Source organism: Crinia signifera, chromosome 4 (genome assembly GCF_055691185.1).
Source record: "Crinia signifera chromosome 4, ASM5569118v1, whole genome shotgun sequence".
Lineage (NCBI taxonomy): Eukaryota > Metazoa > Chordata > Amphibia > Anura > Myobatrachidae > Crinia > Crinia signifera.
The window spans coordinates 333,050,657-333,122,745 of NC_139220.1; the positions used below are offsets into that span (position 1 = coordinate 333,050,657).

Sequence of the window (72,089 nt, forward strand, 5' to 3'; positions counted from 1 at the left end):
CCCCCGGGAGACGCCGTAAGGGGATGTGCGCACACGCCGCATTACAACGGGGCTCCCCCCCGGGTCCCCGCCGAGAGTTGCCCCGGGTCCCCGCCGCCTACCCACAACCCTGTCCGTCTCCCTGAAGCGGAGACGGACAGCGTTCTCGTCCCCCAGCCGACGGAAAACTGAGACGCATGCACGTCTCAGTCAGATGGGGCGCCTTTCCGCCAGATTATGGAGCTGGCGCAGCACCAGCAAAAATGAGAGGCGCTCCATCTATATTTGAATAGGAGCAGTTAGTGCAGTAGCGTCAGATTGAGAAATTTGGGGGCTCGGCAGGGTCTCCCAGAAGTCAGTGGGAAGTTCAGGAAGAGGATCCGAAGGAGAGCTGTTCGGGGGAGGACCGGAGTACAGATCTGAATAAAAGTCGCATAGGACTTCAGCTATTTCAGCGTTAGAAGTCTTTTCGCCTGTCGATGTCTGAAGTGGATGTATAACCGCGGGGGCTGAGTACCATTGAGTAGGTTTCCCTACTTTGTTGCCAAATTTATGGAATTTAAAATTCATTGAAAATTGGTGTCTATCCCCTAGCAATTGCATATAACTGTCAAAGTCAGTTTTGGCTAGGACGTAAATGTGTTTATTGTAGGCTGTGGGGTGTGACTTATATTGCTGAAAGGCTGTCGTTAGAGTGCTCTGTACTTTCAAATAAGTGGAGGTATATTCGTGTTTCATTTTGGAAACGTAAGAGATGATAGCACCTGGAAGAACCGATTTAGCTGCCATCCAGAATAGGGATGTATCTGATACTAGATGTTGGGCATTATTAGTGGAATAGTCTCTCCAAGTGCTCTCCAGGTGTTGTTTACATTTTGTAGAATTGGCCAGGTATGTGGGAAATCTCCATTGTGCAGTCTTGGGAGTTTTAAGAGGCGATTCTATCGAGAAGTAGACCAAAGCGTGGTCAGATAGTACAATAGGAGCGATTTGGGTGGCAGTTATGGAAGCAAAAATCATATGTGAGGGTAAGACTAATGCAGCCCACACACGCACCGATCCCGGCGTGCGTTGTGGGCTTAACTAGCACACATAGCATCGCATCATATGCCTTGTGCATACGATGTGCATGCGATGCTGTGCTAGAAAAAGCTAGTACAAAAAGTATGTGCAGCACATACTTTTTGTACTGTACGATGAGGTGCCGCGGGAGCGCGCACCCCATCGCACCGCCCGCATCGGTGCGTGTGTGGCCTCCTATAGTCAATTCTGGACATAGTGTTATGAGCTGCAGATAAGCAGGAGAATTCTCAGGGGTGTCAAACACAAGGCCCGCGGGCCAAATCCGGCCCGCCAGACCTCTTCATGTGGCCCGCACAGCCGCCGCCAGCCTTCACCTTTTATTCTCGATTTTTTATTTTAAACAAGAAAGCCACCTCTTCAGCGCATGTGCGGCAGCCTACAAGCCAGAGAACGTCTGCCCTCTAGCGCAGTGCCGCCGGTTGTCAACCCCTCCGCCGCTCCCACCTGCTGTATAGGAGCCAGAGAGAGGAAAGAGCAGGTCCGTCGTGGTGAATGGTGCTGCTGCTGTGCGCTCCAGGTCACTTACTGCTGAGTGTGCACTGCACAGTGACCGGGAGCACGCTGCCCCTCACTCCTGGATATAGTGCGAGGAGCGCTACTCACAGGAGGGAGGGGGAAATACGCCTGTGTGAGAGCGCAGCTGTGTCCTTGGTGGTGGAGCAGCTCAGACTGGAGTGGACGCATCAGAGCGGGTAAGTGTCAAACTCTCTGCCTATGTGTGTGTGCACTGGCACATTGCAGCCCATCATTAATTGCTGTGTCCCATGATAATAAGCAGGACATATGCCCTAAGACTGAGTGCTGCCCCCCTGTGCAGGCAGCGTGTGCCCTAATACACTGCAGTTCACAGCAATAGCAGGAGGGAAATGCTACTGCTGAGTATACCATAATTGAATGCAGTGACAATAATTTATGATAATAAAGAGTGGACTCATAGTCCTACAGATACAACCGGCCCTTTGAGGGTGACCAAACTGCTGATACGGCCCCCGATGAATTTGAGTTTGACACCCCTGGACAGGGTGTAAAGCTCTCCATGCATCAATTAACTGCAATCTTGACATGAAAGCAGGGATCCCTAGTTTTGGAAGGGAATATGAGGAGGAGGGGATTAGATTTATCTAGTGAGGTTGAAGAGATTAGATTGAAGTCTCCGCACACTAAGGGCAGTATTCAATGAGAAAAATTCTCCGTGCATGGCGAGAGTTTTTTCTCTCGCCATGCACTCGCCCTGTTCCGGAGGGCTCACTGCCACTCCTGCTCCCACTATTCAATGTGGTTAAGACTCGCCGCCACTCGCGGCTAGTCTTAACCCCTGCAGCGGACAAGCGTCCGCGGCAGGGAGCCGGGGGATGGTGGCAGCCAGGGAGATTAAAGTCTCCCTGGCTGCCCCAGAACATATGTGGAGGGGAGGAGGGCTCCGCGGGACCCAGGCAGAACAAGCTGCCCCCCCCCCCTATAGCCAGCGGAGGACCCAGTATTTACTGCACCCGATCATGCATATGTAATGATCGGGTGCAGTGAATATATGAATATCTAATGAGTGGCTCGAGAGCTCCGGCCCCCTGCTGGCTGCTCTGTGTAAAAAAAAAAAAATTTAAAAAATATATATTTTTTAATTAAATATATATATTCATGTGCTATAAGCACATGAATAAAAATAACATGCCCCTTCACAGAAAAAAAATCCTGATTTTTTTACACCAAAATTAAAAAAACAAAACCTTTTAGCTTAAAAATTCACATTCCAGTTCTCCATAAAAAGATGGAGAATTGCTACACGGAGAGACACGGCAAAAATCACTTAAAAAGATGGAGAAAATATCACATTGAATAGAGTGGTTCACTTTTGGAGAGCAAAATGCTCCTTCCAACGCGAAAATAGCACAAACTCGCCATAAAACAAGGCAAATTTTTCTCATCGAATACTGGCCTATGGAGAATTTGCCATTTTGGGGGAGAGTTTTGCAATAAGATGTTGGAAAAATCTTTTAGAATATACCTTAGGGGCGTAGATGTTGCAAAGGGTAAATTTGCTGGTTCCTAATGTTAGAGTTAAAATAAGGTAGCGTCCTCTCTGATCTGTAACGACCTCTGTGACTTCATGGGGGACATTTTTGGGGATTAGGAGTACCACTCCTCGGGCTTTGAATGAGTATAGGCTAGATCCAAGTACCTGCCATCCCAAGGTATTACGTTTTTGCACCTCCATTGGGATCAAGTGGGTTTCCAATATGTATACCTTGCTTAAGATACATGAGGATCTTCCGTCTCTCGGGAATTGATGCCACGACTTTCCATGATCCCATGGTTAGTGTAGCCATAATTTGCGGAGAGATGGGTATATCTTCTGGGTTACCTGATGAAATGACAAAGAAGGGAAAGAAACACCAGGGACAAGTGGGTGGGAGGATGACAAAGACGGGGGAGACATAAAGACAACAACAATAATGCATCCTTATAGGATAAAACAGTATCACCGATTCACAAGGAACAATATGTAGTCTAAAGGTACAGATGGGTCTGTTCCCATCTTGGCAGGGGATGGCGCTGGCGTCGCCAGCCGCCATCCCCCGCCAGCGCCATGGCGATCGTGAGAAGGGGACGTGCGCGCCCCCTTCCGACGGCGCTTCCATACGTTTCCCCGGGTCCCCGCCGGCTGCCCGCATCCCCCCTAACCCCGTCCGTCTCCCTGAGGCGGAGACGGACAGGGTTTCCGCCATGCTAGCGACGGAGACTGAGACGCGCGTGCGCGTGAGACGCACGCGCGTCTCAGTCTCCTCGCTGGCGAGGCTGCTGGCGGGTCGCCAGCGCGTACGTTCTGGCGACCCGCCAGCAAGGATGTGCATAGGCACATACTGTATCAAAGCCTGTGAATCTGGACTTCCGGATTTGTTATCTCCAAGGGTAGCAGTCAAACATGAATATAAAGCGTTCCGGTAATAGAACGGTGGGAAGAGATAAGCCAGGGCTCTCTGGCATCACCCATTATGAACTTATAGAGAAATTCTGAGTCACCTGGTAAACATTCTTATCACCCTATTGTGATTTCAGAACTTTAATAAAAATCGCATCCCATTAAATGTCACCCAAGGTGTTTTCGCTTTCTGTTTTCGCTTTCTACTCGCAGTCACCTGCCATTTTCTCAGATTACTGATCATCTCTGAATCAGGCCCAGGGACATAAGATGGCCAAGCTGTTATGTGTCACAGCAACTGATCTAGTCTGAGGGTTCCATCTGGAGGACAGCAGACAAGAAAGGACCACAGCAAGCAGGGAATATAATGCATCTCTCCTTGTACTGAGCAATCCCCGATTGGCAGGTAGTCGCTGTGGTTATATGTCAGCACCAGTAATAAAGACATCAATAATCCATTTGCTGAAGGATCATTAGTTTATTTAGGTTGTTATTATAGGTTACCAGATGGTCATCATTACAGGACCACCTAACTATCTGTAACATGTAGAAGAATGTACAAAGTATTATAGAGAAACAAAGTCTATAGTTATACAATCGGTAACAGAATCCCATTTATCCAGATCAGCTTTTATTCCCCTGTTCTGGGGACAGCTACTAGTAATATACATGGTTATTACAGATATTGTTAGATCATCGTCCTTCAGTCTACATGCAGGTTATATCACTATATACTGTGTCATAGTAACGTGTATACTGTTACTGTGCTGCTAATTATTATGGAGGATGTTAGTATCGTCCTATTACACAATGTGCTCTCCATCAGACCTGGTTAATAACATGTGAGAAGGAAGGATGTACTGTAACCCATAGCAACTAGAAATCCACTATCAGCAGTCTAGTGTCAGCAACCTAACACATGTCATAATGATTGGTGGTACTTATGTAATATCTGGGCTCCCATTTTTCTTATTAGACCGCGTCCACCCGCCACACTATATAAAATCAACTCCATGCGTAGATGGATAGTAGGGGTATGAAAAAATGGGGTGCATGTAACATAGGAGCCCAGATAATACATAAGTACCTGATTGGTTACTATGTGATACAGGTAGTACATAGTATTCAGAGTGCGTGAGGTAAGGCAGCAATATGGAGGCATGAGGGAAAGAAGAGAGACCAGAGGAGACCTGTAGGGTGGTACACGGCCGTAATACAGGGTTCCTATAATCAGTGGTGTAACTATAGAGGATGTAGAGGATGAAGAGGATGCTATGGGGGCCAGCTGCTTGGGGGGTCCCGAAAAGGAATCTCACTGAATTCTGTAAAAAATTATATATATTTTTATCTGTAATCACTGCTTCGGAGCCCGGCGGTGTATGTACACAGGGAGGGAGGCAGAGTCCAGCAGTGTATGTACACAGGGATGCAGAGCTCAGAGGTGTACATACACAGGGAGGGAGGCAGAGCCCAGCAGTGCACGTACACAGGGATGCAGAGCTCAGAGGTGTACATACACAGGGAGGGAGGCAGAGCCCAGCAGTGTACGTACACAGGGAGGGAGGCAGAGCCCAGCAGTGTACATACACAGGGAGGGAGGCAGGGACCAGCAGTGCACGTACACAGGGAGAGAGGCAGAGCCCAGCACTGTATGTAAACAGGGAGGGAGGCAGAACCCAGCAGTGCAAGTACACAGGGAGGGAGGCAGAGCCCAGCAGTGCACGTACACAGGGATGCAGAGCTCAGAGGTGTACATACACAGGGAGGGAGGCAGAGCCCAGTAGTGTAGGTACACAGGGAGGGAGGCAGAGCCCAGCAGTGTACATACACAGGGAGGGAGGCAGAGCCCAGCAGTGCACGTACACAGGGAGGGAGGCAGAGCTCGGCAGAGCACAGACACAGGGAGGGAGGCAGGGCCCAGCAGTGCACGTACACAGGGAGAGAGGCAGAGCACAGCACTGTATGTAAACAGGGAGGGAGGCAGAACCCAGCAGTGCAAGTACACAGGGAGGGAGGCAGAGCCCAGCAGTGTATGTAAACAGGGAGGGAGGCAGAACCCAGCAGTGCAAGTACACATGGAGGGAGGCAGAGCCCAGCAGTGTATGCACACAGGGAGGGAGGCATAGCCCAGCAGTGTATGCATACAGGGAGGGAGGCAGAGCCCAGCAGTGTATGTACACAGGGAGGGAGGCATAGCAAAGCAGTGCATTTACACAGGGAGGGAGGGAGAGCCTGGCAGTGCACGAACACAGGGAGGGAGGCAGAGCCCAGCAGTGTATGTACACAGGGAGGGAGGCAGAACCCAGCAGTGCACGTACACAGGGAGAGAGGCAGAGCCCAGCAGTGTATGTAAACAGGGAGGGAGGCAGAACCCAGCAGTGCAAGTACACAGGGAGGGAGGCAGAGCCCAGTAGTGTATGTACACAGGGAGGGAGGCAGCGCCCAGCAGTGTATGCACACAGGGAGGGAGGCAGCGCCCAGCAGTGTATGCACACAGGGAGGGAGGCAGAGCTCAGCAGTGTATGTACACAGGGAGGGAGGGAGAGCCCGGCAGTGTATGCACACAGGGAGGGAGGCAGCGCCCAGCAGTGTATGCACACAGGGAGGGAGGCATAGCAAAGCAGTGCATGTACACAGGGAGGGAGGGAGAGCCCGGCAGTGCACGAAAACAGGGAGGCAGAGCCCAGCAGTGTATGTACACAGGGAGGGAGGCAGAACCCAGCAGTGCAAGTACACAGGTGTGGGAGGCAGGGTCCAGCAGCGTATGTACACAGGGAGGGAGGCAGAGCCCAGCAGTGCATGAACACAGGGAGGGAGGCAGAGCCCGAAAGTACACGTACACAGCGAGGGAGGCAGAGCCCGAAAGTACACGTACACAGCGAGGGAGGCAGAGCCCAGTTGTACACGTACACAGCGAGGGAGGCAGAGCCCAGCAGTGCACGAACACAGGGAGGGAGGCAGAGACCAGCAGTGCATGTATACAGGGAGGGAGGCAGAGCCCAGCAGTGTACGTACACAGGGAGGGATGGAGAGCCCGGCAGTGCACATACAGAGGGAGAGAGATAGAGCCCGGCAGTGCACATACACAGGGAGGGAGGCAGGGCAGAAGAAAAGCATTTGCTGCATTCAGAACATTTATATGGCTTCTTCTCCTGTGTGACCCCTCTGATGTCGGACAAGATGTGACTCCTGTGAGAAACATTTGCTGCATTCAGAACATTTATATGGCTTCTCTCCTGTGTGACTCCTCTGATGTCGGACAAAATGTGACTCCTGGGAAAAACATTTGCTGCATTCATAGCATTTATATGGCTTCTCTCCTGTGTGACTCTTCTGATGTCGGACAAGAACTGACTTCTGGGAAAAACATTTGCTGCATTCAGAACATTTATATGGCTTCTCTCCTGTGTGACTCCTCTGATGTCGGACAAGATAAGATTTCCGGGAAAAATTTTTGCTGCATTTAGAACATTTGGTACTTCTTTACTTTCACGGCGCCACTCTAGATAGGACAGATAGGATACGATTTGTATGCGATTTGACATAAGATATCGCATAAGATATAGGATAGGACAGATAGGATACTAGATAGGATACGATTTGTATGCGATTTGACATAAGATATCGCATAAGATATAGGATAAGATTTACTATCCATTTCATTACCCCACTATCCACTAGGGCGTGGAGTTGATTTTATATAGCGTGGCGAGCGCAGCGAGCCACCGAGCCCGAAGCGTGGCGAGCCCCGCGAGGGGACACGGATGTTGTTTGAAAGCAAGTCCCCAATATCGCATGCCATTTGCATGCAATTCCATAAAATACATTCCGTGTCCGCTCGCCACGCTTCGGGCTCGGTGGCTCGCTGCGCTCGCCACGCTATATAAAATCAACTCCACACCCTAGTGGATAGTGGGGTAATGAAATGGATAGTAAATCTTATCCTATATCTTATGCGATATCTTATGTCAAATCGCATACAAATCGTATCCTATCTAGTATCCTATCTGTCCTATCTAGTGGCGCCGTGAAAGTAAAGAAGTACCGAACATTTATATGGCTTCTCTCCTGTGTGACTCCACTGATGTCGGACAAGATGTGACTTCTGGGAAAAACATTTGCTGCATTCAGAACATTTATATGGCTTCTCTCCTGTGTGACTCCTCTGATGTTGGACAAGATGTGACTTCTGGGAAAAACATTTGCTGCATTCGGAGCATTTATATGGCTTCTCTCCTGTGTGACTCCTCTGATGTTGGACAAGATGTGACTTCTGGGAAAAACATTTGCTGCACTCAGAACATTTATATGGCTTCTCTCCTGTGTGACTTCTCTGATGTAGGACAAGATGTGACTTCTCTGAAAAACATTTGCTGCATTCAGAACATTTATATGGCCTCTCTCCTGTGTGACTCCTCTGATGTAGGACAAGATCTGACTTCTGGGAAAAACATTTGCTGCATTCAGAACATTTATATGGCTTCTCTCCTGTGTGACTTCTCTGATGTAGGACAAGATGTGACTTCTGGGAAAAACATTTGCTGCATTCAGAACATTTATATGGCTTCTCTTCTGTGTGACTTCTCTGATGTAGGACAAGATTTGTCTTGTGGGAAAAACATTTGCTGCATTCAGAACATTTATATGGTTTCTCTCCTGTGTGACTCCTCTGATGTAGGACAAGATGTGGCTTCTGGGAAAAACATGTGCTGCATTCAGAACATTTATATGGCTTCTCTCCTGTGTGACTCCTCTGATGTCGGACAAGAAGTGACTTCCGGGAAAAACATTTGTTGCATTCAGAACAGTTATATGGATTCTCTCCTGTGTGACTCCTCTGATGTAGGACAAGATGTGACTTCCGGGAAAAACATTTGCTGCATTCAGAACATTTATATGGCTTCTCTCCTGTGTGATTCCTCTGATGTAGAACAAGATGTGACTTCCGGGAAAAACATTTGCTGCATTCAGAACATTTATATGGCTTCTCTCCTGAGTGACTCCTCTGATGTCGGACAAGATCTGACTTATGGGAAAAACATTTGCTGCATTCAGAACATTTATGTGGCTTCTCTCCTGTGTGACACCTCTGATGTAGGACAAGATGTGACTTCTCTGAAAAACATTTGCTGCATTCAGAACATTTATATGGCTTCTCTCCTGTGTGACTTCTCTGATGTAGGACAAGATGTGCCTTTTGGGAAAAACATTTGCTGCATTCAGAACATTTATATGGCTTCTCTCCTGTGTGACTCCTCTGATGTCGGACAAGAATTGACTTATGGGTAAAACATTTGCTGCATTCAGAACATTTATATGGCTTCTCTCCTGTGTGACTCCTCTGATGTACCAGAAGCTGTGATTTATATGTAAAGCCTCTGTCACACTCAGAGCACACATGTGGCTTCTCTCCTGTGAGACTCATCATGTATGAGATGAGAAACAAATTAGTTGCTGAAGGTTTCTTCTGTCCAGGAAATACAATTGTGTTTGTTCCTCCTCCTGAGGTGTAAGGAGATATGATGTATTTAGTTGGCTTGATCGGAGAACAATTTCCCTTTCCACGTCCTCTTAATTTGAATCCTGCTCCTTATATGTCCTGTAAGAAAGTAAATATGTAAAAGCATAATGTTACCAGTATAACGCTACTATTATTGTATAACATGTAAACTAGGCAGGTGGGGGGACATTGTGGAAGAAGCAAGGGGAAGTGAGGAAAAAGGGAACAAGGTGTAAGAAAAGTGTATGAGAGACACACAGCCAAGAACAAATATTGTCCATGATACGGATTTATAATTTCAGGAACCTTCTGCAACTGTAACAGGTAACATGACAGGGGCAAAGGAAAAGCGAAAGCTGAAATGCCATTATCTGAATGCTAGGAGTTTAACTGGTAAAATGGGGGAACTAGAGACCCTAGTTTTGGCTCTCATAGGTATTACTGAAACTTGGTGGGATGAATCACATGAGTGGCGAATATAGAAGGTTATAGTATGTTTAGGAAAAACAGATTAGGTAGAAGGGGGGGGGGGTATGTTTATATGTTAATCCATCCTTAAAACTGTACATAAGGGAAGACATATACGAGAGCACAATGGAGTCAGTAGAATCTGTATGGGTAGAAATCACAGGTAATATTAAAGGGGCTACAAAATTTATAGTAGGAACAGGTTATAAGCCACCCAACATAAATACGGAGGAGGAAAAAGACCTCTTGCTACAGGTGGGAAAAGCTTAGGGGACATTATTACTATGGGTGACTAACTACCCAAAAATAAAATGGAAATCTAGGTCAACTAGTACCGCTAAGGGAAATGTTTCATTGGATGCCCTAAATCCCCACTATTTGTACCAATTTATTGAAAGTCCAACCAGAAATAACAATATCCTGGATCTCTTGAGAAGCAACAACGGGGACATTGTTACTAACATAACCATAAGGGAGACATTGGGGAACAGTGATCACAATATGATCACATTTTATTTACATTTTAACAAAGATAATAATATTGGAGCAACTAGGTCCTTAAATTTCAGAAAAGCAAACTTTGGTAAGTTTGAGGAGTCCTTAAAGTATATAAACTGGAAGGAATTATTTAGAGGTATGGATACTACTAAAAGGTGGCAAACTTTAAAAAAAAAGAAAAAATACTGCCGGAGGGCACTGATCAATTTATTCCTAGGGTAAATAAAGAATAAATGTCAAAAGGAAGCCTATGTGGCTTAACAGCAAAGTCAAATTTGAAATAGATAAAAAAAGGAGGGCACTAAAAATGTTCAAATAAGATGGAACACCCAAAAAGATACTTGTGTAGTTTCACAGCACCAGTTACGTAGTCAGCGTAGCGTCCATTTCAGAATCGGGTTAGCATAGCGCTGCTGCTGGCGCTACGCTGATAATGTAGAGTCCCTGTAGTCACGTAAGCATCCCTGTCAAAACCTGCGTAGTGTTCCTGCGACTATAATGTAGCGTCCATGTAGTCGCGTAAGCGTCCCTGTCAAAACCTGCGTAGTGTTCCCGCGACTATAATGTAGCGTCCCTGTAGTCGCGTAAGCGTCCCTGTCAAAACCTGCGTAGTGTTCCCGCGACTATAATGTAGCGTCCCTGTAGTCGCGTAAGCGTCCCTGTCAAAACTTGCGTAGTGTTCCCGCGACTATAATGTAGCGTCCCTGTAGTCGCGTAAGCGTCCCTGTCAAAACCTGCGTAGTGTTCCCGCGACTATAATGTAGCGTCCCTGTAGTCGCGTAAGCGTCCCTGTCAAAACTTGCGTAGTGTTCCCGCGACTATAATGTAGCGTCCCTGTAGTCGCGTAAGCGTCCCTGTCAAAACTTGCGTAGTGTTCCCGCGACTATAATGTAGCGTCACTGTAGTCGCGTAAGCGTCCCTGTCAAAACCTGCGTAGTGTTCCCGCGACTATAATGTAGCGTCCCTGTAGTCGCGTAAGCGTCCCTGTCAAAACCTGCGTAGTGTTCCTGTGACTATAATGTAGCGTCCCTGTAGTTGCGTAAGCGTCCCTGTCAAAACATGCGTAGTGTTCCCGCAACTATAATGTAGCGTCCCTGTAGTCGCGTAAGTGTCCCTGTCAAAACCTGCGTAGTGTTCCTGCGACTATAATGTAGCGTCCCTGTCAAAACCTGCGTAGTGTTCCTGCGACTATAATGTAGCATCCCTGTAGTCGAGTAAGCGCCCCTGTCAAAACCTGCGTAGTGTTCCCGCGACTATAATGTAGCGTCCCTGTCAAAACCTGCGTAGTGTTCCTGCGACTATAATGTAGCGTCCTTGTAGTCGCGTAAGCGTCCCTGTCAAAACCTGCGTAGTGTTCCCGCGACTATAATGTAGTGTCCTTGTAGTCGCGTAAGCGTCCCTGTCAAAACCTGCGTAGTGTTCCCGCGACTATAATGTAGCGTCCCTGTAGTCGCGTAAGCATCCCTGTCAAAACCTGCGTACTGTTCCCGCAACTATAATGTAGCGTCCCTGTAGTCACGTAAGCGTCCCTGTCAAAACTGGCATAGTGTTCCCGCGACTAGAGTAGTCAGCGTAGTCACTTATAAATAGTGTGCTGCCGACCAGCTAAGTCAGCGTAGCCAGTCATTTGTGCGGCAATTACGTAGTTAGCGTAGCGTGTTCACGAGACCGCTTAGCGTAGCCACCATCCCTGTCAGATGCAGTGTAGTGTTCCCACGGACAGCGAAGCATAGTCAGTCAGCTGGTAGATTGAGCAGTATGCAGTTAGCGTAGTCAGTCAGCTGTTAGATTCCCTGAGAGTCAGACATATTACAGTCATGGCTGCTGGAAAGCTGACATTGTTCAACCTGCCACAGACTGAGGAGGAGTCGGTGGCATTTCTGCAGAGCTACAAATTCCACAAAGACCTGCCACAATGGGCACCCTATGAGGCTGAGTGTCAGGGAGCGGATGTGGTGCTGCCATATCCACAGCTGCAGAAAGAAGGTCAGCGTCAGGGCTGTGCAGTGGTTCAGAAGGTGCCATCTGACCTTTGTCACCCTGATCAGATTCATCTTCTGCTGGGCAGAGGAGCTGACGAGCATCTGCTTCTGCGAGCAACACCTGGCCATCTCGCAGAAGACGACCATACTCTATAATTACTGGATGCGGGAGGCCTGCACCGTCGACCTCCTGTCCCAGCCTCACCGGCGTATTGGCAGCCCAGGCACCATTGTTGAAGTGGACGAGAGCCTGTTTGGCAAATGGAAGAGCCATGTTGGTCGCATGCTGCCCCAATAGTGGATCTTCGGGGCATCTCCAGGGAGACCGGAAAATGCTTCATAACGGCAGTCAAGAGACGTGATGCCAGCACCCTCATGGCTGCCAATGAGAGGCAAGTGCAACCGGGGACCACAATTTACTCCGACTGCTGGCGGGCCTGCAAGATGGAGCACCTGGAGGAGGCTGGGTACCACCACACCAAGTTGAACCACCGGTACCACTTTGTGGATCTGGAGAGCGGGGATCACACCCAGAACATTGAGAGGCTGTGGTATTCCTGCAAGTGGCGCAATAAGTGCCAAAGGGGCACTGCGCGCCATCAGCTGGACTCCTACTTGCAGGAGTTCATCTGGAGGAAGACCCTTGGCGCATTAGACCCTTTCCAGCGCATCCTGCACGCGCTGACCCTGCCCCCCCAGGCAGAGAATGGTGACGCCGTTGAGGGAGAGACAACTGCGTCGACTTCGGCTGCTATTTCTGCCAGTGCAGTTTCCGAGGAATTACTTTCTCTAATTTTTTTTGTGTCTTTTTTCTTCTTCTTGTTCATTATATTGTCATTTGATCATTTTTCCTTGATTCTTCTTCTTAATCTTAACTAAAAACCAGTTACCAGTTAACACGTCGTCATTACTGTCTCAGATGTATGATATGGCAGGTGTGAATGTGTTCTCTAAACACCCCCACCATCCACGCCAACCCGAAGCGCGGCGAGCCCCGCGAGGGGACGCAGAACACATGTGAAGTTACCTGCATCCCCTCGCGGAGCTCGCTGCGCTTGCCACGCTTCAGGCTCGGTGGCTCGCCACACTTTACAAAATCGACTCCACGCCGATGTGGATAGTGGGGGTATGAAAAGGTCAGTAGGACGCGTACCGCGTCCGCTCACCATGCTTCGTGCTGCTGTGGATAGTGGAATAAACAAGGTCGACAGCTGTTACATCGACAAGTGTCATTGTCGACAGGTTTACTAGTGTTTTACACATTTTAATGGTCTGTGTCTTTTTTGGAATAATGCTGCACCCCTATACCCGCAACCGCTCTAGCATCTAAATTTAGATGCACCCTTGTTAGCGGTTTAGACGCTGTACTTAGATGCTACAGCGTTTAAGTACTAGACGCACTCTTCAGATGCCCCCTTTGTAAGCGGTTTGCCATTGTGTCTACTTTAGACGCCCCTTGTTAGCGGTGTGCCAGGCTGTCTATTTCTCTGTGGAACTACAAGTGCCACGATGACCTGTCAGCGCTGAGCTTCCGCGGATTCACTACGCTGAGAACGTAGTTCAAGGTAGCCTATGAGCTACGCTGATAACGTAGCTTAGGGAGTTGACTAGTTAAGATGCCCCCTTTGTTAGCGGTGTGCCGGGCTGTCTATTTCTCTGTGGAACTACAAGTACCACAATGACCCGTCAGTGCTGGGTTGCCACGGAGTCACTATGCTGACAACGTAGTTCAAGCTGCCATGAAACTACAAAAGTAAGGCAGCCTATGAGCTACACTGATAACGTAGCTTCAAATTAACTACAGCAGTAAAGGTGCCCATACACGCACCGATTCTGCCGTGCGTTTTGTGCTAAAATAGCATTGCATCGCATGCGTTGTGCATGCAATGTGATGCGATAAAAAGACAGTACAAGGCAGCCATTGGACTACGCTGATAATGTAGCTTCAAACAAACTTAGCGTAGCGCTGCTGTCAGTGCTACGCTGATAACGTAGCTTAGAGAAGTAAGGCAACCGTGGGACGCACAGCTGCCAGGATTCAAACATAGCGTAGCGTAGAGCTGGCGCCGTGAAACTACACAAGTACCATGTAAAAATACAAATCAAGATGGCTAAATTAGAGACTGAACATAAAATAGCTGCAGATAGCAAATCTAATCCCCCAAAAATAGGAATTTAATACTTACCGGTAATTCCTTTTCATGTAGTCCTTATGGGATACTGGGAATAGTCTAAAGACATTGGGGTACTTATGTAGTATCTGGGCGTCCGATTTAGAAATCGGATCGGATCGCATCGCATGCGACCAAATCGTATGCGATGGTCAAGATTTTTCCATAGGATTCAATGTTAAAATGGTCTGAGTCCATTTTAACATAGAATTCAATGGGAAAAAGGGGTCCTTTTCCTTTCCCCACTATCCAAGTGGGCATGGAGTCGGATATAAACCTGTGGCGAGCGTAGCGAGCCACCGAGCCCGAAGCGTGGCGAGCGTAGCGAGCCCCGCGAGGGAACACAGAATACTTTTTAAGAAATATGCGTCCCCTCGCGGGGCTCGCTTCGCTTGCCTCGCTGCGCTCGCCACGCTATAGAAAATCAACTCTATGCCCACTTGGATAGTGGGGAAATGAACAGGACCTTCTTAACATTGAATCCTATGCAAAATCGGATCGAATCGCATCGCATCGCATCTGATTGTATGCCTTAAGGTAAGGCATACAATCACAAAATCGGCAGCCCAGATACTACATAAGTACCGACATTGGGTATTAGAGGGTATCCGCAGGAGACAGGCACATCTATAACTTTAAAGTTGGGTGTACTGGCTCCTCCCCTCTAATTCCCTGCCCACGAACCAGTAAAAGGTAAAACTGTGCCCGAAGGAGGATAAACATATGAGAGGAATGATATTTGTCACTTATGTAAATACATGTGTGACCAGTGTGGTGAGATTTATGCCAGTACATCCGCATTCAACCAAAATAACAAATGAACAATGAGGCCACCCAACTTAGGTGGACCACTGTAAAAATGAGGCCACCAAAAACAAGGTTGACTTCTGTAACAGAATAATATCTGCAGCTAGACCCCGCACAGGGCGGGTGCCCAGTATCCCATAAGGACTACGTGAAAAGGAATTACCGGTAGGTATTAAATTCCTATTTTCACTAACGTCCTATGGGATACTGGGAATAGTCAAAAGACATTGGGGATGTCTCAAAGCTTCCAAAAGGGAGGGTACATGCGGAGACCGCTGCAGTACCACCTGCCCAAACTGGGTATCCTCTTTGGCCAGGACGTCAAATTTGTAAAATTTAACAAAAGTATGTTGCCCCGACCAAGTGGCAGCTCTACAGAGCTGAAAGGCAGAGACACCCCGAGCAGCTGCCCAGGATGCACCCACAGACCTAGTGGAATGCGCCTTCAGTCCTGAAGGTGTTGGCAAGCCTGCCACTACATAAGCCTGTTGTACTGCTGCCCGGATCCACCAAGCAATGGACTGTTTTGATGCAGGACGGCCTTTCTTCTGTGCGTCGTACAAGACAAAAAGAATGTCCGTCTTTCTAATTCTTGCCGTCCTCTGAATGTAGATACGCAGAGTGCACACTACATCTAAGGATATTGGAATATCCGGCGAGTCAGAAGCAGAAGGCATCACAAGAGGTTAAATGAGGTGAAATGCAGAGATCACCTTAGGCAGGAACTGCGGGTTTGTTTGCAATTCTGCTCTGTCCTCATGGAAAATGAAGTAGGGATTCTTACAGGACAGAGCCCCCAACTCCGAGACTCTCCGAGCCCAATGCCAAAAGAACCACCATCTTCCAGGTGAGGTATTTCAACTCTACCGATGATAATGGTTCAAACCATGAGGATTGTAGGAAAGCCAGGACTACATCCAGACTCCACGGCGGTGCAAGCAGGACAAAAGGAGGCTGAATGAAGCACTCCTTGTAGAAAAGTTTTCACTTCCGGCAAGCCCGCCAATCTCTTCTGGAAGAAGATTGATAAGGCCGAAATCTGGACCTTTAGCGATCCCAATCGTAGGCCCAAATCCAAACCTGCCTGCAGACAACTCAGGTTAAATTCAGCTGGCGGAAATCCTTTTTCTTCACACCATCCCACATACTTCTGCCAAATATGGTGGTAGTGGGCCGCCGTCACCGGCTTCCTGACCTGAGTCATGGTGGATATGACTGACTTGTGCAGGCCTTTATGCGCTAGAATCTGCCGCTCAACCTCCAGGCCGTTAAAAGAAGCCGCCCTAAGTCCTGGTAGACGCAGGGTCCTTGAGTGAGCAGATCGCTTCTGAGCGGTAGACACCAAGGTGCCTCCAGTAACAGACTCTGAAGATCCGCATACCACGCCCTTCTTGGCCAATCAGGTGCCACAAGAATGGCCTCCACTCCCTGATTTCGTATTCTTTTGAGTACCCTTGTCAGCAGTGGAAGAGGTGGGAACAGGTAAACCAGGGTAAACGTCCACAGAGTTGTCAGGGCATCTATGGCCACTGCCTGGGCATCCCTGGTTCTCGAGCAATACCTGGCGACTTTGTGATTGAACTTGGACGCCATCAGGTCTATTTGTGGACAACTCCAGCACTCCACAATGGATGCAAACACATGCAGATTTAGGCTCCACTCCCCGGGGTGGAGGACGTGGCGACTGAGAAAATCCACCTCTCAGTTGTCCACCCCCGGGAAAAAGATGGCTAAGAGCGCCATCACATGCATCTCTGCCCAGGACAGGATTTTGGAAGCCTCCTTCATGCATGACCTGCTCTTCGTTCCTCCTTGGCGGTTGACATACGCCACAGTTGTCGTATTGTTGGACTGCACCTGGACCGCCTGACCTTGTAGGAGTGATTGAGCTTGCAGAATCGCATAGTACACGGCTCTCAACTTCAGGACATTGATGTGCAGCTTTGACTCCCACAATGTCCATTGGCCCTAAAAGGACCTGCCCTGAGTTACCGCTCCCTATCCTAACAGGCTTGCGTCCGTTGTTAGGAAGATCCAATTCTGAAACCCAAATCTCCTTCCTGCCAGTAAGTTTGGAGCATGGGTCCACCAAAGGAGCGATTGTCGGGCCTGATGTGACAGGAAAAAGTTCTTGTACATCTGAAGGTGCGACTGACCACTTGGACAGTAAATCCAGCTGGAGTGGAACCGGCCAAACTGGATCGCCTCGAAGGTAGCCACCATTTTCCCCAGAAGTTGGATACACTGGTGCATTGATACCTGAGGTTTGGCCAGAATCTCTGAGACAAGAGTCTGAATGGCCCACACCTTCTCCTGAGGAAGAAAAATCCTTTTCTCTTCTGTATCCAGGATCATTCCCAGGAAAAGAAGGCGACATGCAGGTGTCAGGGAGGACATAGGGATGTTGAGAATCCACCCAGGGTCCAACAGAATTTGTTTGGTCTTGACAGTATCCTGCCGTAGGATTTGTTCTGACCTTGCTTTGATAAGCAAGTCGTCCAGGTAGGTAATGATGTTGATTCCCATCCTCCTCAGCAGAGTCATCATTTCTGCCATTACCTTCGTAAATAAACGAGGAGCAGTTGACAGTCCGAATGGCAGCGCTCTGAACTGGTAGTGCTCGTTCTTTAGAGCAAAACTCAGGAATGCCTGATGGGGGCCCCAAATCGGGATGTGTAGATAGGCGTCCTTCACATCCAATGATGCTAGGAACTCTCCCTCCTCAGGGACTCCATTCTGTATTTGTACACCTTTAAAAAAGGGTTCAGATTTTTTAAATTTAGAATGAGCCGTACCGAGCCATCCGGCTTTGGTAACACAAAGAGGTTGGAGTAATAACCCTTTCCCTGTTCCTCCACTGGGACTGGTATGATGACAAGTGATTTCAGCAGGCATCGCAAAATGACCTGATCTTCCGCAGCTGCTGGTAAGCCTGACCGGAAGAATCTGAATAAAAGTCGCATAGGACTTCAGCTATTTCAGCGTTAGAAGTCTTTTCGCCTGTCGATGTCTGAAGTGGATGTATAACCGCGGGGGGCTGAGTACCATTGAGTAGGTTGGTTAAAAGTTTCCCTACTTTGTTGCCAAATTTATGGAATTTAAAATTCATTGAAAATAGGTGTCTATCCCCTAGCAATTGCATATAACTGTCAGTTTTTGCTAGGACGTAAATGTGTTTATTGGAGTCTGTGGGGTGTGACTTATATTGCTGAAAGGCTGTCGTTAGAGTGCTCTGTACTTTCAAATAAGTGGAGGTATAATCGCGTTTCATTTTGGAAACGTAAAAGATGATAGCACCTCGAAGAACCGATTTAGCTGCCATCCAGAATAGGGATGGATCTGATACTAGGGGGGAAATTTACTAAAGGAAATTTGTAAAAAAAATAGGTGTATTTGTATTTAGAAATACACTTATTTTTGACATTTACTATCCCGAAAATACGGCAATTCGTATTCGTATTGATGTGCTATCAATACAAATACGAATTGCCGTATTTCGGGATAGTAAATGTCAAAAATAAGTGTATTTCTAAATACAAATACATCAATTTTTTACAAATTTCCTTTAGTAAATTTCCCCCTAGATGTTGGGCATTATTAGTGGAATAGTCTCTCCAAGTGCTCTCCGGGTGTTGTTTACATTTTGTAGAATTGGCCAGGTATGTGGGAAATCTCCATTGTGCAGTCTTGGGAGTTTTAAGAGGCGATTCTATCGAGAAGTAGACCAAAGCGTGGTCAGATAGTACAATAGGAGCGATTTGGGTGGCAGTTATGGAAGCAAAAATCATATGTGAGGGTAAGACTAATGCAGCCCACACACGCCCCGATCCCGGCGTGCGTTGTGGGCTTAACTAGCACACATAGCATCGCATCATATGCCTTGTGCATACGATGTGCATGCGATGCTGTGCTAGAAAAAGCTAGTACAAAAAGTATGTGCAGCACATACTTTTTGTACTGTACGATGAGGTGCCGCGGGAGCGCGCACCCCATCGTACAGCATCGCACCGCCCGCATCGGTGCGTGTGTGGCCTCCTATAGTCAATTCTGGACATAGTGTTATGAGCTGCAGATAAGCAGGAGAATTCGCAGGGGTGTCAAACACAAGGCCCGCGGGCCAAATCCGGCCCGCCAGACCTCTTCATGTGGCCCGCACAGCCGCCGCCAGCCTTCACCTTTTATTCTCGATTTTTTATTTTAAACAAGAAAGCCACCTCTTCAGCGCATGTGCGGCAGCCTACAAGCCAGAGAACGTCTGCCCTCTAGCGCAGTGCCGCCGGTTGTCAACCCCTCCGCCGCTCCCACCTGCTGTATAGGAGCCAGAGAGAGGAAAGAGCAGGTCCGTCGTGGTGAATGGTGCTGCTGCTGTGCGCTCCAGGTCACTTACTGCTGAGTGTGCACTGCACAGTGACCGGGAGCACGCTGCCCCTCACTCCTGGATATAGTGCGAGGAGCGCTACTCACAGGAGGGAGGGGGAAATACGCCTGTGTGAGAGCGCAGCTGTGTCCTTGGTGGTGGAGCAGCTCAGACTGGAGTGGACGCATCAGAGCGGGTAAGTGTCAAACTCTCTGCCTATGTGTGTGTGCACTGGCACATTGCAGCCCATCATTAATTGCTGTGTCCCATGATAATAAGCAGGACATATGCCCTAAGACTGAGTGCTGCCCCCCTGTGCAGGCAGCGTGTGCCCTAATACACTGCAGTTCACAGCAATAGCAGGAGGGAAATGCTACTGCTGAGTATACCATAATTGAATGCAGTGACAATAATTTATGATAATAAAGAGTGGACTCATAGTCCTACAGATACAACCGGCCCTTTGAGGGTGACCAAACTGCTGATACGGCCCCCGATGAATTTGAGTTTGACACCCCTGGACAGGGTGTAAAGCTCTCCATGCATCAATTAACTGCAATCTTGACATGAAAGCAGGGATCCCTAGTTTTGGAAGGGAATGTGAGGAGAAGGGGATTAGATTTATCTAGTGAGGTTGAAGAGATTAGATTGAAGTCTCCGCACACTAAGGGCAGTATTCAATGAGAAAAATTCTCCGTGCATGGCGAGAGTTTTTTCTCTCGCCATGCACTCGCCCTGTTCCGGAGGGCTCACTGCCACTCCTGCTCCCACTATTCAATGTGGTTAAGACTCGCCGCCACTCGCGGCTAGTCTTAACCCCTGCAGCGGACAAGCGTCCGCGGCAGGGAGCCGGGGGATGGTGGCAGCCAGGGAGACTAAAGTCTCCCTGGCTGCCCCAGAACATATGTGGAGGGGAGGAGGGCTCCCCGGGACCCAGGCAGCACAAGCTGCCCCCCCCCCTATAGCCAGCGGGGGACCCAGTATTTACTGCACCCGATCATGCATATGTAATGATCGGGTGCAGTGAATATATGAATATCTAATGAGCGGCTCGAGAGCTCCGGCCCCCTGCTGGCTGCTCTGTGTAAAAAAAAAATAATAATAATTTAAAAAATATATATATTTTTTTTTAATTTCAATATTTTTTATTGATAGTTTTTGCAGAATACAATAACAAACACCCCAAAAATATAGATAAAGGTAGCTAGAACATTAATATTAATATCACTGCATATTTGGCAGAATCAAATATAACAGAAGCATACAGTCCAGTAGGGATAAGAAGGGCTAGTGTATCACTTGCAAATGACATACAGTAGTATCTTCATATATTAGTTGTACCTAATACCCGAAGGCGCCATTCGGGTATAATTGTTTATAGACAGTGTAGGATATATAGTAAAAATTGAGCTTATATGCTAAAATGAAGAATACCCTTCCATAGAGTAGGAGATACTTATTTTGTAATACGAGGCTACCTGCAGTGACCAAGTGGAACTAAAATATATAAATAAAACTAGCTACCACAAACAAAAATTAAAATAGAATAGACCCCAAAGCAAACCTACCCTAAAACCCCCCACCCTGTATGACCTGTCCCCAATTTAGGCATACTTGGTTCCCTTAACAAAGTATCCCACTAACTACACTAACTAAAATTCTATAACTTACCCCTCCCTCCCATACCAAAAAAAAAAAAAAAAAAAAAAAAAAGAGGCAAAATACTAATGGCTTTAAGCTAGGCCGCTTCCAGCCCTCCCACAAGAACCGGATATAGGAAACCCTATTAGAATTAGGAAACATCCCAGCATGAAAAATAATAATAATAATAATAAAAAAAAAAAAATCGTATTCGACAAGTCTTGGGACAGTAAGGACAAATAGGATACTTAAGTATACATGTAGTGTAACAGAATATATATTTTACAAGCTGGAATCACCAATGGAGACAAGATAGGACACCATCCAAAAAAGATCAAGATGAGATATCAGTCTGGCAGAAGTTCGTTGAAGAGACGAGCACCCCCATATTTCCCCCACTCCCCCCTTCCCCTGAGGCAATTGATACCATTTAATAGTCTCATTGACATACTGGTGAAATGTGAAAGAATCTATAAGATCAGGGTATAGTCCTTGTATCAAGTAGCAATAAGCTGTGTGCTTGAGGTGAATCAGTAATATAGCCAAATCCATAATGCAGGGCATCACCAGATGATACATAGGTGGGGTCCCAGCAGTAAAACCGGATCTTTGTATGTAATCCAGAATGCAAGTATCCACAGGATGAAGCATGAGGGAATCTGTAGCATCTGGATAAAAACCCTCCATAGGATGGCATATAGTCCCACATTTCTGGGTATACATTGTTGTAGCCTGATCCAAAGGGCAAGCAGACCCAGAGTATAATATGGTAGCAGCTGGAGCATCGGGAGTGGAATCTTGCATGGACCCCAAAGCTACTCTGTCATAGGGGGTTATTGAAACATTCTTATCCATGTTGCAAGCAAGCATAGAAGCCTTAGGAGATGTATGAGGAGATATGTTAACAGCCTGCAAGTCGAACCTGTCCAGCATTCTTTGTGTAGATGCAGAGATAGACTGCAGGATCTTTTGTAGTGAATTAACCATAGTTGCGGTGTTCATCGTGTAAGGGACAATCAGCAGAGTCCAAATCCCACACTAAAAGTAAGGGGCAGCCCGCAGCAGAGTGGCGGCGGCTAGCACACCGTCAAACCTTCACTGCGTAGGAGCTCTGAGGCCGAAACTTTCTAAAATGGCCGCCGGCACTCAAAGGTCACAGAGGCTTTTACCTTCCCCTGACACCGCAGGCACCCGGAGGAGATGAAGCAGCACCCTGCCGGGCGCAAGCATGTGCCCGTGTAGATAGCGATGGAGCACTGGACACCGGAGGAAGGCAGTGGACGGGGAAAGGCAGCAACAGTCAGCCCTCTATAGATGTGCCGCGGCGATGGGTCCCGCCGCAAAAGCTGTAGGTGAGGGGGACTGACCGCCAACGGAGTTCTGCGGCTGTTGCCGTCCTGTGGGAAACTGGAGGCCTTAAAAAGGATATTTTGTAGGATTAATAGTGGGAGAGCTGGAGCACGCGTCTTCCTCCTAGCTAGTCCAAGCCACGCCCCCAAAAAATATATATTTTTTAATTAAATATATATTCATGTGCTATAAGCACATGAATAAAAATAACATGCCCCTTCACAGAAAAAAAAAATCCTGATTTTTTTACACCAAAATTAAAAAAACAAAACCTTTTAGCTTAAAAATTCACATTCCAGTTCTCCATAAAAAGATGGAGAATTGCTACACGGAGAGACACGGCAAAAATCACTTAAAAAGATGGCGAAAATATCACATTGAATAGGGTGGTTCACTTTTGGAGAGCAAAATGCTCCTTCCAACGCGAAAATAGCACAAACTCGCCATAAAACAAGGCAAATTTTTCTCATCGAATACTGGCCTATGGAGAATTTGCCATTTTGGGGGAGAGTTTTGCAATAAGATGTTGGAAAAATCTTTTAGAATATACCTTAGGGGCGTAGATGTTGCAAAGGGTAAATTTGCTGGTTCCTAATGTTAGAGTTAAAATAAGGTAGCGTCCTCTCTGATCTGTAACGACCTCTGTGACTTCATGGGGGACATTTTTGGGGATTAGGAGTACCACTCCTCGGGCTTTGAATGAGTATAGGCTAGATCCAAGTACCTGCCATCCCAAGGTATTATGTTTTTGCACCTCCATTGGGATCAAGTGGGTTTCCAATATGTATACCTTGCTTAAGATACATGAGGATCTTCCGTCTCTCGGGAATTGATGCCACGACTTTCCATGATCCCATGGTTAGTGTAGCCATAATTTGCGGAGAGATGGGTATATCTTCTGGGTTACCTGATGAAATGACAAAGAAGGGAAAGAAACACCAGGGACAAGTGGGTGGGAGGATGACAAAGACGGGGGAGACATAAAGACAACAACAATAATGCATCCTAATAGGATAAAACAGTATCACCGATTCACAAGGAACAATATGTAGTCTAAAGGTATCAAAGCCTGTGAATCTGGACTTCCGGATTTGTTATCACCAAGGGTGGCAGTCAAACATGAATATAAAGCGTTCCGGTAATAGAACGGTGGGAAGAGATAAGCCAGGGCTCTCTGGCATCACCCATTATGAACTTAAAGAGAAATTCTGAGTCACCTGGTAACCATTCTTATCACCCTATTGCGATTTCAGAACTTTAATAAAAATCGCATCCCATTAAATGTCACCCAAGGTGTTTTCGCTTTCTGTCTGAGCGGCAGCTTTCTAGTCGCAGTCACCTGCCATTTTCTCAGATTACTGATCATCTCTGAATCAGGCCCAGGGACATCAGACGGCCAAGCTGTTATGTGTCACAGCAACTGATCTAGTCTGAGGGTTCCATCTGGAGGACAGCAGACAAGAAAGGACCACAGCAAGCAGGGAATATAATGCATCTCTCCCTGTACTGAGCAATCCCCGATTGGCAGGTGGTCGCTGTGGTTATATGTCAGCACCAGTAATAAAGACATCAATAATCCATTTGCTGAAGGATCATTAGTTTATTTAGGTTGTTATTATAGGTTACCAGATGGTCATCATTACAGGACCACCTAACTATCTGTAACATGTAGAAGAATGTACAAAGTATTATAGAGAAACAAAGTCTATAGTTATACAATCGGTAACAGAATCCCATTTATCCAGATCAGCTTTTATTCCCCTGTTCTGGGGACAGCTACTAGTAATATACATGGTTATTACAGATATTGTTAGATCATCGTCCTTCAGTCTACATGCAGGTTATATCACTATATACTGTGTCATAGTAACATGTATACTGCTACTGTGCTGCTAATTATTATGGAGGATGTTAGTATTGTCCTATTACACAATGTGCCCTCCATCAGACCTGGTTAATAACATGTGAGAAGGAAGGATGTACTGTAACCCATAGCAACTAGAAATCCACTATCAGCAGTCTAGTGTCAGCAACCTAACACATGTAATAATGATTGGTGGTACTTATGTAATATCTGGGCTCCCATTTTTCTTATTAGACTGCGTCCGCCCGCCACACTATATAAAATCAACTCCATGCGTAGATGGATAGTAGGGGTATGAAAAAATGGGGTGCATTTAACATAGGAGCCCAGATAATACATAAGTACCTGATTGGTTACTATGTGATACAGGTAGTACATAGTATTCAGAGTGCGTGAGGTAAGGCAGCAATATGGAGGCATGAGGGAAAGAAGAGAGACCAGAGGAGACCTGTAGGGTGGTACACGGCCGTAATACAGGGTTCCTATAATCAGTGGTGTAACTATAGAGGATGTAGAGGATGCTAGGGGGGCCAGCTGCTTGGGGGGTCCCGAAAAGGAATCTCACTGAATTCTGTAAAAAATTATATATATTTTTATCTGTAATCACTGCTTCGGAGCCCAGCGGTGTATGTACACAGGGAGGGAGGCAGAGTCCAGCAGTGTATGTACACAGTGATGCAGAGCTCAGAGGTGTACATACACAGGGAGGGAGGCAGAGCCCAGCAGTGCACGTACACAGGGATGCAGAGCTTAGAGGTGTACATACACAGGGAGGGAGGCAGAGCCCAGCAGTGTACGTACACAGGGAGGGAGGCAGAGCCCAGCAGTGTACATACACAGGGAGGGAGGCAGGGCCCAGCAGTGCACATACACAGGGAGAGAGGCAGAGCCCAGCACTGTATGTAAACAGGGAGGGAGGCAGAACCCAGCAGTGCAAGTACACAGGGAGGGAGGCAGAGCCCAGCAGTGCACGTACACAGGGATGCAGAGCTCAGAGGTGTACATACACAGGGAGGGAGGCAGAGCCCAGTAGTGTAGTTACACAGGGAGGGAGGCAGAGCCCAGCAGTGTACATACACAGGGAGGGAGGCAGAGCCCAGCAGTGCACGTACACAGGGAGGGAGGCAGAGCTCGGCAGAGCACAGACACAGGGAGGGAGGCAGGGCCCAGCAGTGCACGTACACAGGGAGAGAGGCAGAGCACAGCACTGTATGTAAACAGGGAGGGAGGCAGAACCCAGCAGTGCAAGTACACAGGGAGGGAGGCAGAGCCCAGCAGTGTATGTAAACAGGGAGGGAGGCAGAACCCAGCAGTGCAAGTACACATGGAGGGAGGCAGAGCCCAGCAGTGTATGCACACAGGGAGGGAGAGCCCAGCAGTGTATGTACACAGGGAGGGAGGCATAGCAAAGCAGTGCATGTACACAGGGAGGGAGGGAGAGCCCGGCAGTGCACGAACACAGGGAGGCAGAGCCCAGCAGTGTATGTACACAGGGAGGGAGGCAGAACCCAGCAGTGCAAGTACACAGGGTGGGAGGCAGGGTCCAGCAGCGTATGTACACAGGGAGGGAGGCAGAGCCCAGCAGTGCATGAACACAGGGAGGGAGGCAGAGCCCGAAAGTACACGTACACAGCGAGGGAGGCAGAGCCCGAAAGTACACGTACACAGCGAGGGAGGCAGAGCCCAGTAGTGCATGTACACAGGGAGGGAGGGAGAGCCCGGCAGTGCACGAACACAGGGAGGGAGGCAGAGACCAGCAGTGCATGTATACAGGGAGGGAGGCAGAGCCCTGCAGTGCACATACAGAGGGAGAGAGATAGAGCCCGGCAGTGCACATACACAGGGAGGGAGGCAGGGCAGAAGCATTTGCTGCATTCAGAACATTTATATGGCTTCTTCTCCTGTGTGACCCCTCTGATGTCGGACAAGATGTGACTCCTGGGAAAAACATTTGCTGCATTCAGAACATTTATATGGCTTCTCTCCTGTGTGACTCCTCTGATGTCGGACAAAATGTGACTCCTGGGAAAAACATTTGCTGCATTCATAGCATTTATATGGCTTCTCTCCTGTGTGACTCTTCTGATGTCGGACAAGAACTGACTTCTGGGAAAAACATTTGCTGCATTCAGAACATTTATATGGCTTCTCTCCTGTGTGACTCCTCTGATGTCGGACAAGATTTGATTTCCGGGAAATTTTTTTGCTGCATTTGGAACATTTATATGGCTTCTCTCCTGTGTGACTCCACTGATGTCGGACAAGAAGTGACTTCAGGGAAAAACATTTGCTGCATTCAGAGCATTTATATGGCTTCTCTCCTGTGTGACTCTTCTGATGTCGGACAAGAACTGACTTCTGGGAAAAACATTTGCTGCATTCAGAACATTTATATGGCTTCTCTCCTGTGTGACTCCTCTGATGTAGGACAAGAAGTGACGTCTGGGGAAAACATTTGCTGCATTCAGAACATTTATATGGCTTCTCTCCTGTGTGACTCCTCTGATGTCGGACAAGACCTGACTTCTGGGAAAAACATTTGCTGCATTCAGAACATTTATATGGTTTCTCTCCTGTGTGACTCCTCTGATGTAGGACAAGAAGTGACTTCTGGGAAAAACATTTGCTGCATTCAGAACATTTATATGGTTTTTCTCCTGTGTGACTCCTCTGATGTAGGACAAGAAGTGACGTCTGGGAAAAACATTTGCTGCATTCAGAACATTTATATGGCTTCTCCCCTGTGTGACTCCTCTGATGTAGGACAAGATGTGACTTCCCGGAAAAACATTTGCTGCATTCAGAACATTTATATGGCTTCTCTCCTGTGTGACTCCTCTGATGTAGGACAAGAAGTGACGTCTGGGAAAAACATTTGCTGCATTCAGAACATTTATATGGCTTCTCTCCTGTGTGATTCCTCTGATGTACAACAAGATCTGACTTCCCGGAAAAACATTTGCTGCATTCAGAACATTTATATGGCTTCTCTCCTGTGTGACTCCTCTGATGTAGGACAAGATGTGACTTCCGGGAAAAACATTTGCTACATTCAGAACATTTATATGGCTTCTCTCCTGTGTGACTCCTCTGATGTAGGACAAGAAGTGACTTCCGGGAAAAACACTTGCTGCATTCAGAACATTTATATGGTTTCTCTCCTGTGTGACTCCTCTGATGTAGGACAAGATCTGACTTATGGGAAAAACATTTTCTGCATTCAGAACATTTATATGGTTTCTCTCCTGTGTGACTCCTCTGATGTCTGAGAAGCCGTGATTTACATATAAAGCCTTTGCCACACTCAGAGCACACATGTGGGTTCTCTCCTATGTGACTCCTCTGATGTATGAGAAGCATTGATTTACATGTAAAGCCTTTGTCACACTCAGAGCACACATGTGGTTTCTCTCCTGTGTGACTCATCTGATGTATGAGAAGCTGTGATTTACATGTAAAGCCTTTGTCACACTCAGAACACACATGTGGTCTCTCTCCTGTGTGACTCATCTGATGTCTTAGAAGCTGTGATTTACATGTAAAGCCTTTGTCACACTCAGAACACACATGTGGTTTCTCTCCTGTGTGACTCCTCTGATGTACCAGAAGCTGTGATTTACATGTAAAGCCTTTGTCACACTCAGAGCACACATGTGGTTTCTCTCCTGTGTGACTCCTCTGATGTATGAGAAGCTGTGATATATATGTAAAGCCTTTGTCACACTCAGAACACACATGTGGTTTCTCTCCTGTGAGACTCATCATATATGAGGTGAGAACAAATTAGTTGCTGATGGTTTCTTCTGTCCAGCAAATACAATTGTGTTTGTTCCTCCTCCTGAGGTGTAAGGAGATATGATGTATTTAGTTGGCTTGAGCGGAGAACAATTTCCCTTTCCACGTCTTCTTAATTTGAATCCTGTTCCTTATATGTCCTGTAAGAAAGTAAATATGTAAAAGCATAATGTTACCAGGATAACGCTACTATTATTGTATAACATGTAAACTAGGCAGGTGGGGGGACATTTTGGAAGAAGCAAGGGGAAGGGAGGAAAAAGGGAACAAGGTGTAAGAAAAGTGTATGAGAGACACACAGCCAAGAACAAATATTGTCCATGATACGGATTTATAATTTCAGGAACCTTCTGCAACTGTAACAGGTCACATGACAGGGGCAACGGAAAAGCGAAAGCTGAAATGCCATTATCTGAATGCTAGGAGTTTAACTGGTAAAATGGGGGAACTAGAGACCCTAGTTTTGGATCTCATAGGTATTACTGAAACTTGGTGGGATGAATCACATGAGTGGCGAATATAGAAGGTTATAGTATGTTTAGGAAAAACAGATTAGGTAGAAGGGGGGGGTATGTTTATAGGTTAATCCATTCTTAAAACCATACATAAGGGAAGACATATACGAGAGCACAATGGAGTCAGTAGAATCTGTATGGGTAGAAATCACAGGTAATATTAAAGGGGCTACAAAATTTATAGTAGGAACATGTAATAAGCCACCCAACATAAATACGGAGGAGGAAAAAGACCTCTTGCTACAGGTGGGAAAAGCTTAGGGGACATTATTACTATGGGTGACTAACTACCCAAAAATAAAATGGAAATATAGGTCAACTAGTACCGCTAAGGGAAATGTTTCATTGAATGCCCTAAATCCCCACTATTTGTACCAATTTATTGAAAGTCCAACCAGAAATAACAATATCCTGGATCTCTTGAGAAGCAACAACGGGGACATTGTTACTAACATAACCATAAGGGAGACATTGGGGAACAGTGATCACAATATGATCACATTTTATTTACATTTTAACAAATATAATATTGGAGCAACTAGGTCCTTAAATTTTGGAAAAGCAAACTTTGGAAAGTTTGAGGAGTCCTTAAATTATATAAACTGGAAGGAATTATTTAGAGGGATGGATACTACTAAAAGGTGGCAAACTTAAAAAAACAAATACTGCTGGAGGGCACTGATCAATTTATTCCTAGGGTAAATAAAAGAACAAATGTCAAAAGGAAGCCTATGTGGCTTAACAGCAAAGTCAAATTTGAAATAGCTAAAAAAAGGAGGGCACTAAAAATGTTCAAACAAGATGGGACACCCAAAAAGGTACTTGTGTAGTTTCACGGCACCAGTTACGTAGTCAGCGTAGCGTCCATTTCAGAATCAGGTTACAATAGCGCTGCTGCCAGGAGCGCGCATCTCATAGCACACATGGCATCGGCAGAATCTGTGTGTGTATGGGTACCATAAGGCAGCCGTTGGACTACGCTGATAATGGAGCTTCAAACAAACAGTGTAGCGCTGCTGCCGGCGCTATGCTGATAACGTAGCTTAGAGAAGTAAGGCAGCCAGGACTCAAACATAGCGTAGCGTAGAGCTGGCGGAATGAAACTACACAAGTACCATGTAAAAATACAAATCAAGATGGCTAAATTAGAGACTGAACATAAAATAGCTGCAGATAGCAAATCCAATCCCCAAAAATTCTAGTTATATAACCGGGAAATGGTTAAGGAAGGAAAATATTGTCCCACTAAAAATAAGCAGGGTATCCTGGTAATAGAAGGAAAAGAGAAAGCGGAAATATTATTATTAAATAGTCAAAAATAGATTACAGTACCTAAATAGTAACAAATCTCGTGGCCTGGATAAAATGCACCCTAGGATACTAAAAAAACTCCTGTCATAGCACTACCATTATATCTAATATTTGGGGAATCTATAAACACGGGGACAGTACCAAGGGACTGGCGCAAAGCTAACGTAGTATCGATATGGAAGAAAGGTAGCAAAAAGAGGATTTTGGTACTTACCGATAAATCCATTTCTCTGAATCAGCAGGTGACACTGGAAATCACATTGGGTTTAGAGTTGGGAATGCTGGGAGCTAGGCACTACTAATTTGTTTAGGGAAAGCTGGCTCCTCAGCCCCCAGTTAGGAAATTGTCCTACTAGAGGAGATGGTAAATAGTCAACTGAGACAACAAACATGCAACCAAACCATATCTATAAGCGTAACCAAACTTGCACGAAATACAAAAGACAGGAAAAACTCCAGAGCGGGGAGGTCGTCCAGTGTCACCTGCTGATTCAGAGAAATGGATTTATCGGTAAGTACCAAAATCCTCTTTCTCTATCATGCAGCAGGTGACACTGGAAATCTCATTGGGGAGGTTCCAAAGACCATGCCCCGGGTGGGAGAGCTCTGAGGATCCTGCAACACAAGATGACCAAAGGTCGTAGTGGAAGAAGCAAAAGTATCAAATTGGTAAAAGCGAACAAAAGTGTTCACTGATGATCACGTGTCTGCCCTGCAAAACTGAGAAGCCGTAGCTCCTCTTTGAGCTGCCCAAGATGTACTCACAAATCTAGTGGAATGAGCCCTCAAGGTCGAAGGTGGAGTCTTCCCCGCCTGCACATACACCTGTGTATTGGTCAGACGTATCCACCTAGCCAAGGTCTGTTTTGACGCAGGACAGCCTCTGCGGAATGCGTCATAGAGGACAAAGAGACAATCCGACTTTCTGATAGATGATGTCCTTGACACATAAATCATGAGAGCCCAAACAACATCCAATGTAGATTGAGAAGGGGAGTCACCCCGAAAGGCTGGAACCACGATGGGTTGATTTACGTGGTAATTTGACACCACCTTCAGAAGAAAGTACGGATGTGTACGCAAATCCGCTCTATCTTCATGGAAGATAAGATACAAGGCCTTACAAGATAAGGTGCTGAGCTCAGAAACTCGGCAAGCTGTAGCTGAAGCCAGCAGTAGCAGAGTCTTCCAGATGAGGAACTTCAGAGGTACATCCTCTAGAGGTTCAAACGTCCTGGACTGGAGAAAATATAGAACCAAGGCTAGGTCCCAAGAAGGTGTCGGCTGGACAAACGGAGGTTGGACCCATATTACCCCTTGCAAGAGAGTTTGGATTTCTGGGATGAGCGCTACCCTTTTCTGAAAGAGAATGGATAGAGCGGAGATCTGAACCTTCAGAGATCCCGAACGAAGACCAGCGTCCAGGCCCCTTTGGAGGAACAATAACATCCTGAACAACTTAAATGTTCTAAAAGGCCATCCCTGAGATCTACACCAGTCTGCATAGGAGCGCCAAATGCGATGATAATGTGCCGCCCAGCATTGTTTACGAGCTCTTAACATCGTCGGAATGACCGGTCCTGGAATTCCCCTGGCTCTTAAAACTTCGGTTTCAAGAGCCTCGCCATCAAATGGAGGGACGACAGCTTCTGATGGTGGAACGGACCCTGTTGTAGAAGGTCGTGCCGCTGAGGAAGAGGAACTGGTTTGTCCACCAGAAGTTGTTGGATGTCGGAGAACAAACTTCTGCGCGGCCAAAATGGGGCAATGAGGATTCCCTGGACGGATTCCCTTTTCAACTTTTTAAGAACCTGGCCCAGAAGTGGAAGAAGGGGAAACAGGTACACAAAGCTGAATATCCACCGTATTGCTAGGGCATCGGTCCCTATGGTGTGTGGATCCCTTTTCCTTGCTACGTATCTTGGAAGCTGATGATTTCTTTGTGATGCCATCAGATCTACCTCGGGAGTTCCTCAACGATGCGTGAGTTCCAGGAACACCTCGGGATGTAGGACCCACTCCTCCTGGGTGGAGATCCTCTCTGCTGAGAAAATCTACCTCCAGGTTTTTGACTCCCGAAATGAACACGGCGGTGAGAATCACCTGTCTGCTCTCTGCACACTGTAGAATCTTGGATACCTCTGCCATGGCCATCCTGCTTCTCGTGCCTCCCTGTCGATTCACATAGGCAACTGCTGTGGCGTTGTCCGACTGAATCTTCACCGGCCTTTCTTGAAGATAATCCTGTGCTGCTAGCAAGGCATTGTAAATTGCCCTTAGCTCCAACACGTTGTTGGATAATTGAATCTCTCTGAAGTCCCATCTCCCCTGGAGACGAAGACCGAGCATCACTGCTCCCCATCCTTAGACTGGCGTCTGAGGTTAGGAGAATCCAGTCCCAGATGGCAAATCTTCGTCCCTGTCTGAGGTGATCCGAGTGGAGGCTTGACGAGCCAGAGCTGATAGCCGAATCAGTCTGTGTAGAGATAGATGTGAACCCGCTCCATTCCTTAGGAGATCCAGCTGGAAAGGTCTTGAATGGAATCTTCCCCAAGTTACCGCTGGGAAGGAAGCTACCATCTTATCCAAGAGCTGAACACACAGGTGAAGCTGAACTTGACGCGGTTGCAGAACCCTGCGGGTCAACATTTTTATGGAACGGATCTTGTCCTCCCGTAAGAACACTCTCTGTGCTGTGGTGTCCAACCAGAGTCCCAAAAAAAGAATCCTTTGGGAAGGAGTCAGAGTGAACTTCATGAAATTCAGAATCAATCCCGGGTTGATGAGGGTCTGAACCATCAGATGTGCTTGTTCCTCCAATAGTGCAGCCGACGGTGCCTTGATGAGCAGGTCGTCCAAGTATGGTATTGCTTCACCCCTTGATGTCGGAGTGAGGCGATAATGACTGACAGAGTCTTTGTAAAAACCCTGGGTGCCGACGATAACCCAAAAGGCAGGGCCCTGAATTGGAAGTGGTCCTTCCCTATGGCAAACCTTAGGTAAGCCTGGTGAGGCTTCCAAATGGGAATGTGAAGGTAGGCATCCTTGATGTCCAACGAGAGCATGAACTCGTTCGGTTCCAAGGATGCAATGACAGAGTGAATCGATTCCATCTTGAAGGGTTGGTATGAAACCAATAGATTCAGGTATTTGAGATTTAGGATGGGTCTGGCTGACCAGTCTGGTTTTGGCAATACAAAAAGATTTGAGTAGTATCGCATGTTTCTGTGTCGCCGGAACCTGGATGACGACCTGAGACCTTAGTAAGATATCTATTGCCTCTTGAAGAGCCAATCTCTTGTCCAAAGACACGGGGAGAGCTGTGGTAAAAAACCGCGTGGGAGGAGGAAGGTCGAACTGGATTCGATATCCGTCCGAAATGAGCCTGCGAACCCAAGGGTCCTCCGAAAGGGAGAACCACTGGTTTCTTAAGTCCAATCGGCGAGCTCACACCTGCGGTTCCCCCACGAAAGCTGGCAAACCGTCATGCCACCGGTTTCTGTGGTGGCTTAGGTTCTTGAGGTCGAGTGTTGGAGTGAGGCCAGGCTCCAGTCCTCTGGAGGACTGAAAACCACGTCCTCTACCTCGAAAGGAATGCTGCGGAGGAAAGGACTGAAAAGCCGGTCCTGTATAATGATGTCGTGCTGGTGGAGCTGTTGAGGGGAGGAATTCTAACTTACCCCCTGTAGCTTGTGAAATCCATTTATCTAGCTCCGGTCCAAACAGGATGTCTCCTGTGAATGGGAGTCCTTCCACTGCTCTCTTGGACTCAGCGTCCACTTGCCATGAACGCTCTCCTCGCGGATATGGTGTTGGCCGAGATGCGAGCAGATGTCAGCTAGATATCCTTTGCAGCGTCGCCCAAAAAGGCTGCAGATTCCTTTATGTGCTCTGCTAATTGACCAATTTCATCACGAGACATACCCCAGTCCAATCCTTCTAAGATCATTTCCGCCCACCTAGCATTGGCCTTGTTTACCCAGGCTAACACTATGGAAGGTCTTAGCTGGGAACCTGCCACCATGTAAATGGTCTTTAGGGTGGCCTCTAGTTTGCGGTCCGAGGGATCCTTCAAAGATGATGCTACAGGGACCGGTAATGTCGTCCTTTTGGATAGTCTGGACACGGATGCATCCACCGATGAAGGAGTCTCCCATCTGCTTAAAGCAGCAGGGTCAAAGGGATATAAAGATGGGAAGCGTTTAGGTATCTGAAAACGCTTATCTGGGTGTTTCCATGCTGCTAAAAGTTGATCCTGGTTTGGGCAATTAAAAGCAATAGCAGACCTCTTTGTCTGACCAAACAGATCCAGCTCCTGAGGTTGAGGAGCAGGGTCCTCTGGTAAATTGAGAACCTGCTTTACCACTATAATAAAGGCTTCTATGCCGCCAGGGGTAGGTTCCGGTTCAACAGGATCATCCTGCACCTCCTCCCACTCCCCTTCCTCCATTTCTTTAAATGGAGGCTGTTCCTCGTCAAAATCATCTGACTGTAAAATAGTCTGCAAAGTCCGCTTTTGGCTAACCGAAGCATGTGGGTCCTGTTCATTGAAGAAGCTAAGGACTCCACAGATTTAGCCAGGGTTGAGGCCCACGCAGGTTCTGCTCTGCGTGACTCGGCCAATTCTGCAGATAATCTGGACATATTCCCTGCTAGCAGGGAAGCCCAGTGGGGAGCAGGAGGCTCGTCCACCAGAGACCCAGGAGGGGAAGCAGAACAGATCTGACAAACCGCGGCTTCCCGTCTGCTGAATACTGAGAGAATTTTGCATTACAAGAAATGCAAGTAAATGCCTTCTGGGATGCCTTGGCGTTTGACCTGCCCGTAATGTTCCCCGCGCAAGTCCGGTCTGTACAAGCCACTTGCACCCTCCTCTCACACACACACCACACTTAAGACTTAACCAAAGGCTGTGGGTCCTGGAGGAGAGAACAAGCCCCGTTACCCACCAATCACCTCTGAAAGTGTGTGTGTGTGTGTATATATATATATATATATATATATACACATATATACATACAACCACGTACTTGCAGCGGCACTCAGGACCAATAAAAGAACACACAGGGGCAGCCCAATGTATGCCAACGTTTCAATAAGACTTTACTTATTTTCCTCAGGGCAAAATACAAATAAAAACTCACCGTTATATGTGCTCATGCCTTCACCAAAACAGTCCAATTGAGACGCAATCCCTGCAGCCGCCGGAAGCCGCCAGGAAGCGTCCCACATCCATGACGTCACCCAGTGCACCCGATCACCCGTACAATAATAAACAAGAAATAATGCAGCTGGAAAAAATAGAAAAATATAAATACACATCAATGCATATTATTAATCAACAGGTATAAACATATAGTATATAATAATCTTAAAGAGAGATCTGTTGTATAACGAAATGACTGTAAAATTCACAAGAAGCAGCTGAGACCCATTGTCTCATTTAACCCTTTAGGGCTCAATGAATCTAGTTTAAAGATCCATTGCGCTTCACGCTGTAACAAAGCTTTGGACCTGTTACCTCCCCTAGCAAGTGGTGGAATGTGGTCAATAATTTTGTGCTTAAGAGCCGTTGGAGAATGCCCACTGGCAGCATAGTGTCTTGCTACGGGCTGCTCACTATTGCCCTTCAAGAACGCTGCTCTGATGGATAGACGATGCTGTGCCATGCGTGTCTTAAACGCACAGTCCGTCTTGCCGACATAGTATTTGTCGCAAGGATATACTAAAACATAGACCACATATTTGGTAGAGCAGGTAACACGATGTTTAATGGGAAATGACAGATTTTTAAAGGGGTGCTTGAGGTCAGTGCCAGTCCACATATAGCTACAGGTTACGCACCCTGTGCATTTAAAACAGCCCATTTTAGGAGCACCAAAGAACATAGAGGGAGCAGGTTTTTCAAAATTGGTAATGTCACTATGAACCAACCAATCCCTGAGGTTGCGACCTCTGGAATAGCTGGTAACCAGCTTTTTATCTTTGAGGCTAGGTAAATCCTTGTCACTGGTAATGATGGGCCAAAATGTTTTAATGTCTGATTTGGCTGTTTTACTGCAGGTATTGTATCTATTTGGCCAGAACATCCTATTAGTGGACTTTTTATTGTTTTTACGTTTTAGTGCTTTAGAGCGGGATATTGCTAGAACTTTATCTTTGGTTAACAATAGCTGTTTATAGTCATAGCCACGCTCGACAAATTTCAATATCATATTGTCTAGTTGCACATGTAAATCAATGTCAGAGCTGCAAATTCTGCGTACTCGCAGCATCTGGGAGTATGGTAAACCCTTGACTACAGACTGCGGATGGAAGCTGGAGGGAGACAATAGCATATTGCGGTCTGTAGGTTTCACGAAAAGCGAGGTTAAGAGAGAGCCATCCTTCAGACAGATTCGGACGTCCAGAAAGTCAATCTGACTGTGATATATTACACGTAAGTTTGATAGGGCTGGTACTATCATTTTGACGACTAATGACCTCCATAAGGGACGTCGCGGAACCACCCCAAACTAGACACATATCGTCTATATAGCGTGAGTAATAGATGACATTTTTTGAGATACACATACATATACATACACACACATATATACATACACATATACATATATATATACATACACACAAATATATATATATATATATATATATATATATATATATATATATATATACACATACATATACACACACACACACACACACACACACACACACACACCCACAAGGGTTAACTGGTTACAGTAGTCCTATGAATTAGGAAAAGAGCAGACCATTAATTAGGGTAATACAAGTGTGTGTGCAGCGTGTAGTAATTGGACCGCGCCATGCCCACCTCAGGCTCTAAAGCCTATAAATCACCCCCTCACTTTACTTACTGACCGACAGCGTCCCTGCGATGGTGCCCTTTTTTCAATCACAGCGCGCGTCTCCTCTCCCGCGCCCGGCGCTCAGTCGATCGATTGCTCCCCCCTGGCGCACCCCTCCGCCCTTACACAGAGGACAGGGGGGAACCCTGGAGCCGGAGAGACAGCAGGTATCAGCGCTGGCCAGTGGGCGCGATACAAGATGGCGGCGCGCCACGAGTGAAATGCGGCGTCTGCATGTAACAAGCGGCAGTTACAGGAGGAAGAAGGGGAAAAACACTTACCCCCGGAGGTTACTACCGCATGTGGCTGGCAGTCCCTTTAGCTGACTAGAGCTGGCAGGAGAACAGTTGTCTGGGCAGGTGCCTTTCAGGAGGCCCTGACCAACAGCCTGGTCACAGGAAACATGTGTGACAAAACAAGGCCACGCCCCTTTCCGTCATATGTTGTTCTCCCGCCTCTTTCTGCGCTTCAGCAAAGAGAATTGCAAAATGCCGGCGATAACCGGATATTATCACTGACTGTATTCATATCTGAGCTGTGTTCCCCAGACTGCTGTATACAGGGGACATCACAGGGCGGTATGTCGGACAATAATAGGATGTTGTACTGAATAATCCAAACAGGTTATTCCATTAGGCTGAGTATGTGTGCTACTGGAGGGAAATATTCCCTCATGTTATGTAAATGACTAATATGTTCCCAAAGCTTTGTATACTGTATCCCATACTGTTACATATGCATATGAAGGCAAGAAGATAGTTTTCTGGGCACAGGAGAAACTGGTAGGGAGGATCAGCGTTGCCCGTGGTTACGTCACTGCCTCCAGGTCCTGTTCTTAGTAAACTGCGATGATATCATGAATAAGGGATTTGTGACTATGAAGTTAATTATGGCAGTCTTCCCAAATGCGTATTACTTAAATATTGTAACTGTATATGTGGAGACAAATGGTCCGGCTAGAAGAGACCAAATGCTTAGATTAGAATCTGGTCAGTTTGCGTATAGTCTGTGTTTCAGGGATCAAAGGGCCTCTATACAGTTAGTAATAGAGACAAAACTAGCTGCCCAATACACTTCCCCCAAGGTCTACGGTCAGTCTCCAGAGGAGAGATCTGTTTACATGAAGGTGTGAAATCCCTCACATACACAAGCTTCAAAGCCAGATGAAGGGAGTGAGTTAATCAGCCCCTGGACAGGTAATAGGAGACCCTGTTACATTCATGCAACTGCACCCAGCATAGGAAGAGTTAAGAGGGAGGGGGAGAGGGGTACCTTTGGGATGTAAGGGGGTGTTTGCAGGTAGAGAGGGGAGAGATGTGAATGAGAGTCAGCGCTGGGAGTCATGGACTGGCGTGTCCTGCCCATCTGAGCTTAATCTGAAGGTAACGTGGTAAGGTTCTGATAACGTGACGAATACTGATGGTCTTTCTGTATATAATGTATATAGACTGTAATTGCTGATTTTACATGTATAACCCGTGTGTAAAATAAAGTTAATACTTTTGTACCTTTGCTATTGTGTATTCCTGTGCGATCTTTGGAACTCGGAGTGACCCCGGGGCTCTGCGTGAGGCATAAGTCGCGCTGCGCTGCTGCATGATCCCGGGATCCTCACAACATGGGCGCAGGATACCCAGACCCAAGCTTTTTGATAAGCAGGGAAGGGTTCACTGATATTCTTTAAGTATATGTGCTGCAGAAGCAGGCACTCAAAGTGATAAATGAAAACCTGCAGGAGCAGGCAGAAATGTGACCAGCTCCCTGGGCACAATTTTCTAACTGGGGGCTGATGGGTCTTAGAGGGGAGGAGCCAGCCTTCCCTCAACAAATTAGTAGTGCCTAGCTCAAAGCATTCCCAACTCTAAACCCATTGTGATTTCCAGTGTCACCTGCTGCATGATAGAGAAACCAACTCTGAAAATTATAGACCGGTCAGCCTTACATCCATTGTGGGAAAATATTAGAAGGAATAATAAGAGATAGTATCCAAAATTTCTTAGAACAGGAGAAAGTGGTAAATAAGGCTCAGCATGGGTTAGTCAAAAATACATCATGTCAGACTAACTTAATTAGCTTCTATGAGGAAGTCAGTAGAGTAGGGGGCTGGACTTAGGGAAATCTGTAGATGTAATACTGATTGATTTCGCTAAAGCTTTTGACACGGTGCCTCATAAAAAATTATTAATGACACTAGGTAATTTAGGGATAGGAGATAAAATTTGTAATTGGATTAAAAACTGATTGCACAATCGGGGACAGAGAGTGGTGGTAAATTACATACATTCCAGCTGGGGTAAGGCCCAAAATGGAGTCCATCAAGGTTCAATATTGGGACCCACCATTAATGATATTGGAAGTGACAGTGAGTAAAATTGAGTAAGGAAATAAAAACATAGGAAAGGATGCGGAAACCACTACAAAGTGACTAAAATAAACTGGAAACGTGAGCGGAAAGGTGGAAAATGCAGTTCAATGTTGATAAATGTAAAGTACTCATTATGGGAACAAAAATATACAAGCTACTTATAGGCTATATGGAGTTATTATATGGAATTCTGCTGTAGAGAAGGACTTGGGGGTCACCATAGATGACAAAATGGCCAATAGTGCACACTGCTCAGGTGCAGCACCAAAAGCAAACCAGACACTGGCATGCATTAACAGGGGTATGGATTCAAGGGATGCCAATGTGATAGTGCCTCTTTACAAGGCATTGGCGAGACCAGGAGAGTGGTGGTGGAGCACTTGAATATGCTGCAATTGCAGTGTAAAAATAGATTGATCAATTGGGCAGTTGTTAAACGTGATATCCCAATTGACAGTCCATGATAGTCCATGTATGAACTGGGTATGGTGGGTGTGCATAGACCTGACTGGATGCCTTGTACCTTGCTTCTGCTCATGTGAGATACAGATGGTCCTGACTCACAATCGGGATAGGCTCCAAGAATAAGCAGGTGGTGGTGTCCCAGAATGAAGTTTCCAGTTGAAATGGTATACAACAAAAGTTGGGGATCCAATATTGAGGTTGGTGGGGGTGAGCTGGACCAAGTGGGGTAGCAAATAAAAGAATCCAATGTCCAACAGGAGAGTGTGCACTGATGCGTTTCGTCGTCCTTAGACAACTTTTTCAAAGGAGTACCACTCTGGATCTGGTCAGGGTTTATATTATTATTACTATAATTTTATTTATAGGGTGCCACAAGTGTTTCGCAACGCCGTACAAAGGAACAGTACAGGGAGACAAAACATAGCATTACATTGAATAAATAACAAATATAGAGTACAGGTAAAGAGCGCCACAGTTCAATACACATTACCGCTTAAATATAAGTAGTGAGGACTTAATCAACATACTACTAGAGGCTCATGGCCAATGATAGAGATGAGTATGTGGACGAAGATGGTCACTGAGTATGGGAGAGCTGTGAGTGAAATGTGAAGAGAAGAGGGCTTTGACAACAGGAGGGAAGAGGGCCCTACTCTGAGGAGCTTACAATCTAGTGCAGGGGTGGCCAAACCGGTCCTCGAGATCTACCAACGGCCCACGTTTTCCAGGTTACCTAGCTGCTGCACAGCTGTAGTCATTACTAACTGTCACATTTTAAAACCTGCTGCATTCATTCATACTACACAGGTTGCCTGGAAAACATGGACCATTGGTAGATCTTGAGGACAGGTTTGGCCACTCCTGATCTAGTGGAAAGGGAAGACAGACACATGACATGAGGTGCAAGAAAGTGGTAGGGGGGTGGAGAACCTGCCTCAGGACTAGTTTATGCAGCAGAAGGATACGCTTTGATGAATAGGTGAGTTTATATACCATTAAAAAGGAAGTGCATCATTTGACAATTACTCAATTACCCATTTGATCATTCTTAATAGATACCATTATTTATCTTACACAACAAGGTTGTGTAGATAATGACATTATAGGAGGCAGTCAAAATATTATATTTATTAAACTTTCATAGAGAATCACAAATAAAATCAGTTTATCTAATTGCGCCCCACTTCCGGTTTTTGGAACGCAGGCCGTGTCCAACTTCCGGTCAGTGGAACGCAGGTTGCTTATATGCCTGACAAAAATGCAAAAGGAAGCCTATATTGAAATGTGCCTTTAATAGGGCTTAGAGTGGAAGAGGGAACAGAGATGGAGGGACGGCGGTATCCGTATCTCCAACATACTTCTGGAGTACGCATCTGCCGTCACTTCCAGCCAGTGGAACGCAACCGGAAGTCCGGAACTTCTGGTTTCTGGTTGTTTGTCCGCAATTATCTAGAGGAAATATCGCTATTGATATTAGAATTTGCAACAGGAACCTTATATCTACATCTATAATAAGGCGGGCAATACTATAAAATGGGCAAACTTAGAGTTATATGTATTATCATATCAAGTGTGCTACTTCCCGTCTTGTAAGAACTATATAGGTTGCCATGGTAACAAACTTTTCCAGTAATAGAAAATAAATGGGACACAATGCATTTCCCACTTTGACCACAAGAGGCATTTTTGAGAGGATTCCTAGATCACAGCATATCCTGTGTTGTGAGCCACTACCAAATATACAGTAAATAATATTAAAAAAAAACAGTCATAATCTAAAAGATGCTGATCAAAAGAATAAGGATTTTTCACAATCAGCAACAGGAGGAAAAAATAAAAAATTTAAAAAAAGAACAATATATGAAACTAAGAACATGGTATATATTAAAGATGTAGTTTGTTACAATGAAATAAACATAGAAATTCAGGTTATTGGAGTTTAAAGACATACATTTAGTTCAACTTGATCATTCAGACCTTCAGGATAAATACAGTTCATTATATACATCCGATATATTTCTTGACGGGAGAGGTTGTTGAATCGATCTCCCCCTCTTTTGGGTTTTTTTATGTGCTCCAGCCCTACAATGTTCAGGCACTTGGGATCATTGTTATGGTGTATGAAATCATGTTTGGAAATGCTATGATTGGTTACTCCATTTATAATCATAGCGTTTCCAAAGCTTGCCCGACTAAGGGGTCCCCAGGTAACACTCTCCCCAGATGTCTTCGGACTAGAGCCAGGGGTGTTCTGCATGCTGGGGGTGTGCTTGCTGCAGCGCAATGCCTGCAGTGACAAGCACCCACTCAGGACAGTGGTCCTGCAGCAGGGAACAGCTCTGCACCTGAAGAGGCCAGGGACTGACCCTACCCCTGGTTTTCCACGAAGCAGGAATGCGGTTTAGTCCAAATGGAAAACTAATTAGGTCATATTTCAATGATCAGAATAATTGTTACATTACTCCCACCTCTATAGATCAGCCTACATAGTCTTAAATCCCTACCTTTTTGCATTTTATATGTCTCTCTCTATTTCTAACATTTGCATAACCGGTTTTAATAGCCCCAAAAGTACTGTCTCTTTTCTCTAGCATACTATATCCCTTCTAATAATATCCAGCTTATATTATCTCCCCCCCCCCTTATTTCCATGCCTACTAGCTCTGACTTTTACCATAGGCTAGCATTATACCTTTATCCATAGCTTTCTATTTACATCATTTAGGATGTTATGGTGGCTTCAAGTTTATTCTCTTATAATATTTGTGTGTATTTTTTACACCCGGAATGACAATGAAAGTTACAATGTGATATTTAGTATGTTGAGCATACTATCCTTACAATGTTATATCTGTTCCATGTCTTGTGTCAGTAGGTCTCCCCTCCCCCAGTTCAGACCGTACAACTACTCGCCTGAATCAATCCACCCAGAGGCTGATCCTCTATCACCCGGACTCCCATGACGGACTTACATATAGGCTCTTTCAACGTCTGAGGATTCCACTCTCCAGCCAAGCGCAGAAAAGTGCTACGATACCTACGTAAGCGTTCCCTTGATATTGTTGTTTGCCTCCAGGAAACACATCTTCTTCCCCCAGAAATTGCCAAGTTACAAATGCTAGGCTGGTCAGTTATACCCTCGGCCCCCTATTCTAGAAAAGCTAGGGGTACTGTTATTTTGGCATCCAAATCCCTCCATGTTGAGGTTACCTCCACTACCCCAGACCCTGAGGGCAGATATCTTCTTGTACATCTCAAAGTTCATAACAAACCTTTTATTCTATGCTCCAAATATATACTCCAAATTATTCTTTAAGAGGATTATTAGCCTTCTCATGCCACATGCCTCATCCTCCTTAATTCTCTGTGGAGATTTTAATCTTACATCCCACCCTATAGATAGATCTGCACCTCCAGACACACTAGAGAACTTCCCAAATTAGGGATACCCTTTATACACCAATCATTGCAGTTAGCAGATTCATGGAGAGCTTTGCACCCCACTCTTAGAGAATATACTTGCCTTTCCGCAGCACATAACACTTTTTCACGGATAGACTTTATATGCGTCTCTACTTCTCTGTTCTAACAATTAAAAAATCCCGATATTTCCCCCATCATTTTATCCGATCATGCCTTTATCTCAGCTTCATTACAGATTATCAAAGAATCTTCCTCATATAAATCATGGCGCTTCCCAGTCCATTTAATTCACAGACCTAAATTCCAAGACCATATCAATTCTGTATGGCAGGACTATGATTCACATAATGACCACATGCTAGGAAAACCCCCCCGATTTACTGGATGGCCATTAAAGCTGTACTTAGAGGTGCTATCATGGCATTCGAGACCTCCTTGAAAAAACAACACGCATGCTCATATCTCCTGCAGCAAAAATCACTTACTGAATCTTACTCCTTATAAATAGCCCACCCTTCTCCATCACTCAAAATGAAATAGCTCCGTGATAAGACACTCTTGGATGAAACGTTGCAAAATATGTCAGGCAAACTCCAATGTATTACTAACTATAAATACCACAGATTTGGTAATAAAACTAGCGAACTTCTCACCAACATACTCAACTCTTCTAGACCTCCTATGCTGATACATCCCCTCACCTTACCAGACGGATCTCTTACCACCTCCAACTCCCAGATCTCCCAAATAATGACTCCATTCTATTCCTCAATCTACACAGCCCCCCTCTCAATCATCACGACACTTGCATGACTGACCCCACTACTAACCAAGAATTTTGGGATTCTCTCCCCCACCCTCAAGCCCCTTCTCACCTCCTCTCAGCACTTACCTCCCCAATTTCATTAGACGAAGTTACGAAAGCCATAAAATAATTAAAGCCAGCAAAAGCACCAGGCCCAGATGGATTTTCAGGTTATTTCCATCGCTCCTATATAACCAAATTAGCCCCAATCTTGGTATCCACCTTTAACTATATCTTGCAGAATAACATCACCCCCGCCCATTTTAACTCAGCAATAATAAAAGTTCTTCCCAAATCAGGCAGAGACCTGTCCAGTCCCGGTTCACATCGTCCTATCTCCCTACTTAATTGTGATTACAAGCTCCTAACAATAATCTCAGCTGAACGTCTCAGCCCTATACTCCCTCACATTACTCACCCAGACCAAACAGGCTTTATAACCGGTAGATACTCAGTAAAGAACATTCGTAAATTATTGGCAGCTATCCAATCTCAAACCTCCCCTACTGATCATTTCACTCCCAAAATAGTCCTATCCCTAGATGCCAAGAAGGCCTTTGACTTCGTGCTATGGCCCCACCTATACAACACCATGTCAAAATTCGGCCTCCCCCTTCGATTCATCGCCTTCCTTCAAACCCTGTATACCTCCTCTTCCTCACAAATAGCATGTAACGGGTTCCTACCCCCACTTTCCCAATAACTCGAGGTACAAGACAAGGGTGCCCACTCTCCCCCCTTTTATTTGCAATAGCCTTAGAACCCCTCACCATAGCATTAGGAACCTCCGCAGCATTCACAGGTATTACAGTTAATAAAATAGAGCTTAAACTAGTACTCTTTGCTGACAATACGATTTTACTTGTATCTAACCCCATCAACTCTATGCCCGCAATTATGGATATTATTTCATCATTTGGACCTACAGATGGGGCAGGTCCCATCTTGGCAGGGGATGGCGCTGGCAACGCCAGCCGCCATCCCCCGCCAGCGCCATATCGATGGCGACAAGGGGACGCGCGCGCACGAGAGGCGCGCGCGTCCCCTTCTGACTGCGCTTCCGTCGCTTCCCCCGGGTCACCGCCGACTTGTCGGCGGTCACTCGGGGTCCCCGCCGCCTGCCCGCACCCCCCCCCCCTAACCCTGTCCGCCTCCCTGAGGCGGAGACGGACAGGGTTTCCGTCGGCGATCCGCCAGCCAGGATGTAGCCTGCCCCATCTGTATTTCTGGCTACAAAATTAATACCAATAAATCTGAAATTTTCCCTATATCCCCCCCCCCCCCTCCCTCCTGATTTGACCTCTCACCCTACCCTCTCCCAATTCAAGTTACAACAATCACACAAAATACCTTGGAGTGCAGATTCCCAGAAACCTCTCTAACTTGTATAAGATTCATTTCTCCCCATTAATAAATTCCATTAAAACACAATTAGATGGATGGAACAAATTACCCATTTCATTACTGGGGAGAGCTGCCGACTTGAAATCCATAGTTTTTCCTAAAATACTATAACATCTACAACTCCTTCCTTGTACGATTCCTAAATCTGACGTTCTAACACTCAATGGTCTCATGTCTAAATTTCTATGGTGTGGTAAGAGATCCCGTATGTCACTCGGCAAATTAATGAAAGATAAAACTGATGGAGGCATAAGTATCCCAAATATCCTACATTACTCCTGGTCCGCTCATTTCCGCATTATCTCAGATTGGCTATACCACTCCTCTGTTTACACTAATGCCGAACTTCTCTCTTAAGTGTCCTTCTACATTCACCCAGAAACCTTATCCCCATCCATATAAAACCCCATATCTTATTCTGTGGTAGTTATGAAGCCTGGTTACATATCAACAAACATCTCCACAGAGATCACTATCACTCCACACTTCCCATTTGGGGAAACCCTCTATTTCCACCATCATTATCTAACCCCCACTATCTTTCCTGGAAATTGATAGGCCTAGATCTAGCCACGAAAACCTTTGATCCTGGGGGAACTATACTCTCTTTTGCCACTCTAAGCACTACTTATAACCTCCCCAACAACCAATTCTTCATGTATCTTCAAACCTGCCACTTTATAGCATCAAAAATATCCGCTCTGCTCTCCACACATAGCACCGACCCACTTTTACCAGTTCCTGCTATTCCATAAGCACAATATTAGAATGAAATTCCTATATGATATACTCATCACACATTCCAGCTCCCCTCCAGCTTCCACACTAACTCAAGCCTGGCAAATAGACATCCCAGACATAACACACACACATGCTACTTGGAACATTTAACACTACAATGAAACTACTACAATCCTCTTATTTACAAGAAGTTCTTTTCTATATATATCCCCTGCTCAAAATAAACATATGTCCCCTAATGCGACAGGCCTTTGCCCAAAATGTGGTAGGAGAGACGCTAAATTCTTCCATGGTATTTGGGCTTGCTCAAAAATCTTGAAATTTGGGAGAAAAGTCCTAAACTTCATCAGTGATAGGTTACATACCGGATTCCCTCCTGACCCACAAGTCTGCATTTGTCTTTGGTTTGATAATTGGATATCTGCCTTCAGATGCTCTTCATATATACCTCTACTCACTGTGATATATCTCACTGGATAGTTTCTTCCACTGTGATGTTGACTGAACTACGCTCTAGAATGTTACAGCTCCTACTGTTTGATAAATGCACAATGTTCCTCACCAATGCCACATCATCATTGTTCTTCATGGAAAAATGGCACCCCTTTATACTTACACTGACTGACTCTCAGAAAGCGATGTTGACATAAGTGCAGCACTTCATTGGTGTCCATGTCGACACATGACAATGAATATGAAAACATTCAAAAAATGAAAAATAAATCTTCAAAAACTCATGTCAACCTTTTTCATTGTCGACCATAGCCATGTCAGTGTTTTGCATGTGCCATTTAATCCTGGGGCTGCCGCGAATTGCGTGGGAGTGCAGCGAATTGTGGGAGAGGGGGTCGCGGGGGGTGGGTGCCGCGAATCGCGGGAGGGCAGGGATCACGGGGGTTGCCGCGAATTGAGGGAGGGGGGGGTCGCCGCAAATCGCGGGAGTGGGGGTTGCGGGGGAGGGACGCGAATCGCCAACACAGAAAGGTCAACACATGTAAATGTTGACATAAGTGTGGCACGTCATTGGTGTCCATGTCGACACATGACAATGAATATGAAAACATTAAAAAAATGAAAAATAAATAAAAAACTCATGTCAACCTTTTTCATTGTCGACCATAGCCATGTCAGTGTTTTGCATGTGCCATTTAATCCTGGGGCTGCTGCGAATTGCGGGGGGGGGGGGGGGGTCATGGGGGTTCTTTTTGCCGCGAATCGCGGGAGGGGGGGTCGCGGGCATGTTTTTGACGCAAATCGCGGGGGGGGGGGGGGAGGGGGGTTGCGGCGGGGGGCGCTCACCTGGTGGCTGTGGAGTAGCAGTGCTGGGCAACATGGGGAGGCAGAGGGTGTCTGGCACTGTGGGCTCACTGGGCTGGTTCTCAGTCATGTGAGTTAGAGGCTCCACCCAGCGTTATACACACTTTGAGTGACAGATGTAGCCAAATATATAAGACATGAGGGAATATAAAGTCTCCAAAACAGCCGTACAACAGTTGCGCTGCCTTCCGATATTCAAGTGAATAAATAGCAACAGTTCAGCCAGCGGCACTCGCATACAACAAAAACACTGACTTGGCGAGCTCAGTAGAATTACATGTTTCGGTTTTAAATAACCGTCCTCAGATACAACAAAATGACAAAGAAAGCTTACCTTTATAACTGTGCTCAGAAACCATCACCACCCACACCGTGCAGGATACCGGAAGTTCACTGTGTCTCAGCAGAAACCTTCCAGACAATCCAGGGAAACACCAGGTCATAGCATATACATTCCATCAGTCTGTGTGTTAAAGTGACAGGATGTATTAATAAGTGCAAACGAGAGACTTGATAAAGGGCGATCAGCCCGAAACGTTGACTCACTACTACTTGTGTCAGTTGTGATCATTATTGCCAGTCTGCCGCCGTGCAGCTAGAAAATCTTGAGAGTGACCTCTATTGCATATTACCTATATATATATATATATATATATATATATATATATATATATATATTAATATTAGGGTGGCCAATCCCGGGATAGGCGGGAACCCGGGATTAGACCCCATAGAACGCCGGGATTTCAATCCCAGGATTGGAGTTTCCAATCCCGGGATTTCAGGATTAGACTGCGCATGCGCAGTCTAATGCTGGGCGGAGTCTGAGTGTGTGCTCAGACGCTGCCCGGCTTCTCCCTTACCCGGGCAGTATGGCTGTGCGCATGACGGGGCCAGAGGTCACGCTGCGCAGGCCAAGCAGCTGCACAGACCCGTCCAGCATGACATCGTCACCCACCTGCCTGCCCGGCTCCTGCTGCTGACCGCTCGCCCGCCCGCCTCCCGCCATCATTAATCAGCTGCCCACCCTCCCAGCTTCACTGACCACCCTCCCGGCCGCACTGCACATGTAAGTAAATATAAGGGGAGGCCGGGCAAGCTTTTTTAATTAGGGAAGCCAATCCCGGGATCAGGCATTTTTCAATCCCGAATTCCCGGATTGAAAAAATGCTCCGGGATTGGCAACTATGATATATATACCAGGGTTGCCGACTTCAAGATTCTCCTCTCCGGGAGAAGCCCAGAGAGGAGAGTTTCAGCCGCCGCTCAGGGGGCGGGGCTTACGAGTGACATCACTAAGCCCCGCCCCCATGTTGTCAAAGCAGCTAATTCATTGATCTCCGTGGAGGGGGCGGGGCTAAAATGACGCGATTGTGCCGTTTTAGCTCCGCCCCCTCCTCTGAGACCCGAGGATTGCAGCATTTTAATGCCGCAATCCGGGGGTCAGCGGGGGTCCCCCCTGAATCCGGGAGACTCCCGGAAATTCCGGGAGGGTCGGAAACCCTGATATATACATATAATGTAAGCTCCACAGGGACAGGGACTGATGTGAGTGTTCAACTATACCCTGTAAAGCGCTGCGGAATATGTATGTGCTATATAATATAAATATACTGGTTCCCTTATAGAGGGCAGTCAGTGTGGTTAGTGCAATGCTGTAATTATATATATATATATATATATATATATATATATATATATATATATATATATATATATATATATATATATATATATATATATATATATATACTGGTTCCCATACAGGGAGCAGTCAGTGTGGTTAGTGCTGTTATCCCCAGCACTGCCCGGTGTTAGTAGAACAGACATATATAACACAATACTCGGCATGGTCAGACTAATCACATACCTTGCTGGGTATTACAGACCCCTCAGGACCACAGTAATCCGGGTCTCCCAGCTGCTGGTACCAATGTGTAAGTACAGGAGGAGTCAGTGCTGCTTCTGTCTCCGACTTACACCCCCTACTTCCGGGTCACTGTGTGCACTATTTGCTGGTCCTCCACTTCAGTGTCAGGCCGGGCGCGTCCCTGCTATCATTGCACTTCCTGTTTGTGTCAGTCCCCACCCCCTTTCTATTCCTAGAGAGGTGTGTGTATACGGCGATGCTCCGGCGGCCATTTTATGTAAGGGCAAATCCCTGCTGGCTATATACTTTTTGCCCACAGTTCAGTCTCATACTACGGACGGTAATGACAGTTTGCAGGTTAATATTTAACTCCTTATGTTCTACAAATAAACGCACAAAGGGCACATTATTACATAATATATCGCTAGGTCTTAGTTATATGCATTTATTTCATTCATTTTACGGAATAATCCATTGTCCGCAGGTTAATATAATTATTCTCTCCCACTATACCCTTAATAATAAAGGAATACATGTGTATATGGGTTTAGTCTTCATTTTGAGAAATGTGGGTTTAGATGTAATACAAATATAGATCAGGTTTAGGCTGAAGGTATTGGCAGAGAGAGAGACTGACTGCAAATCTCTAGTGCACCAACAGCAGCAGCAGCAGCAGTCATATAGCCACAGGGTCACCACAGGGTTATTACCACAGGGATATTACCACAGGGATATTACCACAGGGATATTACCACAGGGATATTACCACAGGGCTACCACAGGGCTATTACCACAGGGTTATTACCACAGGGCTATTACCACAGGGCTATTACCACAGGGTTATTACCACAGGGTCACCACAGGGTTATTACCACAGGGTGATTACCACAGGGATATTACCACAGGGATATTACCACAGGGATATTACCACAGGGCTACCACAGGGCTATTACCACAGGGTTATTACCACAGGGCTATTACCACAGGGTTATTACCACAGGGTCACCACAGGGTTATTACCACAGGGTGATTACCACAGGGATATTACCACAGGGATATTACCACAGGGCTACCACAGGGCTATTACCACAGGGTTATTACCACAGGGTCACCACAGGGTTATTACCACAGGGTGATTACCACAGGGTGATTACCACAGGGATATTACCACAGGGATATTACCACAGGGATATTACCACAGGGATATTACCACAGGGCTATTACCACAGGGTTATTGCCACAGGGATATTACCACAGGGATATCACCACAGGGTCACCACAGGGATATCACCACAGGGATATCACCACAGGGTTATTACCACAGGGATATTACCACAGCGCTACCACAGGGTTATTACCACAGGGCTACCACAGGGCTATTACCACAGGGCCACCACAGAGTTATTAACAGCATACTTGCCTACCTGACCCTCTCCATGCGGGAGAAAATGCTCTGTTTCTGGACTTCCCTGGTAATGTATGATTGCCATCACCTGTGGGGAGCAAGGCAAAGGTGTTTCACCACAGGTGATGGCAATCATACATTATCAGGGAAGTGCAGAAACAGAGCATTTTCTCCCGCATGGAGAGGGTCAGGTAGGCAAGTACGATTAACACAGGTCTTCCACAAGGTTATTACCACAAGGCTACCACAGGGTTATTACCACAGGGCTACCACAGGGTTATTACCACAGGGTTATTACCAGAGGGTTATTACCACAGGGATATTACCACAGGGATATTACCACAGGGTTATTACCACAGGGTTATTACCACAGGGCTATTACCACAGGGCTATTACCACAGGGCTATTACCACAGGGTTATTACCACAGGGATATTACCACAGGGTTATTACCACAGGGTTATTACCACAGGGTTATTACCACAAGGATATTACCACAGGGTTATTACCACAAGGATATTACCACAGGGTTATTACCACAGGGCTACCACAGGGATATTACCACAGGGTTATTACCACAGGGTTATTACCACAGGGCTATTACCACAGGGTTATTACCACAGGGTTATTACCACAGGGCTATTACCACAGGGCTATTACCACAGGGATATTACCACAGGGTTATTACCACAGGGATATTACCACAGGGTTATTACCACAGGGTTATTACCACAGGGTTATTACCACAAGGATATTACCACAGGGTTATTACCACAGGGTTATTACCACAAGGATATTACCACAGGGTTATTACCACAGGGCTACCACAGGGTTATTACCACAGGGCTACCACAGGGTTATTACCACAGGGCTACCACAGGGTTATTACCAAAGGCTTATTACCACATGGTTACCACAGGGTTATTACCACAGGGTTATTACCACAGGGTTATTACCACAGGGCTACCACAGGGTTATTACCACAGGGTAATTACCACAGGGATATTACCACAGGGTTATTACCACAGGGCTACCACAGGGCTATTACCACAGGGTTATTACCACAGGGCTATTACCACAGGGCTACCACAGGGCTATTACCACAGGGTTATTACCACAGGGCTACCACAGGGATATTACCACAGGGTTATTACCACTGGTTTATTACCACAGGGTTATTACCACAGGGTTATTACCACAGGGTTATTACCACAGGGCTATTACCACAGGGTTGTTACCACAGGGTTATTACCACAGGGCTATTACCACAGGGTTGCTGCAGGGTTGTCTACGTTTGAAAAATAATTTCAGAGAAAAAACTAAAAGCTGGGGGTGGGCCTTGCTTTGCCAGGGGGCAGACTACATGGTGAGCAAGACTGGTCATGAGTGCAATGATTACCAAAATTTCTCGACAGCACTGGCCTGTAATACAGGTAGATCCGCAGTTGGGCTTATCACGTACCACTTTGCTCCCTAGCTTTATGCGGTCCCAAAGTATTATGGATATGTTGATAAAATCAGATGCGCCTGGGTTTACCTTGATGAGCCAGTCTACAAGGGTAGGCTGTGTGAGATGTATTTGTACAATGTGTCATTTTTTTGATTCCAGGATCCACATTTAATCATCCTCATACAGGAAGCCCTATCCCTCTCAGACATTTACTAACGTGCAATACACCATTTACTGTCTATCAGATTATCTGTCCCTGCGGACTTTCCGATATAGGAAAGACAGAACGCCCCTTTATAGAGCGGATGACGGCACATAGATCGTCTATCCGCAAAGCATTATTAAAGGGTTTCAGTGACCAACCGGTCACTAGACATTTTGTAACGGCCAAACATAGTCTCGCATCCCTTAAATATAGGACGATTGGCCACGTTCCTGCCTCCATTCCGGGTGGAATCGTGGTCTACATTAAAATGTGAAGCCCGATGGAAGGTACCATCCCAAGTCTCGCAATTCAAGGGTCTTAATGAGTATTAAGGTATTAATGTCTTATTATGATAATTAGGTTTACCTTTGCTAGTTCACGGACCCTGAAGCGAGTATATTATTACATGTAATATTTAGTTTGCTGTTTATACATTTGTTGTATTTCTTTGTAATTATTTATTTTTTAGCTTATTGTTTTGTCCCATTTATTTATATAGATATACATCTTGTATGTCTTATAAAAAAAATTCTGTTTATTGTTATTTTGTGCTATATATATGTCATTAGATTTCTTTTTGCACGATAATGGGTTAAGGGGTGTGTGATTGTGACTGCCCGCTATGGGGGAGGTCCAATTCATCTGACCCCTTTTGCACGTTGTTGTGTCTGTGAGGCGGGACTTGAAAGATGTCACTCTGGGTCTGGATAAGTCACGTGAAATTCAAGTGTTTATTTTCAACAGAATTTCGGGCCTGGGTCTGTCTTCTGGCGCACTACATGTGGGCACTCGGCAGTGGCCACAGATTGTGTGGCCACAGTATTATGAAACACATGTAATGCCCATTACACATTATACCACACAACTTTATGTGCATTACACCACGCGCCGTATTGCCCATTATGGCACACGCCATAACGCTTATTACATATTATACCACACTCCATAATGCCCATTACATATTATTACCACACACTGTAATGCCAATTACAGCTTATGCCATACACCGTAATGCTTATTAAGTATTATACCACACCATATTGCCTATTACATATTATACCACCCACTGTAAAGACATTATACCACACACCATAATGCTTATTACATATTATACCATACACCGTAATGCCCATTACATATACCACACACCTTAATGGCCATTTCACATTATGCCACACACTGTAATGCCTAGAACAGGGATAGCCAACTCCAGTCCTCGAGAGCTACCAACAGTTCATGTTTTTCAGCTCACCTTGCAGGTACACAGGTGCACTCATTACTGACAAACACATTTTAAAAGATCCACAGGTGGAGCTAATTACTTCACTTGTGATTCTGTGAGGAGACCTGGAAAACGTTAACTGTTGGTAGCTCTCGAGGACTGCAGTTGGCTACCCCTGGCCTAGAACATATTATACATAACATAAGTGCCACTTACCTAAATGCTCTTTGCTAGGAGTTATTGTTGGCATTTGAGTTTTACCCATGCAGTCAGGATCACCTCTTGGAATAGGCTTCAATCAGTAGGCACACACCGGAAAGGTCTTTGTGGTATGATTTGTTTTATATAAACTGGAACTGGTCATAACACCAACTAGTAATGAGAACAAGGTAACTGTACATGAATAACTGTCACTGCATGCTGCATCTCTCCTTCAGACACAGGAAACAACAAACAAGTATATGCATACATCACAGACTGTAAAACACATAAACACAAATATGACAGCACCGCCTGCTGTCCCTCCAATATAATTGCATCTTAAGTCTCTCATCTGATGTAGTTTTCTCAACACCCCTTCTCAACAGATGAGGCTTGATCCACAAGACTCATCTTTCTAGATAGTCTATGATGTCTTTCTCCAACCAATGGCTTGGTGAGAATGTCCGCAGTCATCTCTTCTGTTGGGCAATATTCCAAGTTGGGAAGATCTTGTTCCTGTAGATCCTTCAAGAAATGGTACTTCACATCAATGTGCTTGGTCCTTTTACCCATTCTGTTTGAGCTAATGCGAGACATCCTTGATTATCTTCAAAGATTTTTGTAGATTCTACTTGTTTCTGTCCCAAATCAGCTAACAATTGTCTCAGCCATATTAGCTCTTGACTTGCTTGAGCTGCTGAAACATACTCTGCTTCTGTTGAAGAAAGTGTAACGCATGATTGCTTCTTGCTTGTCCAACTTCATCAGTCCTTCACTAAGTAGAAATAAGTGTCCACTTGTAGACTTTCTGTCGTTAGAGTCTCCAGCCCAATCTGCATCCACATATCCAATCAGATCACAGTTTCTGCTTGCTGGAAGATTGAGTGCTAAGTTTATGGTTCCCTTTAAATAATATATTACCCTTTTCACAGCATGCCAGTCCATCTGACTTGGCTTGGAGACCTTTCTGCTTAGAGTTGATACTGCTGTAGCGATGTCAGGTGTGGTAATAGTGGCAATGTACAGCAATTTTCCTATTGCCTTTCTGTATTGGTGATTATCTGGTAATGATGTACCTTCATTATACATTTCCTTCATGTAGTTGGTCTCCATGGAAGTACTTGCAGATTTTGCATCTTGCATCCCAAACTCTTCAATGGCTTCCTGTATCTTTTGTTTCTGGTTTAAGGTAAAGTCGACATTTTCTTCTCTTGATATTTGAATTGCTAAATAGTGTGTTATATTTCCTAGGTCTTTTGTTTCAAATTCCTTATTCAGGATCTGCAGTAATTCCACTTTATCCCCTTCTTGCTCAAAACATACGACAAGATCGTCCACATAGATTAACAGGTCCATCCACCTTTCAGCTATTTTCTTGATAAAGTCTTCCTGTATGAGTATTTCATTGAAGTTTGTGTTCCAGGCTCTTGCTGCCTGCTTCAGACCATATATACTTTTCTGGAGCTTGCACACTAGGTCTGGTCTTTCAGGGTCCTTGAAACCTGGTGGCTGTTCCATGTAAATATTCTCTTTTAGCTCGCCATGTAAGAATGCTGGGTACTTGTGTAATATCTGGGCGCCCGATGTGTTTGATTGTATGCCTTAACTTAAGGCATACAATCAGATGTGATGGAAGCGATTTTTCGGAAAAATCGCGTCGATCGCATCGCATGCAACCAAATCACAAGCGATGCGATCAACGCGATTTTTCCATAAGATTCAATGTTAAATGGTCTTGTTCATACCCCCACTATTCAAGTGGGCATGGAGTTGATTTTATATAGCGTGGCGAGCGCAGCGAGCCACCGAGCCAGAAGCGTGGATAATGGGGGTATGAACAGGACCATTTAACATTGAATTCTATGGAAAAATCGCGTCGATCGCATCGCATGCGATTTGGTTGCATGCGATGCGATCGACACGATTTTTTTGACCCGATCAAAAAATCGGGCGCCCAGATATCACACAAGTACCGAACGCTGTCTTTACATTGAAGTGTCTTACTTGCATATCCTTTGCGGCTGCTACTGTACGCAATGTCCTGATGGTTGTGTGCTTTACTACTGGAGCAAATGTCTCATCATAGTCCTCTCCATATTTTTGCGAGTATCCTTTGGCTACTAGTCTGGCCTTGTATCGCTCCACTTTTCCATCTGTGTTGTATTTGACTTTGATTGTCCATTTGCTGCCTATGGTTTTTCTTCCTGCTGGCAGTTCTGTTAGTGTCCATGTCTGATTGTCGTGCATGGATTTAATTTCTTCTTTTGCTGCTTCTATCCATTTTTCAGCTTCCCTTTCTGGTAAGTTAGATACTTCTTCCCAGGATGTGGGTTCACATATACTAATGATGCTAGCTTTATATGAGAGATATTTTTAGCCATTGTTATGTAATCATTTACTTGTCCAGGACATCATCTTTGCTTTTGATCAGATAAGTAACTATGTGTCTGGAGTAGTCATCAGTGAAAGTCACTATATATCTGTCCCCGCTTGGTGTATGTACTTGCATTGGGCCACACACGTCGCTGTGTATGAGATCTAGAGGTCTCTGGGCTCTGTTCTCACTTTGTTTTGGTACTGTTCTTCTTGTGGCTTTGGCTTTTATACAGCATTCACACCTCATGGTTGTTGAACAGTCTGATACTGTGAGGTCCTTTTTTAGGCCTCTATCTTGTAGTTCCTTAATGCTGTCTGGATACCTGTGTCCTAGTTGTCTGTGCGACATGTGAATACAGTCAGTGTGTTCGTGCGTGCTTAATATCACCTGTTGTATGGCCGTGTCTAGGCGATACAGGTGTTTCTCTGCTTTGGCCGTGGCTACTGTTTCTATTCCGTTCTGGATAAGACACATCTTGTCTTGGAATTTAATGGTAAGTCCTATTGCAATTTTTTGCCGCAAATTCACATCTCATTAAAATAGTCGATTTTCTCAAAAATTTCCAGATTTTGGAAAATGCGATAATGTGCGATTTCAGAACCTTACTAAAAATCGCATCCTATTAAATGTCACCCAAGGTGTTTTCGCTTTCTGTCTGAGCGGCAGCTTTCTACTCGCAGTCACCTGCCATTTTCTCAGATTACTGATCATCTCTGAATCAGGCCCAGGGACATAAGATGGCCAAGCTGTTATGTGTCACAGCAACTGATCTAGTCTGAGAGTTCCATCTGGAGGACAGCAGACAAGAAAGGACCACAGCAAGCAGGGAATATAATGCATCTCTCCTTGTACTGAGCAATCCCCGATTGGCAGGTAGACGCTGTGGTTATATGTCAGCACCAGTAATAAAGACATCAATAATCCATTTGCTGAAGGATCATTAGTTTATTTAGGGTGTTATTATAGGTTACCAGATGGTCATCATTACAGGACCACCTAACTATCTGTAACATGTAGAAGAATGTACAAAGTATTATAGAGAAACAAAGTCTATAGTTATACAATCGGTAACAGAATCCCATTTATCCAGATCAGCTTTTTTTTTTTTAAATATCTTTTTATTGAGCTTTTTCATATATAATGAAAATAAACAGATATCATACATACTGTGTTTCTGACTGATTATTTTTCATAACATATGCAAGTAGTTCCGGATATACAGTAAGGATATTACAAAGGTTTAGAATAAACATCATGTGTATAAACATATCGAGAGTCGTAGACATAAACATAAATATATGATATGTGTTTCACGTAAGATGACAAATATACCATAACATTTGTATTAGTACTGGATTTTTCAACCAGAAACAGAAACAAAAAGCAAAAACAGAAAAAACAAGAAAAAACCATATCTATGTAAAGACAAGGGAAGTGTGGGGTGGGAAGGAAGAGAGGGGGGGGGGGGGTATATATATCTTGACATGGCCTATATTAACCTCATTATAGATATAAATATGAATAAGAATAAACACTCCTAGGATTCAACATTCTGATATAGGGACGATCAACGTCCCTGATGTTATCTTTTTCATGAGGAACCATTCAGTATTTTGAAAAACTTTAAATATGTGAGATTGAACCTCAGGTTCTTGACCTTCAATAAACAAAGCCCATTTCTTGTAGAAGGAGATTATGCCAGATTCTGGGGTTACAGATGCTGATTTCCTATCATAATATAATAGTTGTAACATTATATTCTGTACCTCCATAATAGAAGGTTTGGAAGGAGATAGCCAGTGTTTTAGAATAGCCTTCTTAGCTACTGTCATAAGTATTGTAAGTACAGGTATAAGCAGTGTTCTATTCTTTCCCAGGTCCCAAGTTGAGAAGTTTACTAATATACATGCTAATGGGTCTATCCGCACTTGTATTTGAAATATGTGGTTGATGTAATTAATAATTTTATTCCAAAAACGTTTTATAGCTCCACAATCCCAGAAGCAGTGTAAATAGGAAGCAGATGATACATGGCATTTAGGACATTTACTGGAATTGGACGCTGCGAAGTGTGCATATCTAGCTGGTGAAATATACGCCATTTGAATCGATCGAAAATGCACCTCCTGTAGATAGGCGGAATTGAGAATCTTCATAGTCCTATCATAATGTGAACTGATCGCCTCATATGAGGTGAGAGTAGGGAAGTGCATTTTCCATTTCTCAAATAGTTCTGTCCATTTAGTGACAGTCTGTGTGTCGGATAATAATGTATAGAGGGACGAGAGACGGTATGGTTGCCTTCTGCAGGAATTCAATAGGGTATGAATTTTATTTGGCTGTGAAGTAGCCAATGGAGTAGTCTGTTTATCGGGGTGCAGCAAAGGATACAGGTAGTGACGAAGCTGTAAATACATAAAGAATTGACCATGGCCTAGCCCATACTCATCCTGGAGTTTATTAAATGGCAGAATTATGCCACCTGGGTCAAAGACTTTTGAGGAAGCAGTAATGCCTTTGTCATGCCAGTTTCGGAAATGGGAGTTAGAAAGGGATGGGGGGAATGAAGGGTTGCCCCAAATAGGTATAAATTGTGTTGCAAGATGATTACATTTAAGTGTTTTATTAATTGAGCACCATGCAAGGTAAATATCTTTAAATAGTGGGTTATGCCTAATGTTTGGAGGTATATCTGTTAGCTTAGAGTGAAGAAGGGCACCTGGAGAGAATGGGTGTAGCATAGCTTCATCTAGATGAATATCCGTGAATGAGCAAGAGCCCAACAGCCAATCAACAACGTATCTAAACATTACTGAGTCGTTGTATAATGAAAAGTCAGGTACACCAAGTCCTCCTAGTTTTCTAGGGGCAGTTAGTTTTTTAAGGGCTACTTTTGGTTTTTTACCCTGCCATAAAAAATTGTTTATCATTTTGTTTAGTTTTTTAATGTCTGTTTTTGTTAGCCTTATTGGTAATTTTTGTATTAGGTAAAATACCTTAGGGAATATTATGCTTTGGATGACAGCGATACGTCCAAGGAGAGAGATAGGGAGCATTTTCCAACTTTCCATCAAAGCAGATATTTTTGTAATAACTGGCGTATAGTTTTTTGCATAGAGATTCCCAAAATCTGCTGTTATTTTAACCCCTAGGTATTTAATGTCTTGGGAGGTGGAAGCGAATGGGAGGGATGTTACATAAGATTTAGTATTTGCATCTGTTGACGAGAAAAATAGAATTTCCGATTTGGTGATGTTTATTCGGTATCCAGCTCTGGCTCCGAATGAGGAAATAAGACGTAGTATTTCCGGGATTGTTGTGGGGGGATCAGATATAAAGAGCAGCATGTCGTCTGCAAACAATGATAGGCGTAGTTCCTTGGTTCCCACTTTTATTCCTTTGAAAATGGCAGAAGAACGCAGTGCTATCGCTAACGGTTCTAACGCTATCGCGAAAAGGAGTGGGGAAAGTGGACAGCCCTGACGGGTCCCTTTTTTGATGGTAAATGGGGCAGATAGATGACCATTACTTGCTATTTGTGTCTGGGGAAGATGATATATGCATTTTAAGATCTGGATAAATTTATCTGGGAAACCAAACTTAACCAGTGTATGAAATAGGTGAGGCCATTCAATCAGGTCGAATGCCTTCTCCGCGTCCAACGATAAAATCAAGTTGGACGAGGAGAAGGGTGCGCCCGTAACTGAAGCATAGACCGCTGTGAGTACTTTTCTGACATTGATTTCAGAGTGTCTGCCGGTTATAAAACCGGTCTGATCTGAATGGATTATATTAGGCAATATTGTTTTAAGCCTTTCGGCTAGGATCTTGGTCAGAAGCTTATAATCAAGGTTAAGCAGGGAAATGGGCCTGTATGAGCCTGGGAGGGAAGGATCCCGACCTGGTTTTGGTAAGACTTTTAGGATGGCCGTATTAAAATGTAGGGGGGGTGTGTCTTGCGTTAAAAGGGAATTAAGTACCATAACTACTGTGGGACCTATCAGTGGGAGAAGTATCTTATAGAAGTCGCCATTTAGGCCATCAGGGCCCGGTGCTTTATCTTTCTTAAAGTTTCGGATGGCATCCTCTACTTCTTTTAATTGTATAGGTGCTGTTAGAGCCGTAGCTTCCTGTTGGGATATTTGGGGGCATGGTAATTTAGTCCAAAAATCAGATGGGAGACTAGGGAGTGATATAGGAGGGGTATCTTCTGGAGGTGGACCTGAGTATAGTTTTAAGTAAAAATTGCGAAGTACTTCCGCTATTTCAGTGTTGGAGGTCGTCAGGTCACCTTCCGGGGTTTTAAGTGGATGAACTACTGCAGGGGGTCTTGTCCCATTCAAAAGATTGGTTAGGAGTTTTCCTGTCTTATTTCCGAATTTATGGAATTTATAATTCACCGAAAATAGAAACCTATCGCCTAAGGATTGCATGTAGTCGTCAAAGTTAGTTTTTGCTAGCAGATAAATGTTTTTGTTAGACATTGTAGGAGATGTCTTATATTGTTGATAGGCAGCCGTCAACTCATTTTGGATCTCTAGGTATTTTTTTGTATATTCCCGTCTCATTTTGGATACGTAAGCAATAATTGAGCCTCGTAGGACGGTTTTCGCCGTCATCCAATAGAGGGTTGGGTTAGATTCTAGGTGTGCTACATTGTTACTGTTATAGTCCCTCCAGGTGTCCTCTAAATGTTGTTTAAATTTTTTCGAATTGGCCAGGTAGGAGGGAAATCTCCATGTCTTATGTTTAGGGGATTTCAGGGGGGATTCCATAGTGAAGGAGACTAGGGCGTGGTCCGATATAACAATCGGGGCAATGTGGGAGGATATTATGTTGGCAAAAACTTTATGAGAGGGTAGGACATAATCAATTCTTGACAATGTTGCATGGGCCGCAGAAAGACATGTGTAGTCTTTTTCGATGGGGTGTAGTGCCCGCCAAGCGTCAATTAATTGGAGTCTCGTTGCAAATTCAGGAACTCCCACTTTTGGGAGTGAATGGGCTGAGGGGGGGTTTTTGGATTTATCCAGTGTTAATGAGGATACTAAATTGAGGTCTCCGCATATCACTAGGGAGTCAGGGATTTTTGGGGAAAGCTTTGCAATGATATGTTGAAAAAACTTTTTTGAGTACTTATTTGGGGCGTAGATATTGCAAAGCGTGAATGAACATGTACCTATTTTTAGGGTGAGAATGAGATATCTACCTCTCGGGTCTGTTATAATATCAGAGGCGTCACAGGGTATGTGTTTTTGAATTAATATTACAACCCCTCTGGATTTGGATGAGTATGGGCTAGAGCCTAGTACCTTCCAACCTAGAGTATTCAGCTTCGTCACTTCTGCTGGGACTAAATGCGTTTCCTGCAAGAAGGCAATGTCAATACCTTGTTTTTTGATGTACATTAAGACTTTCCTCCTCTTAGCCGGCGAATTTATTCCTCCTACATTCCATGTTCCCATGGTTAACGTATCCATGATCCTCGGGTGAGTTTAAGGTTTCGCAGGTCTGTCAGTCTTCGTGAGGTAAGAGCTGGTGAAACATAAGGAGAGAGGGGGGGGGAAGGAGACAAAGACAGGGGGAACACAAAAACATAGCTACCAACTATAGTAGTTACAATATGTTTCATAACTATCAATTTGTTGATAATATAACAGGTAGAGAGAAAAAGACAAATTCCTAGTTATGAAATCAACTTCCGTATAACTATAATCTGGGTATAAAGAAAAGAGTAAAGCCTCAGTGGAAAGAACTCGTCCGGTAATACAACCGTGTAAGGGCAGTTATCAGAGCCCTCCACGACCCCCACCATAACTCAGATTTATAACACCATAAACACTTATGTTATGCATCATTCCCAGCTGAATGGGGAATGTGTGCGGGAGAAATACATTATTTATAAATTGAGGAAATCTTTAACGAGTGTCCCTGAAAAAAAAATTTGAAGTGGTAAAAATGACCTAAAAACATTAACTGCTAAACCTTGTGAGGAGAAACAAATATAAAAGAGAGGAGGGAGGCATTAGACCTGGAATAAGCTTTAGGTCTGACGTACATCTCTATTATAGGGAACCATTATAGGGAATCTGTATGGTTTGAGGATAACGTCCCTGATTTTGTTAAGGTATACATATATACCTAATAAAAGGAAAAAGTACCGTCCAAGGTAAAAATAAAAAATCCAAAAAGGAAGGAGGTAAGTTGCAATGTCGTTATTTTGATGGCATAGCGTTCTGTAAGAGAACCAATGTATTTAGATCTCTGACTGCTTAGGGAGGAGCACGTTGAGATGATGGTATCAAGCTGGTTCAAGGAGGGGTGGACTGGATCGGATCACTGATGTCATGGGAGAATTGAGTCGAGATCTCATCTAGGTACGCTTGGGCATCTTGTGGATTCATGAAGTCCTTGTGGGAGGAGCCATCGTAGATGCGTAAGCGAGCTGGGTATAGGAGGCCAAATTTTCGGCCCTCATGTATCATTTTGGAGCAAATGGGCGAAAAGGCTTTACGGGCCCTAGTAAGCTCCACGGAGTAATCCTGGAATATAAAAAGCTTTTGGCCCTCCCAGACCAGGTCTTTAGTTTTGCGAGATGCTGACCAGAGGATCTGTTTATGGAGGAAATTTAAACATCGGAAAAGCGTGACCCTGGGTCTAGGTTTGGAGGGTGAGGGGATCGGGCCAACCCTATGCACCCTCTCCACGACCATATCATTGCAGTCTTGGGCAACCCCCAATAAAGTAGGCAGTGTATTCCTTACAAAATGTGCCAGTGCTGTGGTCTTAATAGATTCTGGAATACCCACTATGCGAAGGTTGTTCCTTCTAGATCTATTTTCTATATCATCCAGCTTCTGCCATATCTGTGAATTATCAGAAGTTAAATGTCTGACGGTTTGTTTAAGTCCATCTACCTCATGAGCAGTGGCGCCTATCATGTTCTCAGCATGTGCCATGCGTTGGGTCAGGGAGTTGATCTGCAGCTTAATGTCTGTGACCGCTTGCTGTAACAACGGAGCCATCGTGGATTTGATGGCTTCCACGATGTCACCATAAGTTGCTGGGGCTCCCGGGTCTTTGCATACCTTAGTGGCCGGGTCTAACTCAGAGGCAGCCTTCTTTGAAGCCGGAGCGGCACTATCACGCTCCGTGTCTGCGCCGGGCGCCATGTTTGGGGATGTGCGCCTCTTGTCATGGCGTGCTGCGGGCGGATTAGCTGTGGCTGCAGGAGTTCCTGAGCGGTCCATGCCTGCCAGGAGGGGATCGGTAAGCAGAAGCTCTGTGTGCCGGGGTGTTTGGAAGCTGCGGACAGCCTTTACAAGGTACAGCGGGACGGTCTATGGAGGAGCTCCGGGTGCCTGCGTCCTCACACCATGAAGCCGGAACCGGGAGTGATCCAGATCAGCTTTTATTCCCCTGTTCTGGGGACAGCTACTAGTAATATACATGGTTATTACAGATATTGTTAGATCATCGTCCTTCAGTCTACATGCAGGTTATATCACTATATACTGTGTCATAGTAATGTGTATACTGTTACTGTGCTGCTAGATATTATGGAGGATGTTAGTATTGTCCTATTACACAATGTGCTCTCCATCAGACCTGGTTAATAACATGTGAGAAGGAAGGATGTACTGTAACCCATAGCAACTAGAAATCCACTATCAGCAGTCTAGTGTCAGCAACCCATGTAATAATGATTGGATACTAGTTGCTATGGGGCCCGGCTGCTTAGGGTGTCCTGAAAGGCAATCCCACTGAACTCTGTAAAAAATATATATTTTTTTATCTGTAATCACCGCATCGGAGGCCATCAGTGCATGTACACAGGGAGTGAGGCAGAGCCCAGCAGTGTATGTACAGAGGGATGGAGGCAGAGCCCAGCAGTGTACAGTATGTACACAGGGAGGGATGCAGAGCCCAGCAGTGTATGTACAGGGATGGAGGCAGAGCCCAGCAGTGCATGTACACAGGGAGGGAGGCAGAGCCCAGCAGTGTATGTACAAAGAGGGAGGTAGAGCCCAGCAGTGTATGTACAGATAGCGAGGCAGAGCCCAGCAGTGTAAGTATACAGGGAGGGAGGCAGAGCCCAGCAGTGCACGTACACAAGGAGGGAGGCAGAGCCCAGCAGTGTATGTACACAGGGAGGAAGGCAGAGAACACCAGACTATGTACAGGGAGGGAGGCAGAGCCCAGCTGTGTATGTACAGGGAGGGAGGAAGAGCCCAGCAGTGTATGTACACAGGGAGGGAGGCAGAGCCCAGCAGTGTATGTACAGGGAGGGAGGAAGGGCCCAGCAGTGTATGTACACAGGGAGGCAGAGCCAAGAGTGTACATACAGGGAGGGAGGCAGAGCCCAGCAGTGTACATACAGGGAGAGAGGCAGAGATCAGCAGTGTATGTACACAGGGAGGGAGGCAGAGCCCAGCAGTGTATGTACAGGGAGGGAGGCAGAGCCTAGAAGTGTACGTACACAGGGAGGGAGGAAGAGCCCAGAAGTGTACGTACACAGGGAGGGAGGCAGAGCCCAGCAGTGTATGTACAGGGAGGGAGGCAGAGCCTAGAAGTGTACGTACACAGGGAGGGAGGCAGAGCCTAGAAGTGTATGTACACAGGGAGGGAGGCAGAGCCACTTGTTATGCAGAGGCCGGTACTGTGCAGCTGACAGATGTGGCACTGTACAAGCATAATTGGGTACAGATTCTGTGGCTTCACCTGCCGTTTCACTCCCAGTAAGTACAATATCAGGCCCCAGACTGGCAGCAGTGAATATACATAATAAAATTAGCAGGTGCAGTGGGATTGTCTTCAGGGCCCCACATGCCACCATAACAGCTGCATTCCCTGTACCCTGTATAGTTAGAGAGTGCAGATATTTCTGTATACCCCTTCCTGGCAAGCTAATCCCCATATGGTGCTCTGTCTGTCCTCCTAGTCACTTGTCCATCCGTCTATGTTATGTGGCTGCCGCTGCCTCCTCCCTCTCTCCCCAAGCTCCAACAATACTTACAGTGCCGGAGGCTCGGGGTCGGTGGTCGGCGGCGGACATCTTTGTCCGGCCTGGATCTTTGTCCGGCCCGGATCTCTGTCAGCAGGCGTTGGGACATTGCTAGGCAATGACCCAATCTTCTCTCCTCTTTGTGGCGGCCATCTTCCGACCCGGCTCTATTACCTAGCGTCAGGGACATTGCTAGGCAAAGACCAGAGCATCTTTCCTCCGAGCAGGCCGCCGCTGACACCACTAATTAACTGGGCGCATATTTTGAATAACACCCATCCAGACCAGCTCACTGATGCCGGTTATAGCATCCACAGTACCTGTGTCTCATGTTCCTGGTTCCCTGGTTGCTCCAGACTTATGTCCCTGCTTTCTCCAGCTAGCTGTGTCCTTGTCAGAGCTGCCAGCCATATCTTCAGATAAGTCAGGGTTTTCCCTGCAACTTTTATTCATTTGTTTATTTCATCTTTCACGATTATTCAAACGGGATACTGAGGTCAATACATTGGGGATAGCCAGATTTAGAAAATGTGCCCTCAGGAGAGGGATGCACAATCCTGGAGCTCCAGAGTTTTCTTCAATTTACTTTATGTTTATTATTTTGGGGTTACTGTTTGAGGGAAGCTGGGGGAAGGGACAGTTGCTGGCCTCTTAAGGTACCGAACTGATCCCTGCTACAGCTCCAGTGACCTGAGTGGGTGCTTGTTACCGCAGGCATTGGGCTGCAGTGCGCACACCCTCAGCATGCCGCACACCCCTGGCTGAGCCTAAAGTCATCAGTGGTGAATGTTACCTGGGGTCCCCATAGTGGGGTACCCCAGTTCATGTGCAGCAAGATGGTGGCGGGCGGTGTCCCTGCACAGGGACAGCTGCCAGCCCAACTGACACTGGACGCCAGGAGCTGCCACTGGACCACCCGGGCATGTTCTGCTATGTTGTTAACTTACTTTAACAAGGTGCCAGTATAAATATAAGTATAGCCCGGGTGCCATGAGAGGGGCAGGGCTAAGCACAGAGAGGGACCAGAGAGCGCCTGTACAATGCTTCCTGCTTCTTCCTCACGCTGTGGACGCCATTACAGCAGCAGAAATCACTCTACAGCGGTGCAGCCTTTGGGAGAGAGAGATTGAGACAGCAAGTAGCGCTGTATAGCCATTCTGTGTGCCTAGCAAACACATTGGTGTATTTATATTTTATGCATATTGTTACCAGTCCTTCTATCTAGGGGACTAGGATTGCAGGGTGCTGGTGTCCCCATATTCCTCTGAGTTCCCCCCACTGCTATTTTAAGCATTGTGCACACTATAGGCCAAATGTAATAGGGTGAGAGTTTCAGAAATTGAGAGATTTCGGGAGGGTTTACCATTTTATTTAAAGCAGGAATCAATTACATGGCAAATTCAACCTGGTTTTGCAGTGTAATACCCCTTTTACACCAAAAATTCCGGATCCGACCCGGCATTTGGAAGAAGGATCCAAGCCGGATCCTGGATTTACTCCATTTACATTGCGGTGCCCACCCGCAGTGTAGACAGAGGCGGCGCTTGGAGATGACATCATCTCCAAGCGCCGGGACCGCGGTTATCCACGCCGGGACCGCTGATCGCCGTGCTGGGGGCAGCCCAGCACCAAGGTAAGCTGCTGGTCTACCCCCAGCCGTCATCCGGGAGGTGAATGGATGCCGCACAGGTATTCCATTCACCTCATATGCTGCTGCCGCTGCTGTCTGCAGAGTATAGCAGACAGCAGCACAGGCTGTGTGTACCCCCCCACCATCCAACCTGCGGACGCTGCGGTCCACAGGTTGTACGTCCTGCATTGATGTAAATGGTAGCCAGGTCGGATGACCCGGCATACCCATTTACACCGCCCTCTACCCAGGTCATGAACTGAGTAGAAGTCCCATGTAAAGGGACACGGCGTGTCACATTTACACGCCTCTGACCTGGGTCTGACCCGCCGAAGACCCGGGTTTTTGAGGCGGTGTAAAAGGGGTATTATTGGGAAAACTCTCTCCCAAAATCTTTAACTTTCTGAAACTCTCACCCTATTACATTTGGCCCCATATGTCTATATAGATATGTGTGATAGAGCAAACACATAGCTACTATCTGTCTGACATTACCTTGGTTGTGTACTAAGTGTGTTTTAAGTGTTTGAAGGGGGTGGTTTTATTCTCCAAAATGGTGAGAAAAATAACCTTTATGATTTGCAGCAACAAGTTTGCTCCTAACTGTACATCACAAGTCTCTTGTGAGCAATATATGTCACCACAGCTCAGCAGTGCTTCTCCACAGCTTAGTGGTCTTTCACAGGGTGAGACCCAGGAACCTTCCAGGGCCAGTAGCATGAAAGCTATGCTGGAGACTGTCTTATCACAGCTGGCTGCGAATACATTGCAAACCAAGCGGGTGCAGCAGGATTTATCTGTGCTTACTGCTAGGGTGGATATTCTCACACCTATGCCAGCGGTATCCCGTAAATGGACACTGGCCGCCATTTCCCCTGACTCTGAGGTAGAGGAAGGTGAGGATAATGGTGAGGAGAAGGAGATTGAAGATGACTCTCAAGGGTCACAGCCTCCTATTCAAGGCACAGAAAATCTAATCCTAGCCATTAGAGAGGTATTAGATCTACCTTTTGTAGACCAGGGGTAAGGGGATATGGGGAAATTTGATCCACACCAATATATAGTTGTATTATTTACTCATTTGCACCTGTTGTTGGTGTTTCTTAGGTTCAATGATGTAGTTATTTTCCCCTAATATTTTTTTAAGGGTGGTGCTACCTATCTCACAGATACAATACCAAACAGGGTTTTGGCAGGTTTCCACGGTGCTACTTGTCAATCAAATAGGGTTCCTCAATATAGTACACCCAAAAATGAAAAAAAAAAATTGCAATAGTGTAATATTGTCAGATTTAGATAATATAATAATCTTTGACCGTAATTATTATAGACTCGTACCAGATGGTTATGTCTACGCATTTAAGTAGACATAAACGTTTTAAATGAGGGACAGAGTGTCGTCACCAAGGATCAAATGACCTCTTCTTTTTCTTCTCCTTATTTTGAATATTCACTCCTATAGGATGGAAAAAGGACATCATGGTGCAGTATATCCAATTTATTTACTTAAAAAACATGTAAAATACAGGGATGTGAATCTAAAGACTCTCACCATTCAGTTTTGTCCACAAAGATTTGCAGACAAATAAAGCATGTGATGTAATAGCTCTCAGGCGTCCCCGGATGCTGAATTCGGTAAGGATGTCCAAAGAAACCTTCTCCCTGTCACCAGAAATTGTCAGGCAGCCGACCGGTATCGATACCTTGCGGTATCTTCCTCAGGGCATATGGTTCTGGCTGTTTGGGGCGGAATATTTATACCTCCCACACTTCACAATTATAAAAAGCCTAATACCAGACACAGACACACTAACCACTAAAATCCTAACAGAAAACACTAAAAACAGCTTGAGTCCGTTCTGTGTATTCTTCTTGACGGCCTTGATTATTCCTGCTGTGCAGGCACGATGTTTTTACCGCGACTTGAGGCGGAAGTGACGTTTGCGTGTCACCGTCTACTTCCGGCTTGCGTATCATCTGCCGGAACTTCCGGTATCGTGTATTCAGGTCCTGCGTGATGTTAGGTTCCATGTGCAACTCTGCGTCTTTTCAAAAAGTTCCTCTTTCAATACATATTGCATCAGGTTCCCATATAAAGTGCGGATGTGCCTCTATATGTATATTTACCTCAAACATGATAAAAAATGATAAAAAAAGGGGGATCAATAACAGATACAAGCAGAATAAATAAACAATCATAAAAACCACTTTGTTTTGTGACAATATTACACTATTGCAATTTTTTTTTTTCATTTTTGGGTGTACTATATTGAGGAACCCTATTTGATTGACAAGTAGCGCCGTGGAAACCTGCCAAAACCCCGTTTGGTATTGTATGTCTAACTGTTGAATTGGTGATTCAATCTTTTTGGAGGTGGTTACCGTGGCTGCTAATCAGCGCACGATTTTGTAGTTTGAATTCTTTTCTGTTCCACATTGTTTCTATTTCACCAAATCATCCTACAATTTGCGCTGCTATGTTTAAATTCAGAGATGAATGTTCAAAACGCCTGAGTGATCTTTTTTCTAAAAAAATAGATGACATTGAGGTGATCGATGAAAGTCTAGAAGGAGTTCTGGACAAATTAGAAAGAGCATTATTGAAAGAAAGTAAAATTATATGGGAAACAGCTACGTTAGAAAAATACTTATCGCTGGGAATTATCCCTAAAGGATTGCAGATAGAAAAAAAAGCTAGTTTTACCACCTCTAGTACTATATTTGCAGAAAAATGGGAAAAAATACTTTTTGATTGCTCATGTAACCTCATTAATCTAATCTTGAAAGAGAGAAAAGGGGACCTTGAACTTCTAGGTAAAGAAATCAAAGATCTAAAAGAAATGGCAGTACCATTCAAAGATCTACCTGATTTCAAAGAAAGGCAAAAAATTTTTTGTCAGAAAATAGAAAAAAATTAAACTATCATAATGAACCGCAAATTAAAAAAAATTACAAAGAGACATAAAAGCCCCAGAGGGAATCGAAAAAGAACCACCAAAACCTAAGGAGAGAGAAAACCTAGTAAATCAACTGGACATAATTGTCCCTAAAAAACCCCATATAAAAAGAATCCCTATAAATTCAATAAAAAGATTTATAAACCTAATTATAATAAATTTCAACAATATAATAAAAATAACAACAATTGGAGAAATCACACAGATGATCGACCGAATTATAGGAACAATAGAGGAGAATGGAGAGATAGACATACCATTGTCAATCATCCTCCAATTGAAGTACTAAATAACCACACCCCTATAAAATGGAGGAATAGATTTTCTGTGTTAGACCACCCCCCAGTTGAAAGGAGAGATTCCTATACCCCCCAACACCATCATTTTTTGGACCAAAGAGGAAACCAAAAACATTGGAGATAGTTAAAAACAGGAAAAGGGGAAAAAGGGGTGGAAAATTAGGAAAAAAGAAATACACCAAAGCAAAAAAAAACAAAAGAAAAGGTCACTAAAAAAACGTAAAACTGGGGAAGTTGAAAAACTTGAAACAGTTAAAATCTTTAATTTAAGTGACCATCTCCTACTAAAAGAAGAAAGGTCAGTCCTTGAAAAAGGCTTGAAGTTCTGCCCGTCCACTCCAGCAAATCCCTTTGACATCTTTGTGGAATTGCAAAAAATTTTAAGAAAATTAACTTTAAAAAATTTTTTGGAGCTGAAAAGCCAGGATGAGACAGAAAGTATAGAAACCATTCAGCCTTTCAAACCCAAATCAAAATTTAATCCTACATATTTGAGGGGTTGTTTTTTAGAATCCTTTAATACTTTAGTAATGGACGATATAAAAAAACTTAATCCCAATAAGATCAAGCATAATCTCACACTAAAGGAGAAAAAAGCTCTAAAAAGCCTAACAGAGGATACAAATTTGATAATAAAGCCTTCAGATAAGGGGGGGGGGTATTGTGTTGTTAAACAAAAAAAATTACGAAGAAGAAATTTTAAAACAATTATCAGATATAGGGACATATAAAAAAATCAGAAATAATCCCACTCAAAAAATCAACGATTCTCTAAAAATCCTCATTGAAAAATATGAGAAAAAGGGCACTTTGTCTGAAAACGAATCAAAGTTTCTTTATATAGATGAGCCAATAATCCCCACCATCTATATTTTGCCCAAAACACACAAGGACCCTATAAACCCCCCTGGAATACCAATAATTGCAGGGATTGACTCAGTAACATCGAATATCTCCCTGTTTATAGACTTCCATCTCCAACCTTTAGTGTTAAAGAATGCTTCACATCTAAAAGACACCCTTGATGTAATTAATTTCCTAGAAAAAGTGGAATGGCATGATGACTGCTACCTTGTAACCGCTGATGTGTCTACATTGTATACAATAATAAAACACCACCAGGGAGTTAGGGCTGTCAAAAATGCACTTCAAGGATCTAACATGGAGAAAAATTTACAAAATTTCATAACTGAGGGAATAGAGTTTATACTTCATAATAATTATTTTGTTTTTAAAGAGGATTATTATTTACAGAAACGGGGGACAGCTATGGGCACCAGGTTTGCCCCCAGCTATGCAAACATCTTTATGGTGTGCGTGGGAGACCGAGTACATCTGGTCCCACCACCCATATGGGGCAAACCTGGTGTCCTGGCGTCGTTACATAGACGACATTTTGTTTATGTGGAGAGGTGACAGAGAAACCCTCCAACAGTTCTGTACATACCTCAACACCAACGATAGAGGAATCAACCTCACTTTTGACATTAGTCAAACTAATGTAAACTTCTTAGATCTGGTGATTTACATTGAAAACAATATGGTAAAAACTAGAAATTATATAAAACCCACAGATTCAAGAACATATATTAACAAAGACAGTTGTCATCACCAAAGATGGCTGAATACAATACCAGCCTCACAGTTCAAAAGGTTACGCAGAAACTGCACAGAAGTAGCCACTTACAAAAATCAAGCAGATGAAATGAAAAATAGTTTCATTCAGAGTGGCTATGACAAAGACTTTCTAGAGAAAATTACGAGTGAAATAGAAAATTGTAATAGGAAAGACCTTCTGGTGATAAAAGAAAAACAGAAAGATGAAACGGACCGTTTC

The 72,089-nt window shown here is 45.1% G+C and overlaps 1 protein-coding gene across 1 annotated transcript; it reads right to left on the reverse strand.

Annotated features, from left to right (window-relative positions):
* Positions 1–24,368: 24,368 nt before the first annotated feature.
* Positions 24,369–49,645, reverse strand: LOC146076008 (uncharacterized). Its single transcript, XM_083185764.1, has 4 exons — positions 49,504–49,645; positions 47,968–48,096; positions 35,383–35,529; positions 24,369–28,552 (listed from the first exon to the last, which is right to left on the reverse strand). The coding sequence occupies exon 4, from the start codon at positions 28,380–28,382 to the stop codon at positions 26,502–26,504; it is 1,881 nt and encodes a 626-aa protein (XP_083041890.1). The 5' UTR covers positions 28,383–28,552; positions 35,383–35,529; positions 47,968–48,096; positions 49,504–49,645; the 3' UTR covers positions 24,369–26,501.
* Between the last annotated feature and the right edge of the window lie 22,444 nt (positions 49,646–72,089).

What these genes read in the sequence shown, in the direction of transcription:
- LOC146076008 (XM_083185764.1), bottom strand. Translation starts at nt 28,382, where the DNA reads ATGATGAGTCTCACAGGAGAGAAACCACATGTGTGTTCTGAGTGTGAC.